Source organism: Coptis chinensis, chromosome 3, assembly GCF_015680905.1.
Source record: "Coptis chinensis isolate HL-2020 chromosome 3, ASM1568090v1, whole genome shotgun sequence".
Classification (NCBI taxonomy): Eukaryota; Viridiplantae; Streptophyta; class Magnoliopsida; order Ranunculales; family Ranunculaceae; genus Coptis; species Coptis chinensis.
The window spans coordinates 78,846,519-78,918,607 of record NC_141458.1 but is presented as its reverse complement, the minus strand read 5'-3'; the positions used below and the strand labels follow the sequence as shown (position 1 = coordinate 78,918,607).

Below are 72,089 nucleotides of genomic sequence, written 5' to 3'. Positions count from 1 at the left end.
TTTCTTACTACATGGAGGTTGGAAAGATTGACATCTAGTAGTTATCCATCTACAAAGAGGAATGATCTTGAGATATTATATTTTCATATGCATATGACACTATTCTTTGCAAGTGTTTTTTTGGAAAATGAAAAAGCTTTAAAACTTCTCTGTCTTTGGTTTGAGTTGGTATCTGGGCTCTGCTTCAACATTTCCAAATCTGGGATATATGCAGTTGTGGGTGCCAATGAGATTTGTAGTGTCAATAGATCAGGCTAGACCCAAAATCCAATCATCTCTGGTCCAAAACAGTGGGTCCAGATTTCTCAGATTTGATCTGGATCTTTGGTGATCGGTTCTTATGCTTACAGGGTCATTTGATGCATATACATGTATAGCCTATAACGCGTGAGACATTATGGTTTTGTTATGATTAGCATGTGCTTCTAATCTTTGATTGAATACTTATAGTACAAAACCCTATGCTTTCCTTTCTTCCTTGTTTTATACCTAGTACTTGTTGAGTTGTTGGTGTTGCTTTCTGACTTGGTCTAAAGCTATTTTCTGCCACCACTGACTACTCTCTTTCTTTTTCTTATTTTTTTCCCCTTACACCCTTTCCTTTTGATACGTAATTAGCTATGATTGACAATTAGTTCTTATCAATTGCATCAGTTGGCATAGTTTTATTATAGTGGTCATTTTGTGCCCATTCCAGACTTAGCCTGTTAAAACAATTTTTATTTCGTTGAGTTGATGATATTGAGTCTCATATAGTAAAAAAACTTTACCTACTTGACATGCATTCTGTGAATGAATGTAATCCCGACTAAACATATTTTGTATTTGTTGTTCGGCATTTGTTTTCATTTGGTGCAGCTTAGCTTCCTTTCACTGTTACAATCTTCAAAGTACTCTGTCTGTTTATGTTTTCTAGAATGTCTTTTGTTTTCTGACATGGACATCTTATGTCGTTTAATCAGGGCTGGCTGTATACTTTTTTTGATTGAGAGAGCGAAAAAGTGCTTAGACTTTTCGGCCACAATTTACATCATTCATCTCTTTATTTGCATTGTATATGGAGGGTGGCCATCCACAATCACTTGGTGGGTTGTAAATGGCACTTGTCTTGCAGTGATGGCTTTGCTGGGTGAATGGTTGTGCATAAGGCGTGAGCTAAGAGAGATTCCAATAACACGATACCGTTCAAGTAAGTAGAGCTTATCTTATTTTCTGTTCATGGATAATGAACTGAATATGTGGAAGAATCTCCATTACGATTATGGTTAGTGTTACTAACATTATATTATTATTATTACTTTCATTATTGTTGGTATGATTACTATTGTTATTCTTGGTGTTTGTTGTTATTACTAGGACATGTGCACATGCATTACTTAGTTTGTTGGGGATAATGGTTGGTACTTGATACTCCACCCTTCTTTCTGGAACACTAAAATCACTACTGAAAGAAGGACCAGTGACGATCCTACCCAGAGTGACTGTTAGATATCTTTGGTCAGGTCTATACTGATAGTTACAGATTTCTTTGCTCAATTGTTTAAATTGTCAGAGCTTGGTTTACTTGATAACTCAACCCTTTTCTGGAACACCATACAACTATTGAAAAAGCTCCAGTGTCAATCCTATCGAGAGTGACGATTGAGATATCTATTGTTCAGTAGATACTCATAGTTACGGATACAGTTATTCGATTGAGATTGTCAAAGTTTGGTGGCCAGATAGTTTGCAAATATTGTTAACTTTTTGTTATGTTTGTACTTTTTTACTTTTTTTATGTTGGAGAACCGGGTATCGAGGCCAATTTTGGTTATATTCTTTAATTGAATACAATTGCCTGATCCCAAAGTCCAGGAGGTACCCTCTATTAAGTCCCTGTGGATTTATAATCCTTTTAGCTGCCAATTATGGAATAAGTAATTGATGACTGAAAGCAACTTAGCTATCTTTAGGAGTCTTGACTAGTAAGAATATTAAAGGGTCTAGCAGTAATGCGCATGCGTTGCATATGAGGGAAACTCCCAAGTGCGACTGACTTACCCCCCATCTCAAAAAATTTATGCCCAGTGTGTATTTTTTTCAACCTAAGTTACATTGATATGGATATGTGTGTCCATATCTGACACGGCTAAATATAAAAAAAATGAGGTATATCACACAGCATATCCGGGTGTGTCCGACATGGATGCGTATCTGACACATTATTTTTGAAATGTGGCTTGTCCATGTAAGTATGTAACATAGTTTTCAACAATGTTAATTGAAAAAAAAATAATCTCAGAATAACTTTTCTAGTAGTTGAAAAGAACCTAAAATATAATAGATACAAAATAAATTAGAACAGAGGATAAATAAACAGCCAAATAATAGAAAGCTTAAAGAATCATGGAGAAAGAGAAATATAGCGTTGAGATGAACCTCATCAGCATGTAGTATGCACAGTTCAAAGTTTTTAATTAAAAAGAATATAAACGCAAAATCCATTTGGATAGCAGTATGTCTAGAGAAGCAATTAAACAAGTGGAAAACTAAAGAAATATATATACAATGAGAGAATTTAGTCAACATTCAAATAAAAACTATTTCAATCAATATAAAAAAAATAAAAATGCTATTTTCCTCCCTCAATTTTCTTCTCCATGTATGGAGAGAATGAGAGACGGAATGACAGAAGGATTGTATATACAGGAGACCCAATTGGAACTAGTAATGGGGGGAATGTCTAACTTACCCAAAAAAAAAAAAGAAAGAAAGAAAGAAAAAAAGAAAAAAAATCATGCAAATCAAACTTAAAATGGCACCAATTAGGATTCTGTTTGTGTTGCATCTGATTGATTTGATAATATTGCTTTGAATAAACTGTTAAACTTTGAAGATGTTGAATAAATTTCTTAACTTGCGAGCTCTTATGTTCGTTTCACTCTTGCAGATGTTTGAATGATCACTTCATAAAGAGGATATAGAGGAGATTCAGATCTGTAGTTTATGAGCATGAGCTGAAGCTATATTTCCTTGAATGTAGTTTCCATTTATTTGTTAGTATTGTTGAAAGAATACAACCAGCAGAATGTCGGAGGAGCTCAACTGAAAGAACATTACAAGGTTGTTGACTTTTATCAACTGGACAGGAATCCAAGTGTAATGATGAGGTAGCTTCCTTGAGAAAATGGTGTGTAGACTTAATGGTTCAGTCTGAAAGGACTCGTTGCAATTATGATCAGTGGTTTGTGTGAAGTAATGTTTTGCAGAGATGCTTTGTTGAAAAGTTAGGCAGTAATCACCGATGGTTTCAATCAAAGTGAACCATTGAAGAATGAAACAGGTCTGCTATGGTGGGGCGGAGACTAACACCATATAGGGGTTTACTTGGCATATTTGTTTATGTGCACAATTTATTAGCATCTGTTGGAATTTAACACCATTCTGGACTGGCTTTCTCTTTTGTGCCCATGAAATCTTCGTTGGTTTTTCTTTCATTTCCTGCCCTTTTGATGTTCATTTCTTCAAAGATGTTCCTCTGTAGTCATTTTCTCATTGAAATGGTATAAGAGGATCATGTGCAGGCTGTGGTCAATTTGTAAAGTTCCTTTATAGTTACTACATTGGTCTGATTAATTGATGGAAAGCTACTTTTTGTTGAAATATATGGTTTGTTGAAGGTAGTTGGATTTTACCGCTTTAGGTTCGAAATGTCTCCGACCAAAACTCCTCTACCGTGGGAAAATGTCAAAATGCACTGTAAGTAAAGACATGCTTGAATCAAACTCGAAATTTGTAGGATAATGTTGCGTCTAGGATTTATATTGCCAAGCAGTGTCAGTTTTTTTCTTATGTTCTTTTTGTTGGGTGTTTTTTTATGGTCACCACGACTTGATCCCATGACCAACTAGTCAATAGTAAACCGCACTATCAACAGATCACTGGGGTCGTGGTAAAGCAGTGTCAGTTGGATGCATGGATGCATAATAATGCATAATCAGATGATGTCTTCATTCATGTTGTGTTAATTCGGCAACATCATTTGTGTTTACGTGAAAACTGTAAAAGTGTAGTCTTCTTTGCTAATGTTAGTTTTGGAAATGCATTTTCGGAGTGAAAATTTTGACTTTTATCTGTATTTGATGTGACGGTGAAAATTCACATTTCCCCATCCAAACAACCAAACCTTTAAGATGTGAAAGACTGATTCCATGATTTGACTCATTTCGTTGCCTACATGGAAGCAGTGACCAGAAATTGAATCAGCCCGCACGCAAGCCCTTTGCAAGGAACCGAAGCTAAAGACGAATGCGCCCATTTCACATTGTTTTTAAATGAGCAGTTCAAGATATCGCTTGCACTACTAGCTCGACTGCAATTTTTAGATTAATTCTAATGGAAAAGTGGAAGTTTGGATCATTCATGAAGGGCATCCTTTGTCAATTTTTTGAAAAGGTCTGGAGGGTATTGTGATTTCAAAATGGCCACTTGAGGACTACCATTTGAATAATACCTAAGCATTCTCTCCTTGTTTATTGTTGTTTGTTATTATTCCTATCGAAACGTTTGATATTACCCTTAACAATGCCAACTAGGCAACTAGTATATAAAAATGGTATGACACAGTGCCTGATATTTGGAATAGCTGAGCTGATGCTGATCTCTTTGATATTAATATGTAACCTTATATACATTTCAAGACAAGAATCGATCAATTAGACACCCGACCAGCCACTGTTTAAGTAGTCTATAATGTGTATGATTGCCTATGATCGATATAAACAAAGCGGCCTGCAACAGCGACATCATTCGATTCATTTTCTGATTGTCTTCTTCTGCCGTCAAAAGATTCCTAGTCTATAAGAGTTCAAGCGTTGATATACTTTCAGAAGGTTGGATTAATATACATTAGCTTAGACAAATATATGCATTTTATGATATAGCAGTAGCTGTATTATGGTGGGTGCTCCAAATCCAACTGAACAAGGTGTACAACAACAGCAACAGACCAAAAAGAAGGTTGGGTCATCGAGACGGGGCCACAAGAGATTTGTTGGAGTTCGACAGAGGCCTTCAGGTAGATGGGTGGCGGAGATAAAGGACTCCTTACAGAAAGTTAGGCTATGGCTTGGCACGTTTGACACTGCTGAAGATGCTGCAAGGGCCTACGATGATGCGGCTCGAGCCCTTAGAGGTGCCAATGCTAGGACCAACTTCGATGACCATTTACAAGGAACAACAACAACCATATCTGGATTCGTCTAATGTCAATCGGCTTGGTGGTGGCAATGGCAATATTATACCTGAGAATCTGACTCCTTTCTCATTTGAGGATGGGTGTGGAGCTGAGGGGCTACTTGGAGCACTCAAGGCAAAGCTTCTAGATAGTCATGGACAGGCCAAATTACCCGTTCGGGTATTTGGGATGAATATTAGTGATAGTATTACTAGTGTGATCGCCAAGCCTACTAATCGTACTGTTATGACGAACCCATCAGAGTTAGATATGCACCCACTTGAACAAGGTCGAGGTGCAACTGCAATGGCACCCAGGGCGAATCAGCAGTCAAGCAATCATTCTAGTACTTGTTCAACAACAACAAAAACAGTGGGATCGCTAAATAAGCCTGAGGTGATCAAGAGTCGCATTAGGATGATAGCACCAACGTCTGCAGCAGACTATAATTACCAAATTTACCACGGTGATGGTGGCCATGAAGGCGGTTACACCATGGGTGAGTTTCACCTAGAACCACAGCAGCAGCATCCACCTTCCACCCAAGAGATACTAAACGATGTAGTATGCAAGCCCATTTCCAACAACGGAATACAAGCTCAACCAGCACCCTCCATACAATTCTGTATGGATATCGACCAGCTTCATAATCAAAGTGCATTGTATTCGTTGCCAAATCACCTTTCACGACTAAATCCAAATCAAATCGAATCCCTTGAAAGTCAGCAGTACTCGTCAAACGCCCATCAGTATAATAGCCAATGCTATTCCACAGGAAGAGTACCTGGGATAGGAAATGACGGAACCGGAACTATGCAAAATGAGTCGATGCCACATCCTTCATACGATGTTAATAATAACAGTTATAACACTAGTGATAACAACAATGGTAGCAGTATGAACAGAGGAGGCGGAGGAGGAGGAGGAGGTCCCTGGTCCTGTCAGGATCGCTACAACTCAGTGCAGGTTGAGAACAATGTCCGTGAGACTATTCCAAATAGCACTTTAAGCTGGGAACGAAGCTTGCTTTACGCGTCTAGTTTGCTAGGGTAACTAAAGTGCGGGATCTTTAAAAATCAAATTTTGATATGCAAAATGATCCTTGAGTTCCCAATCATGTTTCCTATATGAGAGCCATCGTGCAAATTAGTATATACTCTTTTTATGATTATGCCCTCTTCTTTCTTTCTTTTCATAATTCTTGTTTGTATAAGAGTTAACAATATATATAGATAACATAAACTCTTTTATTCTTTATACCTTTTTTCTACCCCTTGAAATTTCTTCATGTTTTTAGTGTTTGGGTGATGACTCACACAAACACACCAATGATCTTGTTGGAGAGGTTGATAGAGAGTGAAAGAGACTGTACCACCAAGGGCTACCTACGTATCCAAATTGTTCTTTGGAATCAAGTCTCAAAAAATGCACGTAGTTCTTTGTTTGAAATGATTGTTAGGTATTTATAGGAATCTTATTGCTAAAAATACCCTTTCCTTATTTGACGAGATATTTCCCTTTTTGTATGAAATATTTCCAAAAGCTTCATATGGAAAAAATCCCTTGACATATCTCTGGACCTGCTATATATAACTTGGGTGTCATATTAGTGGGCAGTGTCATTGCTCCAATGGAGGGCATGCTCGAATGCCACATTAGTAGACAAACGGGACTGCCACAGTAGCGGGTAAGCAAGCCCGCCTCATTAGTGGGCGGCTCTTATAGTGGTACCCAATGATGGTCGTTCGTAGGGGTACCAGTACAGTGGTACATACACCGCCCCCTTAGAATAATAGACATCATATTACTATAAAAGAATGAAACAGTGTGATCGAAATTTCTGCGATGCCATGCAAATAACTTAGTTAAGGTTAACTTAACTTAGAATGCTTTGTAATCGTGAGATCGACTGACCTAGCGGGTAACTCGGATCCAGTAAACTCAGTGACTTTGACAATGTACAATTAATTACATTAGTAAGGGTAATTTAGTAAATGATGGCATATGATTGCTAATTGGACCCATGGAAATAAAGATGACGGCAAATCAAATTAGGGAACATGCGCCTCACACTAATAAGTTTGATAAGTGTTTGTTTAACTAAGAAGGAATGAATCTAAAACAATTGTGACCGGAAAAAGAAGGTGTGACAAGGATCGGTTGGGGTTTGCAAACATAGAGTTGAGATGTGGGTACTTACAAGCTTTGGCCTTTTGATACAGAAAGAGATATTCATGAAAATAGAAAAAAGAATCTACCGACCTTTGAATTGGGAAATCGAATCGTGGTTACCTGCCTATAAGAAGGTAATGTTATTTTGTACTCTCTGAATATTAAGTGCTACCCGTTCCAAGTATTTAAGGTTTCATATATCTCAGGGCGATATGGTGAATGGGAAAGAAAACGGTGGTGAGATGAAGGCTAAAGTTGGTGGCAATACGCGGTGGACAATGACGAGTTTCGCTGGCGAGACGTTGCAACGCAGATGGATAGAGCGTACCGCCTTGCCAACTAACAAAATTGCTCGTAGTACAACCTCTGATGAACTCACAAGCATGTTCCGCTTGAAGAACTTCGGCATTGAGTAGCTTTCGGAATATGACAAAGGACACCCGGTGAAGGAGGGGGAATTAGTGGTGACTTTTGCACAGCTGGAGTATGGGTTGATAATACCTCTTGACAAGGAGGTGTCTCGAGTTCTATCTGTGGTGGCGATTCCACCCGATTCAAGTGTCTATGTCGTTATGGTTGGTCTTCGCGAGGGCACGACTTTGGCCGGTAGCATGGTGTCCGCCGAGGCGGATGAATTACTGCTCTTGGTACGGCCTCAACGCTATACAGAAGAAGATGGGTCCTTGATGTTTCATGTGGAATGGGCGTATCCAAAGATGAAGTTTAAAGGATTACCGAAGGGGTACCGAAACTGGGATAAGTACTATTTCTTAGTACGTGGAAATTGGAACCCTTATGCAACCCGTGTCCCGAATAGGATTATAGGTATGGAGCACGAAGGGTGCGCCTGCATAATCACTATCTTGTGAATTATCTATATATTCAGTTCTTGACGTTTTGTTTTAGGTGATCGGCCAAGTACCACGGACTTTGACGTGAGCAGCCAAGCTTTGGAGCATCTCAGATTTTACTTTAGCATGGACAGGGACGAGAACATCTGGGACTTGTCATGGCCTAATGAAGTGGTTCGTAGCTGCCATTACAGTGAAGAAAAACGCTGTGGACATGCCCTTGATGTTCTCAAGTGTCCATATGGGTCGCGACGACAGGCTCCCCGACAACAAGTAACCATGTTAGAAGCTCGACAAGCTGGTGATGAGCAGCGTGACAATGAGCAGAGGTCCCTTGTAACTGCGTCTCCCATTTTAGAAGCTCGCTTGAAAACGCAGAAGAGAAAAATACTAGATAAAGCGAAGGATTGAAAGCTCTTGAAATATTCCCCAAATCTACCACTTCAATGGAGAGGCGGAGTAAGCGCAAAGCGGACAAAGACTTTAACGGGACTCGCCGACCAGAAACTGTAGTTGCTAATGAGAGTGTGGAGGTTGGTGTGAAGGAAATTACCTGGGCTGAAGGTACTCCAGATGATGGGCGTTGGCTGCCTCTTGTTCCTTTGAATAATGAAGGTACAGGGAGTAATATGCTTGTAATTGAAAAAGACTCTGAAATTATCCGGGGACAACCTCAGTCTATGGAGATAGAGCAAAAGGCAGCTGCCCCCAATGGTGCTATGGACGAAAGAATTTTTCGTTAAACGACGAGTGTGTCCATACCTGTTGGAGATATTACCTCAGTTGAACCATCAGCACTTGTCTCGGCAGTTTTTCTTGATGACGAGGTGATAGAGGCGTTAAGGCCTCATGCCGACATTGATTTTTCTGCTGAAATGGTCGAGGAGTATATGCATGACCAACTTTTATTACCAGAATTAGGATCCAGTAACACGAAAGAGGTAGAGGAAACTTCAGAATTGTGTATCCTTGGGATGCAGACGTTGCAAAAGGTAATCCCATTATACCTGTTGCCTCTCTATATTACTTAGCATGGCCTTTTGAAATCGTATTCAACTTGTATATATATGTATATATCTCTGCTTTTGTAGGCCATGGAAAATTTCGCTAAGCTGATGGCGGTGTTAGAGAAAGAAAAACATGCAATGCCAGGACCCCTGACGGCGGATTTAGTACAGAAAGAGCAAGAGGAAGCGAAGGCTGAGAGTGCTAGAGCCCAGATGGAAATGATGCTTTTGCGAGAGAAGGTGGCAGCCTTGTCGTGTGAAAAGGAGGAGATGGTGCAGGCGATAAAAGGGAAAGATAAGGAATGTAAGAAGGCTATGAGAGAGCTGCGTGAGGAGAAGAAGACACTATCTGAACTGACTCTTAAACTCTCATTGGCGCTGCTTGAGAAAGCTCAGCTTGAGGCTGTGTCAAAGAAGTACGTTGACGTGATAAGTCGAGTGTGAGATGTTATGAATGGCGCCTTGTAGCATTATACTTCGTTGTACGAGACCTGCCCGAGGAAAGAGGTTTGCGGGATATTGCTTCCAAGTGCCTTTGAGGATGCCATAGAAGACCTTAGGCTTGAAGATGGAGTAGGCAAGGGTGCTATGGAATTGGGGGATGGTTATGATTCTTCGCCTTAAAAAATGGCAATTTGGCGTAACATACGTAGTTCTTGCGATCGTCTACTAGATAGTGGTTAGATAGGTTGGAAATTTTTGCACTTCGTTTTTCTTTATCTTTTTTGGTTGGATGTAAAGTGGAATGTTAGATGAATAAAATACTTATGTTGCGCCATAAACTTTGTATTCTTGTTGCAAATGACTGTGCATTTCTTGTGAACGAATACAAGTCTCACTGTATAATTTAGGAATGACCGATGGCCATATGCCCAACCATGCACTCTCTCGAGTATCAAAAGTTAGTACTGGGTGTGAAAAGATTTGGTAGGAAGCTCCTCCATCTGCGAAGATTTGTTAGGGAGAGGACGAAATAACACTTCTCAGAGTGCAAATGATCATTACTTCACCCCAATTTTAAAGCTAATTGCAGCTACTTTGTTTCTGCTAGAATACTTTGTTATGGAGACGGTTAAAAAACTCCAAAAGTTTCAGTAGCTGGAAACAAGTATACCATAATAGGATGCCCGTTTTTTTTTTTTTTTTTTTAATCCTGTTTGTAGTAGAAGATTGGTTTTCTAACATGTACGTTTACCCTTCAGTTACGGTTGCAAAGGAATGAAGTGATTGCACTAGTCAACCTTCTCAACCGACTCTCAGAGTCTATGACATTTGTACATGAAATGGAGCACGCAATTGAAAAAACCATGAAGGATAGAGTGTCGCGCACACAATGGAGAGACCGGCACATGGAAACGCTTTGTTGAAGTCCGTCATTGGGCCATAGTAAGTTCTCTATAATGCAAAATGAATTGTTGTCATGAATCAACTCATTGTCCCTTTTGGCCTTTGGTAGTATTGGATGAAACTGACTTCTATTTATTTGTGCTCTGTTCTAGATAATTGCAACTTGGTATTGGCAAGGGGATTTTGGAAAGTAGAGCGGGGGACAATTTTCTTTGATCATTTGAATTTCAATTTTAGAGAGTAGAGTAGGGAATACACCCATGGTAAGGGAGAGTCGGTAGGAAACTGAAACTTGTAATTTAGAGAAAAAACAAAGCGGAAGAAATTGTACTTTGTAAGTTTGGAAAACCCACATATACACATTCAGAATCTCACAAGATACTAGTAAGAAAGTTCTGTTTAACGTGATTTGGGTAATTATCAAATCATCTTTTTTGATAACTAGTAAGAAAGTAGCTTGAATCAAATCATCTTTTTTGAAAAGACAATAGGAAAAAGGAAATTTAGGCCACTCCTGGTGTTTGACTACCTAAGGCTGCTCAGATGAATGCGATTTGAGGTTGCAGCATGTAGCTTCTTTAATTTGCTAGCCAGTATGGCTTGTTTGTTTATTGGATTTGGAATGCTTTGAATTAAGTGTCAATGCGTGCACAACCTCTTTTATAATGAAGAACACCTAGGTGATAATGTAAAATTTGGGAAACAGAAATTTCATTTTGTTGATAGACACGATAAACCAGTTTGCATTTATATAGTCATTCCCGCTTGATTGCTATGTGATTTGTGATGAGTGGGGTAAGGTATTGTAAATGCTAACCCCACGATTTTCTGGTGCGTGGGTGAAGATATTGCATATGCAAGCCCCGTGACTTCTTGATGCGTGGAGTAAGGTGTTGCAGACGCAAACTCCACGACTTTGTGATGCGTGGAGTGGTTTTGCAAACACAAACTCCACGACTTTTTGATGCGTGGAGTAAGGTTTTGCAAACGCAAACTCCACGACTTTTTGATGCGTGGAGTAAGATTTTGCAAACGCAAACTCCACGACTTTTTGATGCGTGGAGTAAGGTTTCGCAAACACAAACTCCACGACTTTTTGATGCGTGGAGTAAGGTTTTGCAAATGCAAACTCCACGACTTTGAATTTGTGTAGGTTAAATACCAACCTCACCTAAACTAAGGTGGTGGTGACTGAACTAGAGTGCTTTGCTGTACATTGCTTTTGAGGAATTTATATACACTATGCGTGCCTTGCTGAATGGAAGTAAAGAAGTCAACTATGGAATAATGGAATTTTATTGATGATTTGAAATTTGAAACAACATAGCTAGTTTGTCTCATTGACATGCATTAAGGAGCTGTCACTCAAGCTACCCATTTGTACTAATGGGAAACCAATTTAACGATAAAAACGCCTAAGAAGGAGCGCATTCCATGGTTTCGGGAGAGGGGTTCCCGAAATTGTGCGAAGGAAATATGCGCCCTTAGAGGCAGTACGGTCAATGATAAGAGGTTCTTCCCAGTTTTCGCCTAGCTTCCCTGCATCGATGATCTTTGGTTGTCTACACAAGACCAGTCACCTGGATGAAAAACTTTCAAGCGAAGCTTCTTGTCATATTGCTTCTTCATTGCGGCTTGGTAATGGAGGAGACGAGCAATACTTTCCTCGCGCACTTCATCTAAATTGTCCTTTGAATGAGCTACTAATTCGTCATTATGGCCATCATTTAAAGGCGCGGTGGTCGCCCCGTCGATAAAATTTCCATAGGTAATACCGCTTCTGCTCCATACGCCAGGTTAAATGGTGACATTCCTATTGAGCGCTTTGGAGTTGTTTTATACGCCCATAGAACGGCTGGTAACTCCCTTGTCCACTTGCCTTTAGCCTGTTCGAGTCGACGTTTGAGGATTGCTAAGATGGATTTATTTGTCGCTTCGGCCTGCCCATTTCCTTGGGGGTGATAGGGTGCAGAAAAATTGTGCTGAATATGGAGACTAACACAAAGCCTGTGTATTTCTTCTGCATCAAATTGCTTTCCATTGTCTGATATTAACTTAGCGGGGATACCAAATCGGCAAATTATATCCTTCCATAGGAACCGTTTGACGTCCGAAGCTTGTATGTGCACCAAAGGTTGTACTTCTGCCCACTTGGTAAAGTAATATGTAGCTATGAGGAGAAAGCGAACATTCCCTGGAGCTCTAGGTAGGGGCCCAATGATGTCTAAACCCCATTTTGCAAATGGCCATGGTGAGAAAATCGGGTGTAGCTCAGTGGCTGGAAGAGTACCCAAATGATAGTGTTTCTGACAAGGAATACATGTCTGGGAAATGTTTTTCGCATCCAATTGCATATGAGGCCACCAATATCCTTGCGTCATTGCCTTATGAGCCAAATTTCGACCATTCAAGAATGATTTCCGATATCGCATGGATTTCTTGTAGCATGGCTGCTCCTTCTGTGTTGTGAGACACCAAAGATAGGAGACAATGAATTACCTTTCCGCACAATTGCAGAGTTCCTGTGGATGAAGATACGAGTATAAACTTTCATGCATCTCTTTTGACGTTATCTGCGATCTTGGGTTCTGAAGGGACTATGCCATTGTGTAGAAATGCAATGACCGGTGTGCGCCAATCGTCGATGTCTGCCACGACATTTGGGTAAATGAAGTTGTCGGGCTCTTTACGCAATTTAAATGCGTCACCTTGATCGTTACTTTCAGGTATAGGGCAGGAGTCTGCATCATTTTCTTGAAGAGTCCTGTTTCTATCTTTCTGGGAAACGTCTTCACTGGGCTTGTCTTGTAAGGGAATACCATACTTCCTTTTCCTCGTATTGACAACATTAATGTCCGATGGTAGATGTTCCCTATCCATATAGAAAAAGCAACATGCGTTGATGTAGATGTCTGCGAGTTGTTCTAAAGACAAGTCAATGCTCGGGTCTTCTTTGGAAATCAACGTTAACTTGTCTTGGTCCATCAATGTCTACTGCTGCGGATAGATATGCTAAAATGCGCATGTCGAACATCATTCCTAGGCCTTTGTATAACTGGATGGTTTCAAACTGGTGAGCAAGTCGTAAATTAAGTCTAGGTATCTTTGCCATTTTATCGTCTCGGGCTTCAAAAGTGCTGGAGAATTGCCCTGCCACCAACCGTGAGTCAGTGAAAATTTGTAATTTTCAAACTCCTAAGTCCAAAGCTGTGCGCATTGCATACATGACAGCTTCATATTCTGCTACATTATTGGAGGCCTTGAACCCAAAACGAACTGAGCGCTCAATGGTTGATTTATTTGGCTTGATAAAAACACATCCTAATCCAGAGCCGGATTTGTTGTGTGAGCCATCTGTGTAAACAATCCATAAATCGGATGAAGGGTCCGTATGCTTTGGTAGGGCTTCCTCGCCCCCAACTATAGCCGTTTTGCTATAGATACTGCTGTCTTGGTTGACTTCGGGGACAAAATCGTCGATAGAGAAATCTGCCATTAGGGATGCAAGTGCATGACCCTTTTCTGAAATGCGAGGTTCAAAATGGATGCTATAAGCACTTAAGTAGATGTCCCATTCCGCGAGTCTACTTGATTCCTGGGCACTTCGGAAAACTTTGCGTAGAGGATATTCCGTGTATACTTTGATCAGTTTTCCTTGGAAATATGGTTTGAGGCGTCTGGCAGCATGAACCAAGGCTATAGCAATTTTTTCAATTCTTGAATATCTGCTTTCCACCCCCGTTAGTGTTTTACTAATGAAGAAGATTGGACGACCGTCTTCTCCATCGATGAACAGGACTGCACTTACTGCAGTATCTGTAGCGGCCAAGTAAGCTCCAACAGGTTGCCCTGTAGCTGGGCTGGCCAAGATTGGTGGTGCGACAAGGTAGTTCTTAATTGATTGAAAGGCATTTTCACAATCATCATTCCACTTTGCTGAGTCTTTTAACGTCTGAAAGAAAAGGATGACACCGGTCCGAAAGTATTTAGAGATGAAACGATTTAGTCTTTGCTAAATACGTGAGTTTGTTGAATCTCCTTTTTTGGTTTTGGAGAGGGCATGGATTGAATGGATCGGATCTGTTCTGGGTTAGCTTCAATGCCTCGACGAGTCATCAAATACCCTAGAAATTTTCCTGATATCAGTCCGAAAGCACATTTCAAAGGATTTAGCCGCATGTTGAATTCGTCAATTCTGTCAAAAACTGATTGTAAGTCAGAGATGTGATCGCCACTGTGCTTGGATTTTACAACCATGTCATCAATGTAAGTCTCCATTGTCTTGCCCAACATATCTCCGAATATGGTGTTGATCATCCTTTGGTACGTAGCCCCTGCATTTTTTAAACCGAAAGGCATAACTTGGTAACAAAAAATCCCTTGGTCAGTGATGAATGCAATTGCTTCTTGGTCTTTAACAGCTAGTGGGATCTGGTGGTATCCCGAATACGCATCCATAAATGATAAGCGTGGGTAGCCAGACGTGGCATCTACCAATTCTGATATTCGTGGAAGAGGGTAGGGATGAATCGGGCAAGCTTTGTTAAGGTTCGTGAAATCAATGCACACTCTCATTTTACCATCTTTCTTGGGCACTGCAACCACGTTAGACAACCATTGCAGATATGAAACTGGTCGTATGAACTGAGTTGAGAGTAACCGATCAATTTCCTCTCTGACTTTGAGTTTTCTATCCGGGGCCATGCGCCTAGGCTTCTGCCGAACTGGCTTGATGGTAGGATCCATGTCAAGTGTGTGGCATGCAACTTCTGGGCAAATCCCTAGCATCTGCTCGACTGACCAAGCAAAGATCTTTTTGTTTTTTCTGAGGAGTGCTACCATTTCTTTTTGTTCATTTTCCATCAGTTTTGCCGATATGAAAGTTGTTTGTCCGCCTAAATTCCCAATTTGAACTTCTAAGAGGCGGTCGATAGTCGGCGGTCCTTCATTTTGTGAACTAGCAGTATAAATACTGTGCGTGGCTGACTCTGATTTAGACACTGCTAGCGAATTACTGAGAATTGTATTTCCCCGCATATCCGACTGACGATATTCATCCAAGACTTTTTCATGACGATTTGGGAAGCCATCCGTCACCAAGACCTTACAAATTTTGTCGGAGAGATGGGAATTTGATTGCCCGGGTGAAAGGTAGAGACTATCGCGCCCATCTTTGTGGAGCCAGTCTCTTCCTAGGATTGCATTGTAAGGGGACTTGCAATTCATCAGGAGGAATTCAATGTCAATAGACTTGTCCATGAGCATGACTGGTAGAGAGACTCTTCCTACTGGAGTTGTTGCGGTTCCGTCAAACCCAATGATTGGAGTACTTTCTGTAGTGATTAAATTTTCTGACAGCTGCATGTTCTTGTAGCAATCTGCAAAAATGACGCCGATGAGCTTCCAAAGATCTATCATGATGCAATCAACTTCGCCATAATCCAACGAAAGCTGAGATGACGACAGCATCATAATGAAGATGATGGACGCCAATTAGATCTCTATCAATAAAACATAGGGGACCAGGCTCTGTGGTTTCTGAACGAATTCCTTCAACAAAATCAATGTTATTGACGTGATAAAATTCCCGTAAGAAACCAAACTTTGCTCATTGTTCACACTTTTGCCTTGTTCGTGAAACATCATTGATTTTGGCATGACCAGCTAGTATGACATTGTGGCTAGTCATTGCTACATTTTGCTTCACCGTTTTTGAAAGCACAAACTCGTCTAATTGTCCCTTGTCGACTAGCCTCTGTATTTTTCCCTTGAGGGATCTGCACTCTCTTGTTTCATGGCCGAAATCATTGTGAAAGTGACACCAAAGATTTTTGTCATGTGTAGACTTAGTGTTTTCAGGCAAGGGTAGTGGTGGAAAAAGTAAGTTGCGTCCCTTGATCTTTTCATATATCACATTGTACTTGGCATTTAATGGAGTGAGCTTCATTTCCTCACGAGCTGTGTTAACCTTGTTGTATTCTGACTTGTGTTGTGGTCCTTCCGATATGTTTTGCTTTTGTTTGCCTTTACCTTTGTTTGAGTCTTTACTCCGAAAGTCTTTGTCTCTTGAGGCTTTTGATCTAACATCTTCCTCCACGTTAATGAACTGCTGCGTTCATGCAAACAAATCGGATTTTGATTGTGGGGGGTCCCGTACAAGGGAGTTGTAAATTCCATTTTTATCGAAATGGACTTCTTCCTTGAATGCATGAATGATCATTACGTCAGGGACATCGGTGACCTTTGCTTGCACTTGGCGAAAACGAATTACGAACTTTGCCAATGCTTCATTCTTTTGCTGCTTGGTGTTGAGCAAGATGTTGACATCCTTAGGACGTGTCCAATTATGCTTAAACCGATCTGTGAACTGGTTTGCTAATTCCTGAAATGACGAGATAGATTGAGCTTGCAAGCTGGAAAGCCAATGTAGAGCTTCTCCTTTTAACGTAGACGGAAAAAGTTTGCACAGGAAGGGGTCATCTTTGTGCCATAGAATTAGCCTGCTTTTAAACTCCATAACATGATCGTTCAGGTCTCCTCTTGCTTCGTTGAACGTAGGAAGGTCTGGTTGTTTGAATCATTTCTGATGCTCTGCATTTTGTATCTTTAGGGAAAATCTCCCGACAACATCGTCATTCACTGCAAGGTCTTTCCATCGTGCTTCAGTGACACCCACATTGATCATTGTTTTCTTGATGATATCTTTGATTTGTTGTTCCGTGAATGGTGCACCTGTGGCTTCTAGATTTACGACTTGAGGAGTAACTTTACTACATTGCATCTCACGGTGTTGTCGCCCCCAGTTGTTGCTTGCTTCTATATTTGGCTGGTTCCTTGGGCTGCGAGACCTGTGCCGATAAAACGGGCTAGGCATGTTTAACCGGGACCCATTTCTTTGGTGTGGCCATATTCTGGGCTGACCGTCGTTAACCTGTCTGTATCGGTTTGCTGTATTCAAGCCATGTCTAAGGTCATGTTGCAATTCGTCTCTGAGGTCCTGATCTTGGCGTCCAACATTTTGTCTTATGGTGGATGTTGTCCACCTTTCTGATACGCTATGATCAACATTCAATGATCTTGTCATGTTATGACCACTTATACGCCTAGTGTTGTTGGTATTTCGAGATCTGGATCGTCTTCTTGAATGGGATGAATGTCTGCTTGACCTTGGGTGACGATGCTCAGGGACAGTTTCCAATGGACGGGATGTACCGTAATTAAATTGTAGTCAGTTGGATACACTCCGATTTTCACCGGATCTGGGAGCTCTTGCCGGTGTGGAAGATGCAGCATCAGCGTCATCCCTTTGTACTTGCTTCCCTTTGTCCAGTTGCTTCTGCAAGTAGTTGTTATGCTCCTTCTCTCTTCTGAACCTCTGACGCAGTACTTCTAACGGCATGTCTTCATCTCCTATCTCCATGTTTTCCGGATCTACTTCGTTTGCATTTGTAACGTCTAGATCTTGAAGGTGAGTTATTGGAGCCTGAGATGTCGGACGTCTAGATCTGGGTTGTCGTGGCACTTGGAGTTGAAAAGGCTGATCTTGCAGATCTATTGCAGCCGGTTGTTCTATCACCTCCTGATTGATTAGTATTTCCGGATTTTTGTCTTGTTGTTGTTGTTGTGTTCTTGCATTCTTGTTCGCCTGAGACCTTGTAGTTTTTGCCATTAATGGTGCTTGGAAGAAGGAACGTGGAAGAGGGCCCATCAATAAGGACCACGGACGGCGCCAATTATGTTTGGGTGATGACTCACACAAACACACCAATGATCTTGTTGGAGAGGTTGATAGAGAGTGAAAGAGACTGTACCACCAATGGCTGCCTACGTATCCAAATTGTTCTCTGGAATCAAGTCTCAAAAAATGCACGTAGTTCTTTGTTTGAAATGATTGTTGGGTATTTATAGGAATCTTATTGCTAAAAATACCCTTTCCTTATTTGACGAGATATTTCCCTCTTTGTATGAAATCTTTCCAAAAGCTTCATATGGAAAAAATCCCTTGACATATCTCCAGACCTGCTATATATAACTTGGGTGTCATATTAGTGGGCAGTGTCATTGCTCCAATGGAGGGCATGCCCAAATGCCACATTAGTAGACAAGCGGGACTGCCACAGTAGCGGGCAAGCAAGCCTGCCTCATTAGTGGGCGGCTCTTATAGTGGTACCCAATAATGGTCGTTCGTAGGGGTACCAGTACAGTGGTACATACATTTAGGAAGGCTAATAGGTAGGTATATATATATAGCCCGACTCCTGAAAGGACCTTAAAATAGGTATCAAACTAAACTAAATACCAAATCTAAAATAACCCACAACTTCACTTACAAAATGAATTAAAACCTAATTTTTTGTGCATATGATCTACTGACCATTAAGATCATCGTATCAAACTAAACTAAATACCAACGAATGGAAGGATGGGTACCACGAGCCAGGCACTTGTACCATAACGTTATTTTCATTGATGTTCTATGAAAAGAGGCACTTTTACCATAATGTGATTTTTATTGATGTTCTATGAATCCTAATGTGATATCATATGGTCTGGACCAAACGAGACTTGATTTCTGAAATAGGTTTTTGCTGGATTTTTGTGTGTAAACTACTAAATTGTGGTGATGTCAAACAGTGTATTTTCTTTATTCTTGGATTTTTATTATCATTATTATCATTATTATTATTATTATTTATTTATTTATTTATTTTTATTTTTATTTTTATTTTTATTTTTCTGAGTGGGTAGAATGATACTTGTTCAGGAGCTTTAATTTATTTCACGGGTAATGCTGGATTGAGTTAGATCTTAGACACTAGGATTGTGATATGCCTGACTTATGGGAGTTATGGCCTATAACTCGGATATGGCGATATGATTATATGACACAGTTCTGGAGAAATTTGGCAATTTCAGGGTATACTTACTACAGAGCACAAACTGTGATCACTAAATAGGGATAACTTTTACAGACTCTGTTGCGGGGAAAGAGGGCTTTATTGTTTCAAGAAGCCTGTTGTTGCTGTTGATTGCACAAACAAAAAAATCACTAACTTTCACTAGATCACACAAAAAACAATAATAAAACTTTTAATAGATTAACTTCACCCGTATCAGTTGTTGGTGTGTGTGTGTGTGTCTGTTTGAAGTATGTTCAAATTTACCAAGGCTTTAAAGGAGTTGGGGCAATAGACCAAGTAGCTAAGTGGTCTCATCAGAGTGCATAAACTTGTTAAAGGTCTTGTGTTTTTCCCAGGTCGTCCTTGGTACCTAGCGTCCAGGTTAAGCATAGCCCCAACAAAAATATCTCGGCTATTATGGGTGTGGTTATCTCGCACGAAGCCAAATGAGATAAGATGCTTGGAGTTTGGTATTGGCTATCGTTTCACATATTAGTATGGTACTTGATTCCCTTTGAGTGAGACGCGTCCAATATGTCCTTATGTCAGAAACAGTGGAACAAACTTATGTCAGAAGAGTGGAACAAGAAATTAAGAGATAGAGAGGAGGGAGGCATGAGAGAAAAAATTGTTTGATAAAGTGGAGAGAGAAAGATAGTGTGTGGGGTCAAAAAAAATTAATAAAGTGGAGAGAGGAGAGAGAGAAAGGGTGGGGTTGGAGAAAAAAGTGGAGAGAAAGGAGAGAGAAAAAAAGTCACGTGAATTTGTTTGGTCCGAAAGTTTTTTTATCCGGAAAGTCCTGACTAGAGCAAAACTATATATATATAGTCTTTCTCTAAAAAGTAGTTATTTAAGTTAACTTTAAAATAAATACGTAAGTAAAACTTCGCCTACAAAATGAATTCAAATCTATTTTTTTTATGGATATGATATACTCAATATTAAAATCATCTCTACAAAATTTCAGCTCATTTAGAAACCTCTAATGTTGGCAAAAAACGATTACAAAAACTTAACATTTCTAGACTGTTAGATTTCTTTTTAAAAATGTTAACAATTTTTATATATGTTAGAGGTTTCCAAATGAGTTGAAATTTTGTGGGGATGATCTTTATGGTGAGTGTTTCACAACCACAAAAAATTAGTTTTGAATTCATTTTATAGGTGAAGTGTTACTTACGTACTTATTTTACGTTAACTTAAGTAGCTATTTTTTTAGAGAATTACTATATATATATAGGGGAGGGATACGTCCACTCCCAATCTCACCCACTCCATCTCGAGATCTAAGGGCCTAAATTAAAACAAAATTAAATAATAAAATAAAAGAAAACTTAACAAAAAAACCCAAACCCTTCAATTTGTCTTTAGCAACCCCAGCAAAAACCAGATGAGTATAAAGTATATGATTGGTTGCCAATCAGTATGACTGTATCTAGGTTATGCCAATCTGTATCAAAGTTCAAACCCTTTCTTCATCCTCTCTGTTTCCATTTTCCACAAAGGTCTTCTTTTTGCCCCTGAAGAAAAATGCACATACCTGAATGCTTAGTATAGTAGAATAGAACCATGCACAGAGGTTAGTTTTTTGTTTAGTTTGTATTTGCTTGATTCCATTTTGTTCATTAGTTATTGTTCTAGAGTTTGATCTAGTTCTTTATAATAATATCAGCACTGTCATTCCTAATTTGTTATGATATTAAAGATAAATGATAAACAAGTCAACAACTCTTTGGTTGTGCTTGTATATTGCATATATTTATGTAGCAACTATTAAGTAGATATGTGATAAATCCTACTAAACAATGAGTATATATGGCTCATGACTTAGTAATGATATCTGACATTGGATTACTAAGATGTCACTTCTTGTTGATTTTCACTTGGGTATTCTTAGGGTGCACCTAGTGTTATATATGTGTGAAATCAAGTTGAAGTCGTCTGGACATGGTGAATGCAAATTGTTTGTGTTGTATATGGTGCGGATGATAAATCTTCTCTTCAGATGGAAAAAGACATAATTCAAAATACGAGTGATAAGTTCTCAAGTCTATTAGAAGGGTTGGATGGTCATCGTGCACCAAATATCAGTCAGGAGAAAATGGGAACTGTTTTGGACTCTGACTCATCTAATACTTAAGTCCAGTGCTCGCAAACAACTTTGGTAGTATATTCCCCACCATATAGCATTGAAACTTTCATCCAAAACAGTGTGCTTTTCATCCAAACTTTCTCTGTTTGTTTAGAAGCAAATGATCTAATGTTTGACAAGTTATTTATAGCATTGTTTCCTTCTTATGACTCAAATCTTGAATTTTGCAAGTCAGCCGCTGGAGCGGGACTTACTGGTAGTAAAATGGCTCGAAGAACTGGAGGCGTTGATGAATTTGAATTCAAACCTGTTGGAGAAAATCACAATCAAGGTGTAAGTTTTCTTTGATTCCCTATTATAAGGTAGAAAAATACTTGTATAACATGGGTGAACAATATTAGTTTAAAGTAAGAGTTAAGACATTTGTTTGTTTAATTATTTACTCTCAATAAATCTTCCTTTCAGTGGTTGGTAGTTGGTGTCTTGGTTTTTGGACTGGCTTTTGAAGAACAAGATTTCATAAGACCTTCGGAAGGACAAAAGGATAACTTGTATAACTTAATTTGAAGTCGGTTGGTGTCAGGGGTTCACCGCTAACAACTCTATTTAAAGGTTTCACGATATAGCCCTAAACTAGTTAAGTTAGAAAACACATCATGGCCTGGATCTTTAACTCAAATGGGAGAGCCCTTGGGAGTTGGAGTGCACCTTCACATATCCCAGGTGATGGTATTTCAAATTCACCAGGATCCTTAATTTTTTTTATGGGTGTGATGGTTTCATGGTTTTCAGTCTTTGCATTTCATCCAACTTCATATATGCTTTTTGCTGGTAGCCTTTGGGAGTTACTTTGTTACGATCCGAGCACGAAGAGAATGGAGAGAATTTGTAGACTAAGGGGAGTCATTGTCATATGCAGTGGCCAGTCTCTTATTTTTCCTTTCTCAGTCAACCTGACTCCTCTATGTGCACCCCTGAAAGAAATAGTTCGTGAGCGTTATTGGTGGGCGTTACCATCGTGATCGTGTCTAAAGTTGGAGCTTTGAAGTTGGATTAGGGTTTTGTACATAGATTAGAGTTTGGTTGTTACGGATTAGGATTTGGTTATGGATTAGGGTTTGAACTTGGAATTTGAAGTTTGAAGTTGAAATTTATATGTTTGAAGTTATTTTGTATGAATTTTGAATTTGAAGTTATGTATATGAATTTGAATATGAATTTGAACGTGAGTTTGAGTTTGAATTTGAATATGGATTGATGTATATGAATATGAATTTGAATATGGTTTGATGTATATGAACATGAATTTGAAGTTATGTATATGAAGTAAGTTATGTGAATTTGATCCGGTGTTTGGATATGAAATGAAGAAGAAAAAAAAAATTGCAAGTTTTTGGTCCAAACGACCCAGTCAGGTCGCATAGAAGTGCTCAAAACGGTCTGAAGAAATCGTTTCCATAGATATTTGCCCTTGACGACCCACATAGACTGCTTGGCTTTAGACCTAAACGACCCTATCAGATCGTTTAGGTATCAGCCAAGCGACCCTGCCATGCCGTAGACATTTGCCTTAGACGACCTCATCACCTCGTGAGATTATCTTAAGATCTAAGGGTATGTAATAAAACAAAACAAAAAATACTACAAAACAAAATTAAAACAAAAAGAACACCCCACCAACCCCTATTGTATTAATCAAACCCTTAACTAAAAACTAAGAATTAACTCTCTCCACTAAACCAGCACACCAATTCTTACTAATTCTCTTTTCCAGCAAACCTTTAAACTCTGTCCAGTTTCCCGCCAACCAGAAAGAGATCTAGAGATGGAATCGACGATAACATTGAATGATTAAGGTGAGCAAACATTGATTTTTGCATACTTATATTGAACAGACAGAGTTGTTTGCATCCTACTTATATTGCCAAGTTATATTTATAAATTATTTGATGTTGATTTCAAACTAGATTAAAATCCTCAAAGATGATTTTTTTTTTTTGTTTTTTACTTTTGTAGCTTTTAACTGATTATCTATTGTGTTTTATAATTGACGACATCTTTTTTCATACTGGAGTATCTGAGGAAAATGAAAATGAGGCCGCTTCGTCTTCTCGTCTAACTCGAGACAACATAGACATAGTTGATAGCGACAAGTTTCCGTATTTTGGGATGAATTTTACAAGTCTAGAAAATGCGAAACCGTTTTATATAGACTACAAAAAAGCATTGGGATTTAGTGCCATTACTCGAAGTACCCAAAAAAGAATTCCACATTCAGACGAAGTAAGTACTTGTCAAATGACTTGCGAGCGTTTTGGGACTTATATAGAATGAGTGAAAAAAAGAACAGATGAGGGGTCCGAGAAAGAAGTAGGGTCCAAGAAAGAAGTAATAAACAAGAGGAGAAACACGAACACGGTGAAATGCGGGCGTTTGAATTCAAATTTGACATTTGAATTTCACTTTGAATATGAATATGAATTTGACATTTGAATTTGAATTTGACGTTGAATTCGAATTTGACATATGAGTATGAATTTGACGTTGAATTTGAATTTGAATTTGACATTGAATTTGAATTTCACTCTAAACGATCTTGTCAGACCGCTTAGAATCACTCTAAATGATTTTGGCAGATCGCTTGGAGTCACTCTAAACGACCTCTTCAGACCGCTTCAAGTATGACCTAAACGACCCCATCAGATCGTTTGCCTCTATAGACTAGCGATCTGAGGAGGTCATTAAGGCCAGTTTTGTTAGTGAATGATATGTGAGGATCATTTTCTATGGTTATGTACGACCTGGGTGGGTCGTTTGGACCAAAATCAAAGAAAATTTACTATTTGATTTAGTTCATTTTATATCCAAACCAAATTCATATACGCATATAACTTCAACTTCAACTTCAACTTCAACTTTCAACTTCAACTTCATATACATACAATCATATTCAAATTTAAGCTCAAATTCACGTTCAAAAATCAAATCATATTCATATACATCAAACCATATTCCAACTCAAACTCAAACTCAAATTCAAGTTCAAATTCATATTCAAATTCAACTTCAAATTCAAACGCACATTTTCATATTCAAATTCATATACATCACTTCAAATTCGAAATTCATATAAAATAACTTCAAACATATAAATTAAAACTTCAAATTCCAACCAAACCCTAATCCAACCAAACCCTAATCCAACTTCAAACCCTAATCCCTAACCAAACCCTAATCTATATACAAAACCCTAATCCAACTTCAAAGCTCCAACTTTAGACACGATCATGATGGTAACGCCCACCAATAAACTTGCACCGGGTCAAGTTTTTCGCTTCGTGGAACGATCTCTTTGCTTCATCGGGAATCTCAGGCCTACCCAATTGCAGACCTTTCTCAAGCATGAGAGTAGTTTCGTCGAGAACGTTGCTCTGTAAAAAGAAATACAAATCTAATTTAGCATTTACAGTTTTAAAAGAGCGGAACTACAATTCTAAAAGCACAAAACTCACCAGTCGAGTTTCAAGGGAACTGGGAAATGTCTGCAAGGAGAAATGAATAAGAAGCTGAGGATTTATCATTCAAATGTGAGTATTCATTTCATACCATTCCATGTAGCCAAACTCACACTCCTATAGATAACTTGCCGGGGGTCCTCGATTTTGGGGTTGGATCACGTGATTCTCCCATGTGGTCCAATATCCCGAAGCAAGATTCCATTTGACCTCGTACCTGCGTCCGTTGGTAGTTCTCGTCATGACATTTGGCTGTGGAGAATTGGCGGGTATAAGCTGTAGGTGACCCAACTGACGGACCGCCCTACAAACAACATAAAGCTCCACGACACCAAAAAAGCATATAAAACCCTCAAAATAAACAATATCATCCACCGGGCGTAAAGCTCTAACATTGTTGTAGGGCCACCATTCAACCTGTCATATGAGAAGTTGAATAAATCAATAATCACATAATCCAACCATCAATTAATCAATAAAATATTAAACAAACCCATATACTTACCATCAAACAAGTTGTCTCATCAAGAAATTTTTGAAAACACTGCAATGCATGTTTTGTGTTAACATAGTGCAGAGCGGCAATTAAGTGCCTACGACATCGAGGCTGGGCCAACTCATACTCCAGGTTTGGGATTGGCCTGAAGCACTGGAAGTACTCATAGATCCATGCCTAGATGAGAAAATACACACACAATTAAAATACTAATAAGATAAAGGGTTAACATGTAAACGAAAAAACTAAATATTTACCTGTAGGAGAGTGAAATAGCCTGAAATGCCTTTGACTTTGCCACCTGTGGTAGCCCCAAGACCACAGTACAAGTATGCAAGTATTGCTGCACCCCACGCATAGTCTTTGATTTCGATAAACTTCAGCAACAACCTCAAGTAACAAACATGCACTGCAGTCCCAGACTTGTCGAGGATGAGAGTACATCTAAAAAAGAATAACAAATAACCTCTGACAGCATGCTGTACCTCAACCAAAGTCGACGGCTGCTTCACACTCCCTTTTACTTTAATCGAACTATCATGCACCTTCCCAGCCATGTGATGCTTCAGGAATTGTAACCTTACTTTTGATATGAAGTGGCTGGCTTCCAACGATATATTAAGAGCGTGGTTAAGAATATTCTGAGTCTGTTCTAACTTCATATCAATGTTCCCTTGCACGGCCCTTCCTTTTATCGAGACTCTTAGGAGTTAAGAGACATCATCCAAAGTGATAGTTATCTCCCCAAACGGCATATGAAATGTGTTGGTCTCCGGATGCCACCTCTCCACAAACGCAGAGACCAACACTAAATCCTGATACTCGTATACTCCCATCACGAGATCATACAAACCCGTTCTTCTGAGCTCGTTTTCAAATCTAGGAGAGTTTTTAAATTTTGACTCCAGATTCCATTGATTTAACTTGGTTAGGTGTTGACCACACTTTAAAACTCCGCGCTCCTAAAACAATAAAGATAACAAATAGTCAACGAGGAGAATATTTAATTTTGTAAAAAAAATAAAATTAAAGTACTAATTAATATTAATTTTACCTGCCCTTCTCAAACATCGCGAGCAACGTGCACAACATAGTCATATAACAGCTGGTCCTTGACATGTCCTAGCACTCTAGTCGGGCCACCACCATATGTGCCTAGTTAGTACTCCTTGTCTTTCTTCAATTCTCTCACAAAAGTTTGAACAGGACGTATCACCGATGCCTCCATTGTTTTCTCCACCGCTTCCTCCTCCTCCTCATCATCATCATCTTCCTCATTGTCATCCTCCTCCAAATCATCATCAACCTCTTCCAGATCGTCATCCTTTTCGTCCCCCTCCTCATCGTCATCACCAGACTCTTCACTATCCTCCTCTTCCCTTTCCCCTTCCTTTTCCTCATCACCATCAGCATCCTCCTCCTCTTCCCCTTCCCCTTCATCTTCCCCTTACTCATTACCATCAACATCCTCCTCTTCACTATCACCACCATCTAAATTCTCAAGAAAAACTACATTGGCATCCTCATCCTCACCTATATCCTCATCTAAATCTAAATCTACGTCCTCATCTACAATAGGAGCCCTTATTTCTTTATTCTTTTATTTTTTTCTACTACCTTTAAATCACCTACACCTACTACATTACTCGGATCAGTGGCTTCTCGATCCCCTCTATGGGCGGATGCCGATGTGGCCCTTCCTTTTTTTTTCTCAAGCGGGTCAACATGACCCGAACTACTACTGCCGCCACTAAGCAATTTCTTAGCACCTGTGTAGATGGTTTTCGCTATATTCTTCACATTCTTTGATCGAGGAGCCATTATTACTACAAAAAATAGTAATAAACAAGTATTAGTAACAAGGAAATTTAAAATAGTTGTCGTCTTTGGAAAATTACAACAATTCTTTCTTTGTATGAATTCAATAGTTCTTTTCTGAGTTTCTCCATGATATGCATATTTTACTACTAATTCAATTAATAAACAACTCAAAACCAAAAATAGGATTAATCGTCTTTGGCAAAGGGAACTGACTATATAACACAAGGAAACCTCATTTTTCATTCGCAAACTTAGTCATGACAATGCAATACAACCACCAACGAAAATCAGGTCATGACAATACACACACTCAACCAAATTCACAATAGATAGTGTAATCATAACAATTTTCAAGGGCCCCCATTTTAATATAGATAACATGCATGATATCAAGTATCTTAGTGTAACTTTATAATTGTTTTCAATACCTTAATACTAAATCAAAACAAAAAATTAGACAAAAAATACATAACAAACAAATTTCACACCTAATACTTAGACAGACTTCAAAATTTATAGACAACATTGACAGTAAATAACCCATATACAATTGACAGTAAATAATTTATGAACATTAACAGTAAATAACCCATATACAATTAGTTTTCAGTTAAACTAGCAATGTCACACACCTACTTCCTAAAACCAAATTTGCATCACCAAAATAACTAAACTAGCAATACCATACACCCACTTCCTAAAACAAAATTTGCATCACCAAAATAACAATTAAAGATGGGGTAAAGATTAAAGAAAAAAGCATAAGACAAAATTACCTGATAAATGGATGAGCACGAAACAAATCAATCAGAGCCCGAATCAAACAGAAGAACTGCTAGCAAAAAAATATCCAAATTTCAAAAGACTGAACCCAAAACTAATAGCAATAACTATTAAAACCCTAATGAATTGAACTGAAATGAAAATGGCATGCAGTGGCTTATCAGTGTACTGGGAGTTCATTCAAGTACTTTCGGTGGCCATTTTCAAGATAATCGATAGGGCCATGCGCAGCCATTCTCGTTTCGACATATTTTTCAATAGCTTAAACGGAACGGAACTTGTTTTCGTTTTTGCTGGGGAGTGGGCTAGAGACGAAGGGTTTGGGTTTTTTTGCTCTGTTTTTGTTATTTCGTTATTTAGTTTTGTTTTAATTTGGGTCCTTAGATCTCGAGACGGAGTGGGCGAGATGAGTAGGCGAGATTGGGAGTGGGTGTATCCCTCCCCATATATATATATATATAGCTTGGTTTTTAAGTGGTTTGTGTGAAGCCTACATCGGATGGCTAATAGTTAATAAAATCAGTATATCTGACGGTAGACCGGAACAAATTAAAGAGTAAGTTGATTCCAATTAGGAAATAATCTTTATGAAATCGTACTCAAAGAAATTACTACTAACTTATCTAGAATTTATGAAACTTATCTAAATAACTTATCTAACTTATTTAAATTCTAACTTATCTAAATTTATCTAAATTTTTCAAAATTCTAACGGTAATTATAACACTTACTAATACCCACAAAATTAGGAAATAAGAATAAGAATCTTTCATCGGGCCAATCTCTCTTTTTCATTCAAATCAGTTTTGGTTACCAATAAACAAATCATTTTTACCAATAAACAAATCACTTTTAGTTACCAATAAGAATTATTAACATGATTTATCTTTGAGTGGCAGATCGAACTATTCCCAGTACAGTAGTATCTTTGAGTAGCAGACTTATAAATCTGTTTACAATAGCCATGTTTTAATTGGGCCTATTTGAAGCTCCATGGGCTCTATATTGGTCATTTGAAATATCTTTGTTTGTTCAATGTTAATACAATCAGTACATCTGATGGTAGACTGACACAAATTAAAGAGTAAGTTGATTCCAATTAGAAAACAATCTTTATGAAATCGTACTCAAAGAAATCAAGGAGTGACTCTCAAGGACAAAACTACCAAAAAAGTAACTCTCAAGGACACCTTTTTTTTTCGTAACTCACAAGGACCGGGTAGATGAAAGGTCAAGTATACCCTTGACGCAAAATAAAAAACGGATCGGGTAGATGAAATGTCAAGTATACCCCTAACGCGAAATAATTAACCGACCCAGACGAAACGACCCGATGTATTTAGTATGAACATTGAATGTTCATAGTCCTTGGGTATGAACATTGATTGGGTATGAACATTCAATGTTCATAGTCCTTTGGGTATGAACATTGGTTGGGTATGAACATTCAAATGTCCTTTTTCATTCGATGTTCATAGTTTGGGTATGAACATTGATTGGGTATGAACACAATGTTCATATTGAACATAGTCGATATTCATAGTCCTTTAGGTCAGAACATTCAATGTTCATAGTCCTTTGGTATGAACATTGATTGGGTATGAACATTGAATGTTCATAGTCCTTTTGGTATGAACATTCAATGTTCATACATCAATATATTGTATAAGGTACATTCACCTATTTGGATATGAACAATCATTGTTCATACACCAGTAGAAGGTATGAACACTCATTGTTCATAGTAAAATAACAGAAAGGGTAAAATTGGAAAATATTTATTTTAAATCCGGGCTATTTGTCCTTGAGGGTGATGGCATTTAAAAAAAGTAAAAGGGCCGGGCCAACTTATTTTGTCCTTGAGGGTTCCTAATTTTGAAATAGTGGGTTCGTGAGTTACTTTTGCCCAAAATTTGTCCTTGTGAGTTACTCACAAAAAACAGTGTCCTCTAGAGTTACTTTTTCCCCAAATTGGTCCTCTGGACTATTTTCTTGCAAAGAAATTACTACTAACTTATCTAGAATTTATGAAACTTATCTAAATAACTTATCTAACTTATTTAAATTCTAACTTATCTAAATTAATCTAAAGTTATCTAAATTCTAACGGTAATTATAACACTTACTAATACCCACAAAATTAGGAAATAAGAATAAGACCTTTCATCGGGTCAATTTGTCTTTTTCATTCAAATCACTTTTAATTACCAATAAACAAATCACTTTTACCAATAAAGAAATCACTTTTACCAATAAACAAATCACTTTTAGTTACCAATAAGAATTCTTAACATGATTTATCTTTGAGTGGCAGATCGAACTATTCCCAGTACAGTAGTATCTTTGAATAACAGACTTATAAATGAGTTTACAATAGCCATGTTTTAATTGGGCCTATTTGAAGCTCCATGGGCTATATATTGGTCATTTGAAATATCTTTGTTTGTTCAATGTAATGGCATAATTTGTAGTGCATCTTATATATGATCTCTTATGCATTTTTGTAGTAATTGTGTAATGGATGTGATTAATTAGATGCATTGAATTCATTTAGCTACTGTCTTCGAACTTTTGATGTTGACAAAATCAAGAAAACTTGAGAACTTTTTGTTACTTCAGCATTTCATATTAGTTATTACTTTTGTTGTTGGTTGTTGACACTTCGTTTGGCAGTCCATTGGATTGCAGACTTGCAGACATGTCCTTTAATAGGAAATATTTGATATCAATTTGGGATCTTAGTTGTTTGATCTAAGTATGTTCTACCGCCGAACTATCTGCAGAACTATTGATGATAATAATTATGTGCTTATGAATAAGCTAATCTCGCTATGTATTTAGCAAGATTAAAACAAGTAAGCCAAAATACCCACAAAATTTCTCTCAAGAAGATTGTCATTGGCGAAAATTGCATTTGCTTGCTCAACGACGCGGATAGGGTGTGCTTCAATGTTCACTCTAAGTATACACATATGCGACAAGTTCTCACTAAGAGCCTAATATTGCTTCAACAGTGTTTGTATAACCCTTAAGCTTTAGTTTCTTATTGATAGCAATATATATATACCTTGGATTATAGGAGTTTGCTATTGACTTTTTATTTATTTTTCTAATTCTTATAAAGGGACTTAACAACTATTCAGGTTTTGTTGGCATAAAAGATATTTACTCATGGGATTTGAAGCACTTGTGGGTGCATTACTTTTATGGGCATATTGCTGTGTGAAATTGAGTATGTATGATGCACAAAAGTTTAATTTAAATGTAAAATAATAGTGGAAACACTCTTGATTTTTTCCCAATAAAATTGGGGCTAAAATAATAAATTGACACGATTTTATTTTGCTAAATTCACCCATAATGACTCGAATGGCATAACCACGGGTTAAATTCTAGTATAATACAAAACAACTTAGTTTTTAAGTAAAATTATAAGGGCTTAAGTGGTGATCCTGATTTTCTCGGGATTTGTACTTAAGAGTCCTATTTAGTATATACTACTAAAAACAGGTTAAACCAAAAAAGTGAAAACAAGGGAAACCTTAACTGTTACTAAAAATATGAGAGTCTAAAATAATATTCAAAAGCTCACCACATATTTAGAGTTCACATATGATGGTCTCATTTTAACTATGAAGAAATGATGTTTCGACATAAAAGATCGGGATGCCTGAAGCTTTAATTGAGCGAGTATGAATTTCCTTATCTTCATATTTCTCATTGAATGACCTCCACCTCCACCTGCATTTAACAAATACAGTATTGGTAATTATTGGATATCCATAGCATTATGTGAAAACAACAACAAAGGATCAGAGTTTGATATATATGCTTACGAGAAGGAATGTCAACAATTTCCTTGCGCTTTGTAGATTCTTTTCTTGGAACTTGACCAGATTCTCCAGCACAGTTCGAGTCATTATAGTAGGGAATGAATCTCATTACCACTCATCAAATATAAGAACATGAAACTGATATTTTCCCTCATACTTGAAAACTAAAAAATGCCCTACGTCAATGGAATATTGCTCCATAAATTCCTGCAAACCTTTTTGAAACAAAAGAATGCCATCCACTTTTTTCAATTCGACCCACGAAAGTGAACCAGTAGGAACTTTTAAGTTTACAACATATGGTAGACTCTTACCCTGTTTTTGAATGAACCTGTTCGGGATCCCCTGCATGCGCACACATGAAGAGCTTTATTTTTAAGACTATATAGTAGACATTATAGCAAGAACTTACAACTTAGAATTTTCATGAAATCATGAGTTCACTTCTATAGTTATATAGTATTAGCCTATTAGAGCATCTCCAATGGGGGGTGTAAACCATATATAGTGGAAAATTTACACTCGAAGTGTCAAAAAACTCTATCCAATGGGGGTGCTAAACCGTAGGTAATAGACCATGGAATTCTCCATCTCGCTATCAGTTGATAAATAGCCCGGGCGACACTTGAACACGTCTAAACACAAGAAACGTTCGGACATCACTTGGAGTGTCGTCCCTATCTATTTCTAAAGTCATAATTTGAAAATTTTAAACTCATATGACACTTGAAGTGACATCCCTCTTTAATTTGAGGGGCGAGATCCGTTGAGTTCTTACTTTTTAATGTCTACAACAAAGTCCATACAATTACTACAGGGATGAACCCAATCCAGAATATGAACCATAAAAGAAAACACCTATTAAACCGATCACAAGAGTACCAGCTACAATATATGGATATTTATGGGCTATACAATAATTTGCAATTGGAGTTGTAAAATCCTAATGGCACCTAAGTGGAAATATGTGGAGGTGTAATTATACACCCCCCATTGGAGATGCCCATAGGTAAACTTTCATACCAACTCGATCAATTGTTATTATATAAACCTAGCTTGCTCCCAGTACGGTATACATCCACAATCAACCATATACATCCACAATCGACCATATGGAAGTAAGGCATTTATATAATTGGGAAGCCAGGAGCTAAGTTAGCATTTGTGAGAGTGCAAGTTAAGTCTATGCTTTGGTCATTTAAATAAGTCAAAATCGAGTTTAGTTAGAAAACATATCCCACAAATGTTTCTAAGGAATTTGTGGATGTTTAAAGGTGTCTTTGACGCAAGAGTGGTGTAGCCACGTGTTATAACTAGTATATATATAATACAAAACAACTCAATTTTTAAGCAAAATTATAAGGGCTTAAGTGGTGGTCCTGATTTCCTTGGGATTTGTGCTAAAAATAATTTAAGAGTCCTATTTAATATTACTAAAAACAACAAAAGTAGTCCTTCCGGATTGAAACTCTTCCTACCCAAAAAGGAAAGCTAAATTAAACCCGGCCAAACCATTGATTCGATCGGTTTCTTATGAAAAGAAAAAACCTTCTCGATCTTCAGGTGTTTCAGAACCTTAAGTGGAAATTGTTCAAGGCTTTATTTCCGAAAACAGCAGGTTTCACTGGAGATATCCTTCGGACCTTGGCTTCTGCAAACACATGTAATTTGATCTATTAGCAAAAATGTTTGAGCTTGACCTGAGCCCATGGTAGCTTTTTACTAAACATGTCTTCCCATCAATTCAAATACCACGATAGCTCCCAATATTAAGGAGACTATTCCAATGATTTCTAATAGGGTAAGAATTGTTTCGCTGATTTGTTCAAGGCTCTATTGCCGCAAACAACATGTTTCATTGGAGATACCCTTCCAACTAATTGACTGATTTAAGTATCGTGGCATGTTTGTGACTGATTTTTAATTATCAATGTTAGATCATTATTTGGTTTTTATATTTTTTAGGTACCAATTCGATCAGACTATAGATGTGTGTGATCAATAGCTACCTAAGCTATCTTAGCTTAAGTTATGCTCTGGTTGAAAGGTTTTAACTATAAAAATTTGGGATTGTTCAAGCTGAATAATCCAACACACAGACACTTAGGCCATTGCCTATAACTTGATACAATAGTCCAGCACTGTACTTTATATCATTATATGGATGGATTCCATAGCTATAAGGTGAAACTGCCACTTCCATGACAACTTCCTCTCCCCCTTTAATTTGCAATTTTTATTCACACATTCTAAACTCTTCCTCTTTCCCCCCTTAATTTTCGCCATATCTTAAGAGAAATTGGGTGCTTCAAAAAATACACTTGGTGAATTCAGTCAGCTCATTGTGACATGCGGCACTTGGTCAGCTTAATGTTGGGTGTTTTAGTACTAGATTATTGAATATATAATGAGCGATATATAGTGGCATTGGTCCTTTATACCATTTGTGCATCATACTAGACCACCCTTTAACCGTTATCATCTGCTATACTCCAAGGAATCTTTGCATGCATATATGTTTGTTCATTTCCTTTTCAACCGTACGTAGAAGCAACTACTAAAACCATTCTATTACTAAAACCATTATATTAGATGGTCTGTACCTCATAATTAAGATTAATATACTTTATTGTACTTTAAACAATTTACTTATCTTTTTAAGTAAAGTAGGAATGCAATAATATGTTTTTTGCTATTTTAATTCAAAAAATTTGGTAGGATTGATAGACACTTAGAAAATTTCTATGATACATTGCACATGTACATCTATCAGAATTGTGGGACAAAATTTTTAAAAGTAAAGATTTGGCTTTAGTTACTAGAAGCATTTGTACCGGATTGCTTTACCATATGGCTAGAGTGGCATAGCCACAGATTAAATTCTAGTATAATACAAAACAGCTCAATTTTTAAGCAAAGTTATAAGGGCTTAAGTGGCGGTCATGATTTCCTCAAGATTTGTGCTAAAAATATTTTAAGAGTCCTATTTAGTACTACTAAAAGCAGGTTAAACCAAAACAGTCCTTCCGGAAACTCTTCCTACCCGAAAAGGAAAGCTAAATTAAACCCAACCAAAAAGGTTTTCTCTAAATATTCGACTACTTACAAAGAAATTTGATTCGATCGGTTTCTTACGAAAAGAAAAAACCTTCTCGATCTTCAGGTGCGCTCTTTAGTTTGTTTGGATTTCTTTTATCTTTTTTGATAGGCTATAGTTTTCTCATTCAAGAACCTGTTTCTTATGAAAAGAAAAAACATTCTCGATCTTCAAGTGCGATGTTTAGTTTGTTTGGATTTCTTTTATCTTTTTTGATAGGCTATAGTTTCCTCATTCAAGAACCTCAAGTTTGATGTCTAAAAATTATCATCCGGGTTTAACTTTAAAACTTTGTTCTATGTTTCGTTTTCAATCCTTCTTTGTGTCCCTGGATGGAGGGTTCTTGCTTGCAAAGAGTACTCATTGATGGAGTAAGAATGGCCACTAACTCTGAAGCGTAAGAATTTCTTTTTTTATATTTTTTATATGCCAAAAAGTTGGAGAGAAGCTATTTTTGTGGTCGGATTTGAGAGTGTACGGGGGATATATGCCATGGGTGGTATAGTAAGCATAGGTAGGGCGCAAAGACGAGCCACCATAGGCCCCTAGAGTGTAATGTGTAGCATTGCAATGCCTCAAAATAACTTGGTTTTTTTAAGCTGTTATATTAGATTGCCAAGGAGAAAACAGTTTTGGCATAATCTAACAGTGAAGTATGTAAGATTAACAATTGCCTCTAGCGAATTCTTCAATCTTCATTCATCAAAGGTAGTCAATATTTTTTTCTAAAATCACCACATTCAATGAAGTGGGTCTTGAGTTCTATATATTCATCCATTTTTCTTCAATAGTCATGTCCCATCTCCCACTCAAAAGCTAAGAACCTTATTAAGAACATACACACTATTAAAAATAATGGTGTGGTCTCAAAACTCAACGAAAGCCAAAAGTATTTGGTCGCCCTCAAAACTTGGGGATAGTATAATGACTTAGGTAATAGAGTTACGAGAGTATGTTACTTCTCCTACAAAGTTCAACCAGTAAAGTAATCAACCAATGGCATATAGATAGACCCCCTCTCCCTCAAAACAGGAGCTTTTTTATTTCATTGTTAAATATGTCAAATTATTTGTATTCTCTTTTCGATAATCAAATTATTTGTATTCTCTAATCTCTACTTTTTCCTTTATGTTATAATTTAATTTAATTTAAGTTTCTCTTTTAAATCATGGAAATACATGATGGATAATGGAGTAATTGCTTCATATATTTAGGAAGCCATTAGCTATGAAGTTGGGATTTGTGAGCCCATGTTAAGTCAGCCTACCAGGTACCAAAACAATCAAACAAGACTAAAATCAATAACTAAAAAACCAAAATATTACATGCATAGTACCACCTTCCCAGTCACACACTCACACTACACCCACCACAGTAGTACCTTGCCAACAAGTCATCAAGATCTACTAGATTCTAAGACAATTAAACTAACCACAATTACCAAGTCCACTAATGCCATCCATAATTTTCCTCAAACCCAGATAACACGCACACCCAACTAAGCTCCAAGACAATTAAACTACAAACAAAACCATACCTTAAATATCAAATAAATACAGGTGTCTTTGAGGCAAGAGTGGTGTAAGACCCCAATTATTTTTCCATTATTACGTAACAATATTTAATATTTTGGAATTTGATATTTATTTCCTGGTCAACGTGCTAGTAAATTAAATGTGGGTTTGACTTTTTGATAGAAAAAGAAAAGAGGGAAAACAAGTATTTTGAATTTTGAATGTTGTGTAAAGATTTTTTTAATATTCGGAAAGTTTCGAAGTAAAGATGAAACAAGATATTAATATAAGGTATATAATAGATATACTACTTTTAATAGAGAATAATATTCCATAATTATGAATAGGGATATTTAGTAAAATGAAAGTTTCTAAAAAAAGTTAAGCCAAATATATGGTAGGTAAATTCTTTAGAATGGTCTCCGGAAAAATTAGGTCTTTCTCAAAACAAAAAAACTACACACACGAGCTAAAACAAAGAAGAACTGAGTGAGATAGGGCGGATTATGCAAGCTAGCTGGGTATTTGGTTTTCTCGCGTAATTATTCTATATTCTCTTTTTCCCGATACGAGAGAGGTGAGTAGGTTAGTTTTCTATTTCACGTCTATACAGAGATAATTTTACTGTAGTACAATGTTTTCGCTCATTCTCTTTTGTTATTATTCTTCACATTATTGTTAAAACTGGTTAAATTTTAGGACTGTTGAAACTCTTAAGTGATTGTTAATGGAGGCGCGAGCCCCAAACATCATCCTGTCCTGTATACTATTTTAAATTGTGATACTGTTGTTGTGTTGGTATATTATTTTGAACTGTTATATTGTGTTATGTGTTGGTCGGCTTATGATTGGTGGTAGTGGGGGTGTGTGAGGGCTGTCGAATGGGGGTTGTTGAAGCTTGAAGGAGCGTTAATGGCGGCGCAAGCCCAAAGAAAATCTTCTTGTATATTATTTAAATTTGAACCTTTGAAATGTTGTTGTTTAGGTTGGCTTAGGATTGGTGGTAGTGGGGGTGTGTGAGGGCTATTGAATAGGGGCTATTGAAGCTTGAAGGAGCGTTAATGGCGGCACGATCCAGTTGGGGAAAGAGTGAGTGATGTGAGGAAATCAATTTTTGTGTTAATTAAAATATTAGAGGTTTTCATCAGGAGTAAAATCGGTGGGATGAGAGTGAGGGAGGAGAAGAGTTGATGGTGGCTGATCGGTGGAGGTGGTGAGGAAGAAGAAGGAGGTGGTGGCGATGATGTTCCTGTTAGTTGGGCCTTGGGCCGAAATTTTTGTTTGTTTCTTTGGGCCAGGTCTATATGACTTGAATTGGGTCAGGTTGAATAAATAGTTTGGTTTTAAACTTTTGGTTTTGGGCTTTTTTTGGGCTTTTCCCTTGGTTTTGTTTTGGTTAATTGGGTTAGGACTATGGGTGGAAGTGTTTAAACATGGGTTTGGGTTAGGACTTGTTTGGATGACCACCGCTGTAGGACTGGTGACTGTTGGGTATGACCTGTTAACCAGTCAACCTTTTGACTGTTGATCGTTGACTGTTGATTGTTTATTGTGTTACTTTTTTTATATTAAATTTTATGGACTAATCAAATGGTAGAATGTTGTGAAAGCTTGTATAAATTTGGTTGTCATTATCTAAAAAAGATTTGACGTTGATATTGTGTAATTTTTTATATGTAACGAGATTGAAATTTTAAGAGACGTGATATTCCTAAAACGCTATAAAAATGTTATGCGGTACGTTTGGAGAAACTGTGACATTATGTGGTATGTTGAAATTGTTGTTCTGTTAAATGATATGATATGTTAAGATATATTAAATGCAATATTTTTAAGAAATAAATGTAAACGCCCCATCCTTATATCTATGAGATGCTACTATGAGGTAGTATGATATTTGTGGATATTTCCAAAGGGATTGTGGCTTAGTGCAATAATTTATTTGGCACGTGAAAGAATAAAAGTTGTTATGAGATGTATTGAGATATTTCTAAATATGGTGGTTTAGTACAATAATTTATTTGGCACTTGATAGAGTGAAATGGTTATGAGATATAGATGTATGATACCTGAATAAATTACGTAACGACAATCCTAGAACCTAGCTACCACAATTCATGTGATTTGGCCCATGCGTTGGGCGTATGTGATATGATTGACCCTTATATAGGGTGTATGAGATGTTGATTGACCCATGTGTAAGGCAATCGTAGCCGAATAGTGGCTTGATTATTTCGTTCTCAAAATTAGAACGAGACGCGCGATATTTTATGCCGAATAGTGGCAGTACCCACCTAATAGTGTTCGTGTGGGGGTTACCTGGTATGTGATATCCCGCTTAGGGTAACTACGCACGGAGTGGTTCATTACGTGAGGGGAGGCATTTGGATGTACATGTTCGGCGTAGAGAAGTAATTGTGGTAGCCAGGGAAACTAGGTAAGACATAGAGACGACGTGATTCTAGAAACACTTGAAGAAACTCTAAACAATAATTGTGATGATATATCAAAGTGCACGTTAAATCTATAATAAATGATTTATTGTAATTTATGTTGCATTCACAATGGTTTTGCAGAAGGGTGAGTTGAATTGATTATTTATGCAGGTGTGACCCACTTTGTGATTAGACCTACACCAGTGTAAGTAAAGAGTAAGTTTTAGTTTTGTTATTTTATTATTAGATGCAGTTGATCTAGTACGTTTGAAGCTAAGGCGTCTCAGTAGAGGAACTAAATGCCTTATTATTATTGAATTGGAAGCGAAGGCGCCTCAGTAGAGGAATACTTGCCTTAATTATTGTATTTAAGAATGTTGTATTAGTCGTTGGAAGTTAAGTTAAGGAACTAAGCGCCTTTTGATTGTGATATATATATATATATATATATATATATATATATATATATATATATATATATATAAGTATGTTTTGTATTTTAGGGCTACTCATACCAGCATTGTTTATAATGCTGACCTGATTTGCATGTTTGCTTATCGGGTGTGTTCATAAAATGAACACAGTTGATAAGTCTTGACAGGATTAGTGTTGAAGAAGGTTGAATACTGCTTGTAGTTTGCGTTAGCGTCTCATTACAGGATATGTTTTGTTTTTCCTTGAGGTGCAATATATTTTAATTGAGACAATGTTTTTTTTGTATTTTCAGTTGTAAATATAATTAATGAGTTGTTGAAAGGAAATTTGTAACTTAATCATATTTGTGAATTTTTGTAATGAAGAGAACTTTTTTTATTTGAAATTTTTATTGGTTTTTAATTATCGGCATAATTAAACTGATTATGGGTTTTTGGAAGTTGAGAATGCATCACACCTCGAAAATCGAAGAGTCGGAAACAAATATTGTTTTTCCGATTTTGTCAAAATTCGAGGTGTGACAAGTGGCGTAGCCACGGGTTATAACTAGTGTAATAACATAGTTGATGGAGGGGTAAAACCGTCCATTTGTATAGTGAAATTTAGACGTTGTTCTCCTAATTTATCGCAATGCCCTCTATTTTACAAACAATTGCGAGATTGGCACTGACCGAAAGTTGGATATTTGTGCTGCCCGGCCCAAACCAACTGACCGCACACTTGGCGTAGACACATGCCAGTTAACTATATATATCTGGGTGTCCAGGCTAGTGCGCACCTCAACTAATTCTAGGCCGGAAATTCGACTCGCTAGTTACCTGAGGGTAATCAAACTAGTGACCAATGGGGAGCAAAGTTAGGAAACCCAAGGCCATACCAATTGTGCTACCCATAAGGTTAGAATCACTCTTATTAAAAATAGACTATCTGATCTCCTAGAAGAGCCAATATACTGTTGCTACTTCATTGATGAGCAGCACAGAAATAAGGATACATGTTATTGTCTTATTAATCGCTAGTGAATAGGGAAGTGAACTGTCAATGGCAGTCCCCTGTATGTAGATGGTAGGTAATATATGCTTACTAGGGGTTGCTCGTGCCTACGACCTGGCGATGCCTCGACGGGCCTACGGCGCTACCCCTTGTCGCTTGGCGCGCCACCCCCTACCCGCGATGCCTACCCCCTGACGCTCGGTGCACCCACCCCCATCCCGCGATGCCTTAATGCGCCCCTTGACGCTCAGTGTGCCCACACTCCTCATGTTTCCAGGCCATAAAGGTTCACCCATAGTGAAGGCCCAAACCCAGCAATGCTTGTTGATCAAACCCACAAACCCGTAGAGCCTTGTTAGCAATTCGGAATACGGTAAAAATTTGGTACGGGAATAATTCGAGAATTATTCGGTGATTCAAAAAAACAGTACGGTCAAAAATTCATAATACGACAATTATGCGGTGTTTAATTAATACACGTTTTAAACGCTTGGTTGCAAAAATTCGGAAGTCAAAAATTCGTGATATTATGTTAGTAAATATTAATAATAGTTGTCATTCTTTACAACATAACAAACATATCAATTTAGCTACAAAAACATTGAAACCAATTGAATGGTCCACATAGGTACTTTCATTTATTTGTTTTTGGATTGAAATTAACGTTCAATTTTCAAAATACACACACACCATGACATGACAATTTAAATATTACCCAAAAAGTATAAAATCAAAACTTTTGGATTAATCTATCACTAAAAATGTAAGAGTGAGGGACTTAAAGTAAGAGTGAAGATATAAAGTACATAAAAAATAAAAAAAACGGAATAGAATTTTCATTCATTTTTTTTTTTTTTTTTTAGCCAAATTTTTAAAATTTTGGCAAAGTCCGTATTATTTGTTTCAAGACAAAAAATCGCGAATTATTGCGAATCTTTCAAACATTCTGAAATATTATACGTTTTCCCCTTCAAAAATTCGATTCGCAAATTATTTGCGAATAATTCGGCGAATTGCTAACAAGGCCGTAGAGAATGTTGCTTTGTTGGCCCATAAGCCCATAGAGAAATAGGCCCATAAACAGACCCAACAGCTAATGTTGACTTTGTTGGGAAGAGGAGTTTTGGATGTTGATTGTTTCATCAAGTTCGATGAACTAGTTGAAAGAAGGTTGGATCCGCCACGTCATAAAATAGGAGGAAGAGTTGTAGCCACCAAATGGGAAGACTTGTGGGCCCCACATTGCTCTTCCTTATAGAATAGACTAAGGTATGCCCGTGCCTACGGCCTACGAGACCTCGACGCGCCTACGGCGCTACCCTGACACTCGACTTGCGCCTTTGGCGCAAGGCATATGCACACCTTCGGCGCGAAAACAACTCGTCACGCCTTCAAGGCATTGCTGCATACGCTACGCTTCCGGTAGCAAACAAATAAGAAAGGTCCAAAACCCAACCAAGGCTAACCAATAGCATCAATTGGGCTAACACCATGTAAAATTTGGAGGCCGAACAGTTTATAAGCCCAGACGTAATTGTTGACTTTTGGCTGATTTTTGGATAGATTCTATGGTATTGTACAAACTCTTAAAACACTTTAATCTGCCAAGTCACAACTTGTGAGGATGAATTGTAGCCGCCAGATGGGCCCGTGCCTACGGCCCTTTTAAGCCCAGACGCAATTGTTGACTTTTGGCTGATTTTTGGATAGATTCTATGGTACTGATTTAGTTTAACAAAATTGTACAAACTCTTAAAACACTTTAATCTGCCAAGTCACAACTTGTGAGGATGAATTGTAGCCGCCAGATGGGCCTGTGCCTACGGCCCTTAAGGACCCCCTACCTACCCACATTATTACCATATTTTTTTAATTGAGCCCATGCTCATGTTTTCAAGCCCATAAAAGATTCAACCCATAAAAATTTTGTCCAATGTTGACTTTTTTGTGTGGGGTGGGTGAGGTGAGAAAAACTGTTTAACTCACCCCATAAAAGTTTTTTAATTCACCCTCCATGAGTTTTGAGTGGCTATGGTTAGGGGGTGTGTCGACCATGTCTCACCTTATGACGTGGAATCTGTCCTCCCACTCTTTTCTGTTTAGTTAGATACTAGGGTTTGCGCATGCGGTACGGCACTGAACAACTCATCGTGCCGAAAACCCAATCAAGGCCAACCCAATTTCCCATTATCCATAAGCTCACCATGCCAAATTTAGAGGCCCAACGGTATATGGGCTACCCCAATGTTTAAGCCCAACTGTAATTGTTGATTTTCTGGATAGATCCGATGGATAATGAGTATTTTAACAAAATTGCACAAACCCCTAAATCACTTGGAGGATTCGCCATGTTATATTTGGTTGAAAAAGATTTTGAGCCGTGGGATAAGGCCATTCGGACCCCACACCGTTCTGGTTTGTTAGATAGAAAGAAGAAGATAATAGATGAGGTTTCTATGCTTATGCTGTAATTTGTACTACTTCTATTTTGTTAATGCATTTTTGTGGTCGAAACGTTTTCCATCAATTGATACTAAATTATGACTTAACGGGGAAAATATTCTCTTTGCAAATTGCAATCAATCATACCTTAAACCCCAGAGTCCATAAAGATTGTGTATTGTTTATTGCATTTGAAATATACACCATAATTCTGCTCTTTGGCCTTTGCTGATATCTATCAAAATAAAAACAAAAAGCGAAAATAAAAATGCCTTATAGCCTTTCCTTATTAGTGGACATTATTGTAGTAGATTAATTTGATGGCCTCACCTAATATTGCGTAATAATGACCAGCTTAGTACATAATACATCTCAAAATCCACTAAGGCAATCGTAATCGTAATACAACTCTCCAAAGTCTACCTATTCAAACTGTCCGGAACCTAAATCGATCACTTTACGCTATGAAAATCCTCAAGGGATCTACAGATTTACCCTTAAACGTCACTGACAAATCAGCAATGCCTTCTCCGACTGTTAAATATATACCATTTGAGCCGAATGACTCCAACACATTTGAACGATGGAGCTTCTTCATTACGTCTCCAACAGGATTCACCAGCACAAGCTGCATTTCGAATATTAATCAAACCATCAGAGTTTAAGAATTAGTCATTCACTATTTCATGATACTTTTTCTATTATTTAATGTGTGAAAAATTCCGTCTAAATTACCTGAAGTGAACATTTTTCGAGTGCTTTTCTGAGTTCAACTATTAATTCAAGGCCACTGGTATCTATGGCTGGTACAGCTGAAAATTTTAAAATGGTTAAAGTTAGCTCGAAAATGACCAATATACAAACTGAGCATGATTATAGTTGCTGCTGGTACATAGATCACAGTTATGTAGAACATGCCTGGCTGGCACAATTGGGCATGCATATAATTTGCCCCTACCAAATTAGCTGAAGCACTACAACATTGAAGGTGAATACATATCTGGGCGCTACGGCCTGCATGAGCTGCAAACAGCTCCAGTAAACTACATGCTTCGCCACAAGTAGTCCCAATTAGTTCGAAACCAGTTTGAAGTATTGGAACGGCATGTGCCTATCCTAGATTTTATGGGACAAGGCAGGCCCAACCACAATATACGTCTGTGCAGTTGAGGTTGAGTTTGAGAGTGTAACTATGATCCACCACATCTCCAATGAATAACATGAATGTAGTAATTATGTTTCCTAAATTTTGGGTAATTGACTTACCAGTCAAATCCAAAATTACGCATTTCAAAGGATTTCCTTTGTTTGTGTGGATCCATTCTTCCTCTTCTCTCACCCATCTTAATATCCTGTAACATCACCAAATAAAATTCAACATGATGAATATATCTGAAGATGACTTCCATTCTTTTGACCGATAATAATTTTTTCCCCTGATAAAATCGATTATCTTGGTTGCATAAAGGAATTGCTAAAACTTGCCTTTCTTGGAGATAGGTAGAGTTTGCAAAATAGATGGGAGACTCAATGCCAAGAACAAGGAAGAACGGAACCCTTGAAGCTTGTCCATAACGAGCAATATTTTGATAGATTTGTGTTCCCGGAATATTCCCTAATATCATTGTATTTGGCCTTGTCACATTCATCAGAATCTTGAAGACCGAAACTCCAACCTGACATTAGGATAGTAACATCAGGACTCCAAAGAATTGCAGCTCTTTTGCATTTCTATACATGGATCTGTAGTTTTGCCTTCAAGAAAGCACGGCAATTGTCTGCACCTTTACTTCCAATAGTACTTATATTGCATAAATAATAAAGATAAATCTTTTTAAGTTTTGTTTATGAGCATTTTCTCCAACATTAGTTTCCCATCATATGGCTCGATGACAACTTATCTTCCCAGCCTCATGAGGCTTTGAGATATAACTGACCAAGCCTTTCACATATCTAACGATACACAATCCTGTTTAATAAAATTTATCAAAGGTATCGCCCGTATTGGCATAAGCTCATCCCTTGAAAATTTAAAAACCTTCTTTTTTGGATAGTTAGAACTTTATTATCTAATCCCTTTCATTCCGTTTTTCTTCAGTGAAGGTAGGAATAGAACCCAAGACCTTGGGCCTAAACTCCCAAGTCTTGACAAGTAGGGGACTGGACAACTTCAAAAGTTTTAGAGTGCAAGGAAGAAAAAATTAACAATACTTGATAAATGCCGACAAATGATTAATAATGGTGACATCAAGCTTATAATGTTTGAAACTTATAAACAAGAAAGGAAGAGAATGCTTACTGCGATGGTTAGGCCCATCGGTACAGAGAGGAAGAGAACACCAAAGAAGGCACATAAACAAGAAACGAAATCAAGCTTATCAACTCTCCACAGCTTGAGTGCAGCCTGATAATCAATCAGCCCAATCACTGCTGTTATGATAATCGCACCTAGGATGACATTTGGAGTGTAGGTAAACAGTGGCATTAGAAACAGAAGCGTCACAAGCACGGTTGCTGCCATAACTACGTTTGATACGGCTGTCTGTGCTCCGGCATTGTAGTTTACAGCAGATCGAGAAAATGAGCCTAGAAGAGTATTTTCATGATTGTCAGCGTATCAGTCTAATAAATTAAACGGAATTTGTTTAAGTCAGAAATTCGGATTACAATACTGACAAAATTTTGGAGAATATCACCTGTGGTGACAAAGCATGAACTGCTGCAACCAACAATATTCATTACACCAATTGCTACCATTTCTTTGTTTCCATCAACTTGATAATTTTTCAAGGAAGCAAACGTTCTTCCAACTGCAATTCCTTCCTGTACTTGCCCAGAGCATGAATAGTATTAGATATTTAGATGTAATCAAGTTATTGTGCAGTACTCACATGGTTTCAACTCTGAAAATCTCATAAAAGTGTAAAATGACTGATGGTAGTGAAAGTGCTTGTAAATTAACAATAAGATAGAGAAAGCAAACTAAAGGATAATTTTTGATGACTTACAGTGAGTGATAAAATCCCAGTTATAAGGCCTGTTTTGAGTGCAATCCCCAAGAAAGGTCCGCGGAAATAGAGCATATTTGCTGATGGTGGATTTACGCCTCTTTGTAAGTGTCCAATCTGGTTAAACAAGAGTCACTCTCATATTCACTTTTCCTCAAAAAGAAAATGCTGTTTTAATTATTGGTTTTGGTTCTTACTGTGGAGATGCCGCTTATATGCGTTTTAAAGATGAACATTACAAAGGTTGATAATACGACAGATGTTAATGGAGCTGCTGCTGACACCCAAAAGAGCTTTGGTCTCTTCATGCTCTATTCAAATGACAGAAGGAGTTGTGTAAAAACAGAGGAAACAGAACTCAGTAAGAATCATTTAAGAAGTCCGTAAAAACTCACAATTTTCCTTGTTGTCAATAGAAAGATTAAGAAGACCAACCCCATTACAATTGTATGCCAGGACCACTGTACAAAAATATTATCAGTGTGCAATTATTTTAAAAGTTTTAAATATATATGATGGTGATATGTGTTTCTTTAGTTATGTCATACCTCTTTTAGTTCATCAAAAACAGAGGACATAACAGAAACAAATTGCATCTTGTTTGTGAAGTGAACAATTCCTAGTAATCCCTTCAATTGTTGAAGAGAAACTATGATTGCAGCCCCCGCCATGAACCCTATTAAGGTTGCCTTCGAAAGAAAATCGATAATGAAGCCTAATCTGTTAATAACACAAATCAGTATGTTATCATGTTTATTTTGTCTTTATCACAGACGACATAATACAATACCAATTGGATAAAGTTAGATAGTGATGTGAAACCACCTACAAAAAGTGATTAGCCTAACAGATTTTAAGCAAGAAGATATGAAACAATGACAAGAATGTTTTTTAGGTTCGCCGAATTCAAATCATTGTTTAGGTACTTGTTGGATTCAGACCATGTCACAGAACTTGCAAAATCGATAATGCTGATCAAGTAGAATACTGTTATGATACAAAGATTGCGATTTATTACCTAAGCAATCCCATGGAGGCTTGAAATAAACCAGCAAAGAAGGTAGCAGTGAAAGCTAAAGCAAGATAAAGCTCTGGTTCTGAAGTATGAGAAACATACTCTTCAAGCATTGCACCCATAACTAGTGACGCAATTGAAACAGGGCCGACGGCAAGATGTCTAGAACTCCCAAGAATGGCATATAACAATGGAGGCACAAAGCTTGAATCTGTAACAAAACTGAACTTAGAAATGTCTCCAGGTTGATAAAAATATAAAAATTTGCATTGACATGAAAAAATGCAAGTGTTAATCAATACTCACATAGTCCAATAATAGGAGGCAAATTTGCTAGCTTCGCATAGCTGATTCCCTGAAAGTTAACAAAATGAAACTGATTTACTACACCAAAAGAAAAGCTTTGCAGACAACCTTTTTATATTTGGTTTTTAGTTCAAGACATGAAGCTGGATTCTTGGCCATTTCCCCTGCATGTGCAGTTCTTAATTTGAAGAAGAAATTGTGTTCAACGAACTTCAATCAGTGAATTAATGTCTTCTTTACTCTTATTATTTTGGTGATCGTGAATTAATGTTTTCATCGAAGTACTTTTTTACTTCAATAAAATAAACATTTATGACACTTTCTCTCTGGAAATATCTTTTTGGTAGGAAGGGTCGGCAGGCAGCTTTCTGAAAACCATGCAACACCACAGCATTCTGCAGAATCCATTTCTGGAAGCAACTCATCAAGTAGAAGTAGAGTACAGAGTAGTCCTTCAAGTACTCCAAATTCCAAAATGCATAAAGTTCATCCAGAAAAATAAAACATAAAAATACAGGATCAGATGCCTGTTTGGACTAGCTTTTTGCTCTATAATGAAAAACTTTGAAGCATGCCAAAGACCTTCAGGAAATACAACTTTTATTTACAATATTCACTTGAGAAATCCCAGTAAAATCTGGGGAGGACTCATTTTGGAGAAATTATTCATTACATAAAAAAAAAATAGTATTTACATTCAAATAAGACAAAGAAAATTCAAAGTACAAACTGAAGCCAGCCAAAACAAACTGAAATATTTACGTATTTAAGATAACTCTGTCTAACACGCACATAGTACGACTGTCAAAAACTAACTGCCAACACTAACCAAAGAATCCAAATAAATCATTAAACAAAGAGAAGTGAAACTGCAGAATAGAGGGTATTGTTACAACTAATCTAACCTGAGGAATGGCCAAGCTAGCAATGGTGAGACCAGAAATAACATCAGACCTGAAAAGCTTCAAATTATAACTAGAAGCCCATTGAACTATAGGAAAGAAATATTGAATGCTCAAGAACAGTTTCTTAGCAAATGTTTGGTTTCTGAATCTATGAAGTGGATCATCAGGGAAAAAAATCTCAGAAAGTCTATGCTTAAGTGATTGGAATATGGTTTTGTTCGGTGGTAAACAAACTTTATGTATCTCTAAAGGTGGTTGTGTTGTTGAAATCTGGATTACACTTTCGTCATCACTGTTTGTTGCATTATCAACTTTGTTACTAGTGTTAGAAGCGAACATGTTTACAAAAAATAAAATGATGTAGAAATGTTGTACATATGAACTTGTGAAATGTGATCAAATTTATAGACAAGTTATAGGGAGTGAAGAAAGAGACAGTAGTTTGTACTTGTGGCAGTTGGTGATAATATGGTGAGTTTCTCGGGATTTTTTGTTAGTTTAGGAGAAACTTAAAAACCTGTGTGAGACAAGAGTGTGATAGGGAATATTGGCGTAATATGACAGCACCACAGGCCCACAGCACATATACTTTGGTAGGACCAATTAAACACTTTCTAGATTCTATTTATCTAGTAGTACATCTGTCTATTAATGTTATCTGGGCTCATCTATAGTTTCCAGCCACGTGCTATCACTTCTTTTGAGTCTCAAACCGACTAATCTTTCTGCCTTTTCTTTTCGCTAATAGCCGACTAATTTTTCTGTGGGAAATACAGCAGCTCATGTCAGATATGGACATATATAGTTGTTTATTGATATGGGCTCCTCAATTGGATCGGGTAAACTCAATAGTCAATAGTCAATACCCCTTTTTCTTCAATGGAAAAACTGAATCTGTAGGCATCCAATTTTAAGACACTTCACAAAAAAGGCATATCCACATATGTACAACCTTTTTTTTTTTTTTGGTAACAAAATGGGCATCGTCGATTTCGAGTGTAACAATGTAGGCACTCTATCTGTCTGCCATCCAAATTGACTAACATAACCATTTTTTTAAGGAAAAAACTAATTAAACAATTTTTTTTATGAATTGGTCTAAAATTGAATGCCTATAAATTCATTTTTTTCATTCAGTTTTAGTTTTTCGTTTATTTTATTTTTTATGCTAAAAAACTCTTGTCTACATAGGTAATTAGTGTCCACGTAAACTTATGTTAGTTAATTTGGATGGCAAATAAATGGAGTGCCTACATTATTATAATTGAAATCCACGATGCCTATTTTATTACAAAAAATAGGTGCACGACCTTTTTGTGAATTGACCTAAAGTTGGATGCGCCTAGCAATTTATTTTTTTTCCTTTCTTCAAACTGAGGAAGTAATGTAATTATATGAGTCATAAAATGTGAATTTTGAAGGTGTTCTCACTTCTCATAATGGAACACACTTTACATAATATTTTGGATAAAATGTTGTTAAAAATGGAACATAAACTTTACATAATAATTTGGATCAAATGTTATTAAAATAAAAAAGAACTTTAATTATCTAAACATGGTGAAAGATAGAGGTAATCCAGTTAAAGTTGTTTGACTACTGCGATCATTTACATTGAAATGGGAACCAATTCTTCAAAGTTTTTAGAGTTATTTAGCTCGAAGTCCTCCCAATAATAGAATAATAGGAGTATTTGTGTTGGGTCCAGACATTTTTGTTTATTAGTTTTAGGTCTCTTCTACTGTCATTGACAACATGTTGTGGTCTGTTTAGTGTCCTCAACTTATGGATTGTCCTAAGTACTCCTCACACCCTTTGCACGTGACCACATACAATTATTTACAAACATAAAAAATTGAATTTAAAATGGAATAAGGGCAAAACCAAAATAGAATGGTGTTAAATGGGCTGGCTCGGCCCTCAAACAATGAAGTCCTCACGCTTTGACCTACTCTCATTTACCTCAAGGTCTGGGTTGGGTCGGACCAATGCTTAAATCTCGAAGCTTTTACCCACCCCTCAACCCTCTCGAGAGGGCTTGAAGGCCAAACGTGAGGGCCGGATACTATGTTATACATTTGATTTACAAAATAAATTTAGAAACATTAGTTTAAAATGATAAAATCGAATGCACTTCACAATTAAACCTTCAAACTACTAAAAAAAACTTGTTAAAGTTGTATTAGTCAATTAAAATCAGTTAAATTAATTTCATAAAATATTATAATGAAATTATAAGGTTGGCAAACTTAATAGATAAACGTTCTTTTAAGTGATTTTTAACATATTAATACTAAAATAAAATATATTATAAAAAAATTTATTAAAATATATGTAATAAATGTTGAGGGCCTAATGAGGGTCGGGCTTAAGTTTCAAAGTCTAGGCCTTTACCTTCCCTTCAAAGGCTTGATGATTGAGTAGGCCCAGCCCATGAATGTGTGAGGGCCTTATTTTGAGGGGTTTTTTTTTCTGCCAATGGGCCAGGTCGGGGCAGCGGGCTGAGGGTTTGAGGGCCATTTTGACACCCCTAGAACAGATGTATTACTGTATTAGATCCCAAAAAACAAAAAAACATAAAATTAGAACTTCATAATTGAGTTGATTCACCATCTTCTCCAATTGAAAAAATTCAAGAACCGATAACACAACACCATTAGTGGGGTGATCTAAACACCCATAATTGGTGATTCAAACTCCGAAATCACCTTTATATCTAAACCCACAACTCTAATTAATCACATCTCGACACCAAATCAATATAATCCGATAGAAAGAAAATGGTCGTTTTGATAAATTTGATCTGTAGCAGTTGTTGTTGTTAGGGTTTATGAAGGTTTTGTGTAATGTTGTTATGAGGTTTAATTTATTCTTGTAAGGCACTTTAAGCCATGCAGTTTCTTTTGTTGTTGGTATTCTTCGTCTCTCTGACGTAAAGCACACTTGTTCAAATTTGAACTATGGAGACCTTTTGTTAATGCAGTGTAGCAACGAAGATTGTACTAGTATACCTGAAATCATATTCAAACAATCTTAAAGTCAATCCAAAAACACACACATTTATATATCAATACAATCAATGAAAGCCGGCCAGTCTAGACCAATTTCATTAATAGAAAAGATGTTGGAATCTCTATGAGTATTTCGAAATATTAGTGTGTGTGTGCAAAGTGGAGGAGATGAACTAAGTGTGTTATATCCACTTTAGTGCATTGTGGATAGTCACTTTGGATATACCTCACCACTAGCAAGTGAGGTATATGAGGAATTCCTCTACCATAAGGGCGTGCCTTTAAGGTACAAATGTTTTTGTGTTAGGAGGGAGGACTCACCTAAAGCCACACATGCGCGCGCTCGCCCGCACCGCATCGAGACGAGTCGGGTTCAAGCTTGGGCTTACTGTCTAGTGGGTAGTAGCTTACCAATTGCCCAAACTTGTTTTGCTTCAGCAGCAAGTTTCGGTGGGTGTCCTATTACGAGTTGGTTTCTGCTTCCTTATCTGTTTGTGAAACTGACTATGAGCAGTCCTTCTCATATCTGGAAACCGACTGACCTAACCTCTATATAAACATTGATGTGCGTCCATAGAGAGGTATCCCAGAGACAGAAACAAACACACTACACTAGAACTCGTTCCAGAGAAAGAGAAAGCTCGCAACCTACCTTTTATTCTTCTCTTCTTTCTGTCAGCCGCCAGAGAGAGTTATATTGTTATTCTAGAGGGTAGTCTATTTTAGTGCAAAGTCAGACTGCTATTAACTATTGAATCCTGTAAGAAAGACGCCACTGCTGCCTTTCTACACCATTGGAAGGGGAGAAATCTTTCCTTAAAGACAGCCTAATCCGTGCCTTGGTTATTACCTATTAATTCTGTCCTTGTCTCTTTATTGTTTTCTTTATTTGCAACCAATAATCTTAAGGAAGGAACAAGATGTCTACACCAGCAGACACCACGCCGATCAAAGAAACCAATTCTGGAGTCATGGAAGTTACTTCGACTATAAGAGATGCTGCACCTCTATTGAATGCTCGCAACTTACCCAATATGTCAAAGATTGAATCTTTCAACGGTTCACACTTCAAGCGATGGAGAGAAAGGGTGTTCACAGCCCTAGATGTACTCAACTATGCAAAGTATCTCACTGATACAACACCCATGGAGGGTTCTAATGATTTCGAAAGAAATCAAGATGCTTGGCTCAATGGGAATAAGGTATGTCGTCATGCTATCTTGAGTACCTTGTCTAATGAATTTTTTGATATTTATTGTTCAAATAAGAATGCACATGATATATGGGAGAGTTTGAACAAAAAATACATAACAGAGCTATTGGGACTTTTCTAAAGTTCCAGATGAGAGAGGATAGAGATGTAACGTCTCAAATCTATGATTATCATGTGCTGATTAATGATTTCAAACTGAGGGTATTGATTTACTCGAAACCTTTGTTGCTGGATGTTTGATTAAGAAACTCCCCGAGTCTTGGAAACACTATAAAAATAGTATGAAACATAAGCGCAAGCAGATGACTCTTGAGGATGTGATCATTCACATTCACATAGAGGAAAAGAACAAGACTCGGGATGATGTGTTGTCTAAGGAATTCCATTCTAAAGCCAATATCATTGAAGGTAATTCCAACAAATCTAACAAAACCTCTAAAAAGTAGAAGTACAACAAAAATAAGAATTTCAAGGACAAATGCACTTCTTTTAAAAGGAGTGGTACTGGCAATGGAAATTGTTATGTTTGTGGAAACCTGGACATAGGGCTTTTCAGTGCAGGCACAAGAAAGACACTGATGATCCTCCCAATGCTAATATAGTTGAGGGAGATGATATTATTGTTGTTGTGGTGTCACAAGTGTTCATGGCCACTGGGAAGAAAAAGTGAGTACTAGATTCTAGTGCCACCTGCCACGTCTGTGGTGATGTTGAAGCCTTCTCAGACTAGATACTAGTGAAAGATGAAAAGGTCTATATGGGTGACTCAAGGTCTGTTCCTGTTGAGGGAATAGACAAGATTCTTCTGAAGTTAACTTCAGGGAAAACCCTTTCACTTAGTAATGTTCTTCATGTTCCTGAGATTCGTCAGAATCTGATTTCTGTGTCTTTACTGGAAAAAGCTGGCGTCAAGGTGACTTTTGAGAGTGACAAGTTCGTTCTGACCAAGAATGAAGGTTTTGTTGGGAAAGGTTATTGTAATAACAGTGATCTTTTCATGTTGAATGTACTTGACAACATTATTATTAATAAGAATGAATCTGCTTCTGCTTACTTGCTTGACTCTTTTAATATATGGCATGGTAGACTAGGACATGTGAATGTTCAGTATATGAAAAGAATGAAAGCATGTAGTTTATTGTCTGATATTTCTGATTTTTCTAATGATAAATATGAGATATGTGCTGAGACTAAAACTGGATTGCTAACTCTTATTCATACGGATTTGGGTGAATTCAGAAGTACCATGTCTAGAGGGGGGAAGTTTTATTATATTACATTCATAGATGACTTATCTAGGTACACCATGGTATATTTACTTAAAAACAAACATGAGGCAGGTGAGATGTTTCTCAAGTACAAAGCTGAAGTTGAAAACCAGCTTAACTGTAAGATTAAAAGACTTCGGTCTGATAGGGGTGGAGAATATGAGTCTAACTCCTTCTAAGACTTTTGTGACAAGAATGACATTATTCATGAGACTACTCCACCATACTCTCCTGAGTCAAATGGAGTAGCCGAACGAAAAAACATAACACTAAAAGAGATGATGAATGTTATGCTTGTAAGTTCTGGAGATTCTCTGAACTTGTGGGGGAAAGCAATCCTATCTGCTTGCCATATACAGAATATGATACCCAACAAGAAAACAGGGAATAAGACACCATATGAATTATGGAAAGGTCATGTACCTAACCTGAAATACTTCAAAATATGGGGGTGTCTTGCAAAGGTTCTTGTGAATGAACCTAAAAAGAGAAAATTGGGACCTAGAACTGTTGATTGTATGTTCATTGGTTATGCTCATACTAGTGCTGCATATAGATTTTTAGTAGTAAAATCTGATAATAACATTGTCAATGCTAACACTATTATAGAGAGTAAAAATGCTGATTTCTTTGAGAATTTGTTTCCTTTGAAAATTGGCATTGAGAGGTTGGTTGCTCCTAGTGAACAACAATCAACATATCTTAAAATTTCTGAACAAGTAATTCGGAAGAGTAAAAGAGACAGAAAATCCACCAATTTTGGTGATGACTTTTACACGTTTCTTCTTGATGATGATCCTGTGACGTATAATGAGGCAATCAGTTCTCGAGATGCACCTTTCTGGAAGGATGCTATAAACTCAGAACTAGATTCGATTATAACTAATCACACATGGGAGATAGTTGATCTCCCTCCTGAGGCGAAACCTATACGTTACAAGTGGATCTTCAAAAAGAAACTGAAGCTAGATGGTTCCATTGAGAAATACAAGGCTAGACTAGTAGTCAAGGGATTCTCCCAGAAAAAAGGCATTGACTATTTTGATACTTATGCTCCTGTAACTAGGATTTCTTCTATAAGAGTTATAATGGCTTTCGCTGCTATTCATAATTTATTTATTCATCAAATGAATGTAAAAACTGCATTTTTGAATGGTGATCTTGATGAAGAAATATATATGATGCAGTCTGAGGGTACTATAGTACTAGGGAATAAGCAAAAAGTATGCAAATTGGTTAAGTCTTTATATGGGTTGAAACAAGCGCCAAAACAATGGCATGAAAAGTTTGACAGTGTCATGATATCTAATGGATATCAAATAAATGATGCTAATTAATAAATGTATTTATTTTAAATCTTTTGATGTGAATACATATGTGATTATTTGTCTATATGTGGATGACATGTTAATCATGAGTCCTAGCCTTGATGCTGTGAGAAACACCAAGATGTTCTTATCCTCCCAATTTGAAATGAAGGATTTGGGAGAAGCTGATGTGATTCTTGGAATCAAAATTATCAGAAATAGTGATGGCTATACACTTTCACAAGAGCATTATGTTGAGAAGTTTTTGAAGAAGTTTAACTTTTATGATAGTAAGCCTGTGTCGACACCTTATGAGGCAACTAGTGAACTTCAGAAAAATGATCAACACAGTGTCCTTCAGTCTAGATATGCCCAAATTATTGGTAGTGTCATGTACTTGATGAATTGTACTAGACCTGACATTGCTTATGCAGTTAGCAGGTTGAGCATATACACTCATTGTCCTAGCAATGAACATTGGAGTGCGTTAGAGAGACTAGCCAAGTACTTGAGAGGAACAATAAATTACGACATACGTTTTAGACAAACTCCACCTATGATAGAGGGTTATTGTGATGCAAACTGGATATATGATTCTCATGATATCAAGTCCACTAGTGGTTATATTTTCACCCTTGGTGGAGGTGCAGTCGCTTGGAAATCTTCTAAGCAGACCTTGATAGCTCGTTCAGCCATGGAGTCCGAGCTTATTGCTTTAGATAAAGCAAGTGCTGAGGCTGAGTGGCTTAGAAACCTCTTGGCAGATCTTCCTATTGGTACAAAACCGCCTCCAGCTATACCTATGCATTGTGACTGTCAGGCTGCAATAACAAAGGCAAAGAGCAAATTGTATAATGGGAAAAGCAGGTATATCCGTCTGAGACTACAGTCTATAAAGCAGCTGCTGGAATCTGGAGTTGTGGCTCTAGATTATGTGAGGTCAGAGTTAAATTTGGCCGATCCTCTGACAAAACTGCTTAACAGGAGACAAGTGGTTGAAATGTCGAGGGGGATGAGACTTTTGCCTTAGATAGAAGGCGACACTGACGGCAACCCCACCTATGTGATTGGAGATCCCATGAAGTAGGTTCAAAGGGAAAAACAAGTCACCTCGTCGCTTTGGTATGCTATTGTCTTTCTTTGAGACATTCCACCCTATGACTAGATAGCATTTTTTTGTATATATACTTTGTATAACTTGAATTGCAATGAGAAAGGATGAGTTATTTTACTCTTATTGGAATCCATAGTCCATTATTTTTTATGAGATAATGTATTTTAACTGCAATGTACACTTGATGGATATCCACCTATGTGAATGTAGAACTGGGTCGGTTCTTATGAGTATTCAGGCAAGTACTCTAGAGCATTCATGGAACACAGGCAGCGCAGGGGCCAAAAAGCGTAACACCGCAGAACAGACATATAATGAAAGAGCAATGTGGGTGCATGTGATCTATTTTACTATAAGGGAATGTTGGTTCAAAGATTTTTTAATCCACCACTTTCACGTATTATAAGACATGTTACCCTATGACTGGTTCAAGCCCGTAAAACACCAGTATCTTATGCATTGTTTTTTCGATTCTCTCTGGCATTTTGTTAACCCATTTCTTTTGTAATATCCGAGGCCTATTCCAAAATAGTGGAGGACTATTAGTATTTTGAAATAGTGGGGGATTGTTGGAATCTCTATGAGTATTTCGAAATACTAGTGTGTGTGTGCAAAGTGGAGGAGATGAACTAAATGTGTTCTCTCCACTTTAGTGCATTGTGGATAGTCACTTTGGATATACCTCACCACTAGCAAGTGAGGTATATGAGGAATTCCTCTACCATAAGAGTGTGTCCTTAGGGTACAAATGTTTTTGTGTTAGGAGGAAGGACTCACCCAAAGCCACACATGCGCGCGCCCGCCCGCACCGCATCGAGCCGAGTCGGGTTTGGGCTTGGGCTTACTGTCTAGTGGGTAGTGGCTTACCAATTGCCTAAACTTTTTTGCTTCAACAACAAGTTTCGGTGGGTGTCCTATTACGAGTTGGTTTCTGCTTCCTTATCTGTTTGTGAAACCGACTGTGAGCAGTCCTTCTCATATCTGGAAACCGACCGACCTAACCTCTATATAAACACTGCTGTGCGTCCATAGAGAGGTATGCCAGAGACAGAAACAAACACACTAAACCAGAACTCGTTCCAGAGAAAGAGAGAGCTCGCAACCTACCTTTTATTCTTCTCTTCTTCCTGTTAGCCGCCAGAGAGAATTATATTGCTATTCTAGAGGGTAGTCTGTTCTAGTGCAAAATCAGACTGCTGTTAACCATTGAATCCTGTGAGAAAGACGCCATTGCTGCCTTTCTGTACTATTGGATGGGGCGAAATCTTTCCTTAAGGACAACCTAATCCGCGCCTTGGTTATTACCTATTAATTCTGTCCTTGTCTCTTTATTGTTTTCTTTATTTGCAACCAACAAAAGAGAAATATTTAAACAGTTTTAACTTGTGTACTGTATAGTGTACCCAAGTTGTGTACTGTACAAGTGTATACCACAACAAGGTTATGAACAAGTTAAGGTTCAGATCACTTTATTTCTTAAAGCAACATGATGTAATTAATACCCAATTGATCATATTGAACAACTCATTCTTAGTTTTTTACTAGAAAATTACCAACCAAAATTTCAACAACCCTTAACACGATCTGATGACAAAATTAAACTCCAAAACCAACCAGAACTTAAAGACACCCCACTTCAAACAATCCCAACCACAATCAAGGCTACTACGACTCAGCTAGCAGACTAACTAATAACTAGAGTCTAGTGTATATAGTTCAGTAGTGAGTGGTAAATATTTATGGTCATTTTGCCCATAAATATTACAGGATCGATCTCAATCGCGTATAACTTCTATTGCTAGTGTTGCCTCAACGTCTACCTCACTTATTGATAGGTGCTGGCTCTCCCCACCTCTTGATGATTGCCACAATTTTATATTCATAGTGCCTTGCGTGGAAATCCAAGCCCCTCAGGCCGTAAGGACTCAGATGCTGGAAGCCGGAATACTATTTCTTTATACCCATCGAAGCTTCGCACTAGCTGGGCTTTGGTTCACCAAACTGAAGAGGTTCAATTCTTAAACCAAAACTTTTAGCTAGCTTTATATAATAGTCTACGTTTTATCTGGAGATCTAGAACTGATTCAACTCTTCTAACTAAAACTTTCCCGCTTTTTTCATTCTTTACAGCAGCCCTTGGATTAGAGAGCTACGATTGCAACATGTGTCAAGTAGAGTGAATTTAAGATTTTTCGTTTTTCAATTTGTCACGTGCAATAGGCGTGAGGGGTATTTAGAACATTTTGAAAATACACAATATAAGACACACCACAACAAACGGTCAAATTTAATCAATAACAGTCAACACAGTCAACTAACGATAGAGGATCTACAACTAATAAATGAAAATTTTTAGATCCAACACAAATATCTTTTTTATTAAGAGGACTAAAGCTAAATAACCCAAGTCTTTACATGGTTCCTTTTTCTTCAAAAAGTTCAACAATTTCTCTAAGTTTAACGACCTTAAAATATAGTACCTAACCTATCTGCATAATTGAGACCTTAAAGGTTTTCACCGATTCAACATTTACAGGAAACTAAACAATTAACAAAATAAATGAACTCGCGATTTTGGACATGAATTCAGAACTAAAGCTCATTGGATGTGACCTTCATAAGCTCACTAGATGTGACCATCAAGTATCACTATCCGAGGATATTCCTCATCCTCAAGCTACCACAGTAAAACGACCCAAATCCAAATCAGGCAGTAGATGAACGGTGAAGAATTATTAGGGCGAAACTCATATTCTCATGAGATGATTCTAGATTTCTAGGGTGATTTTATTGACCTTTGTAACAGCAGTCTACAGAGAATAAATTCTATGAAATCTTCTCTTTCTGTGCATGCGGCGAGTGGGTAACGCTTTTCAGTTTCTGATTAATTAATGTGACACGTAGTAGCAGGCTGTTTTATCCCAGTACTTGTGCTTTTCTGCACCAACAATTAGTGGACATGATTCAATCAACGCAAGAGTTTGACTTTGACATCTATTGACTCAAAAATTGGATACAGTACGTAATGTGGCCCTCTAGATTGGTAAATTAGAAGTTCTGCGAAAAAAAGAAGCACGATTTTCGTATATATATTCGTGAAAATGGTGTACTAAATCAACAAAGATTTTAGCCTAATCTAGAATTTTTAACTGCATTAACGATCACGACTTTGTTTGGGCAACCCTTCCCTTTTATGTTATAGGTTGTGATCGAATGACTTTGTCATAGTTTCTGTTCATAGTTTTTTAAAGAAGAAACTTACGAACCAGTTTGGCTCTGACTCCTCTGAGGCTCTGAGCTGAGAAGTTCTAGTAATAGGGTACATGTGAATTACAAAGTACAAACGCCAGTTGACTCTATTGTGAATTGCGAGAGGGGCGGTGGGGGGCAGCATATGATGGCTACAGTAATTAAACTTAGCACTCACTAAATAGACACAGTTTGTTGAAGGAATTCAAGAAGACCTCGCCTAACTTTGTTCAGCAATCGAGCCTACAGCTAGGCTAGCTAACCAAAAGCTTTATGCGAGTCTGGAGTTGCCCAGGAAAAATTAGGTTGAGTGCAACCTATTCGACCAATTGCAATAGACCCAAAATAACAACTGCATGCATATGGACGCCTATTGAGCGCCACCACACATAGTTGTAACATCAAAATATATTTTTATTTATATTCTTTCTTCTGGATCACACAAATAAAATCCATTTCTGTGTGTGCACCTAATTCCACTTAGCAGATCAAGTAACTGTAGGACTATGAAAAAAGACCGTTCAAGTACACAAAAAAGTCCAATGGGTCCTCTTAAATTGATTACTAATTTGGCCACATGGTGACATTTACGGCGAAATAGAGGTCTAATCCTAGTTTTCATAGTGTTCTTAGAGATTAATTTGACGGTGAGTAGTAATGATAGTAGTGAGTGCATGAGTTTATTCTTGGGATATTCTCATCTCTTTCTTTCAGAACATGGTGCACTTTGAGTTTGTTCTAGGGTTGAAATCATACTTTAATTGACTCACTTTCTTCAAGTCATATTGAGTAGTCATATAGAGTCAACTTAGGGGAGCTTGAGATTTGAGGAATGGGGATGGTAGTAACTGGTAATTGTGCGCACGTTTGATATTGATATTCAGGATGAATAGTAGTTTTGCCGTCTCCTTGCTCAAGTAGTCTTCAACCGGCCATGGTCAACAACATTCTATATCTATGCTATTTGAATTGACTACACATGAACACGAGAATATCAAGAATCCACCTCATTTACACTAATGGTTGCCACGCGATTTGTGGACGGTGAATTGCCAAGGTGGACAATATTTTTTTGTTTCCAATTATAAGTTTGTTCGATGGAGTTGGTTTCATTAGTTTATGTCAAGTGGTGAAGGCACTAAGCCCATAAAATTGAAAATACTGTGAAAGTGTGAGAACCTTCCTCGACATCTAATGCTATATACATAAAGTGTTGGAATTCTATTTGTGCATTTCAAATTATTTGTGTGTGTGTGCAAAATGGAGAAGAAGAACAATGAGTGTTCCTTCTCACTTTGTGTTTGTGTAACAATCCCACATTAGGACATTTCCAATGGAGAGTGTATATATACACCTCCACACAAGTGCTACATAGGTGCCATTAGGATTTTATGGCCCCTCTTAACATATTAATAGTTTTCACATCCAAAATGGTATCCAATGCAACAAAATTTAAGAGTTTGTAAAATAAAAAAACTAAAAAAAACCGACGGTCAAAGTCCATCGCAAGGGGTTTATCCAAAAAATAAAATAAAACGCATGTCACTTTGAGTAACGTTCGTAGTTTATTAAAACTGGGCCAACCAATAAATGACTGTCTTTACCCGTCGCAAACGTTACAATTCTAAAAAAAATAAATCAGACGTGAGTTTAAGTGACGTCCGAATTTCTTTTTAATTGGGACGTTACTTCAAGTGACGCCCGAGATATTTATTAACTAATAACCGGATGGAGAATTCCCCACCCCCTCTATTAGCTATTAGCTTATCCAGGGCCGGCTCTGGGGAAAGGCTAACTAGGCGACCGCCTAGGGCCCCCACTTGTCCACAAAAAAAAGGGCCCCCAATTCTCCACCCACTATCTAATAAAGCCCATATCCAAACATTAGATTGACCCAACTGATTTAAAGAAATAAAAGCCCAAACATTAGATTGACCCAACTGATTTAAGCCCAGCCAACAAAAAACAAAACCAATTGACCCAACTGATTTAAGCCTAGCCAACAAAAAAACAAAACCAATTCAAACAGTATGGTTCTATTCGGTCTCCTGGAGGTTTTCTATTTCCGTATTTTCTATTTCTAAAAAAAACAAAGGGTTTAAGGTTAGTTTAAAATAAACAGAGAAACTAAAAAAAAAATAGAAGAGAGAACCTAGTCTTTGAGGAGTTGCAAACAAGACTGCTACGCTACCAGAGGTGCTCCCAATATACATGCTTTGTATGTTCCCTTAACCCTTCTCAATTCTCAATTTATTTTTTTTTTCTTTTTAAATTGGATGAATTTGGTTGAATTTTTTGTAGCAATAATCTTATATGAATTTGATTGAATTTTTCGTTTTATGTATGCTATATTTTGAATGACTCAAAAGTTTGAAAAGTGTTCTAAGCTAGTTGTCTGACTTGCTAGTCTTTGTTGTTCATAAATTCTGTTGAGTGGTTAGTATCATGAGTAGCGCTAGAAAATATCCATCGGGTAGTGCTAAGAGAAAAAAGAAGCAAAAACAAGAAGAACTCTCAATCAATCTCAAAGGGAAGTATTCTTAAATTTCTTTCTACTGGTGGACAAATATAGACTTCTAATGAAGATGTTGCGCATGAGGAGCTTGAAAATATAGTGAATATGGAACATGACGAGAGGGGGAATGATGAATTTGAAGAGAGATCAAATGTTGAAGTTGAAGAGGAGATGAATAATGTTGAATTAGAAGAGAGAGTAAATGCTGAAGATGAAGAGAGAATGAATATTGAAAGTCAAGAAGAACTTAATGAAGCTATGAATGAGAATGGAGAATATGGACCGACAAACTATTTTGATCCAGCAAATTGGGATAAGATTGATCATAAATATAGGGATTTCTTGGTCGAAAAAGGTCCAATAAGAGACAATGTTACTGATTTTCCTAGAGATGATGAAGGTAGACATTTTTCAACCTTCCACTACGTGCGACGTATGGATAATGGTTTGAAGCAGGATCGAAAGTGGCTTGTTTATTCTCATTCGATGGACAGGGGTATTTTGTTTTTGTTGTAAGTTGTTCAAGCAATGAGGAAGGCTTTCTCAATTGGATAGTGAAAGATGTTTAAATTAGAAAAATCTTGGTGAAAAGCTTCAAAAACATGAACAAAGTGCTGAGCACAAAAGACACTTGAATAGTTGGTGTGAGTTAGAAAATAGGTTAGGAAAGAATGAAACAATCGATAAGAGTGTGCAACAACAAATCAATCGAGAAAAAGAACATTAGAGACAACTATTATTGAGGATACTTGCTCTTGTGAAAGTTCTTGCTAAAAATACTTTGGCATTTCGCGGGGACAATGAGAAGATTAAGGAAGAAAACAACAGTATTTTTTTGAGCATGATTGAAATGATTGCAGAATTTGATCCAATATTGCAAGAGCACATCCGACGTATTGAAAGTCATGAAATTCACTATCATTATCTTGGCCACAACATTCAAAATGAACTAATTCAAATGTTAGCAGGTGACGTTATTAATGCATTTTCTTTTGGGGTAGATAATCCGTGACATTTTATTACTATAAGAGTTATCATAATTTTTTTTGCAGGTGAGGTGGAAAATGCAATTCTTAAGAAAATTCAAGCGGCTAAGTATTTTTCAATTATTCTTGATTGCACTCCAAATGTAAGCCATGAAGAGCAAATGTTGCTGGTGATACGATGTGTGGACGTCTCAACAAATCCAGTGAAGATTGAAGAGTTCTTTTTAGAATTTATGAAGGTGGGCGATACATCGGGTTTGGGACTCTTTAATGAGCTGAAAGCTGTATTGAGGACTCTTCAACTTGATATTAATGATGTAAGGGGACAAGGCTATGGCAATGGATCTAATATGAAAGGCAAACACAAAGGCGTACAAAAAAAATTGCTCGAAATAAATCCTAGAGCTTTTTATACGCCATGTGGTTGCTATAGTCTAAATCTTGCATTGTGTGATACGGCTACCTCTTGCTCTAAAGCTGTGTCCTTTTTCAGAGTGGTGCAACATGTATATACATTGTTTTCTTCTTCTACAAAACGGTGGGAAGTTTTCAAAGAATATGTGAAAAGAGGTCCCAATCTTACTTTGAAGGCATTGTCACAAACACGTTGGGAAAGTCATGTGGAAAGTGTTAAAGCGATTAGAAGTCAAGCTCCACAAATAAGAGATGCTTTAGTTGAATTAATGGATATTAGTGATGATCCGAAGACTAAGAGTGAAGTTGAGTCCCTAGCCACACATGATATTGAGAATTTTGAGTTATTGATTGGTATGATTGTTTGGCACACGATATTGAATGGTGTTAATGTTGTTAGCAAACTCTTACAAACTGAAGATATGCAGATTGATGTCGCTATTAGTGAACTGCAAAGGTTGATTTCCTTTTTTTTAAAAGTATAGAGAAACCGGATTTGAAGAAACAATGATAGAAGCTAAAGAAGTTGCAAGTGCTATGCAAATTGAGCCTATTTTTCGTGAAAAATGTATCATTCGTAGAAAGAGACAATTTGATGAAAACGCGGATAAAGAGGTGCCACAGTCAGCTGAAGAATCATTTAGAGTCAACTACTTCATTTTTATTGTTAACCAAACTATTTCTTCTCTTAAGAGTAGGTTTGAACAGTTTCAAGTATATGAGAAACATTTTGGATTCTTGTTTAATTTGGAGAAGTTGAAGTCTATAGACAGAGATAGTTTAAAGGCTTCTTTTGGCAACTTAGCAGAGTTTCTGAAACATGATAACATTTATGATATTGACGGGACAGAGTTATTTTTGGAATTGCAACTTTTGAAAGAAGTTTTACCAGATGACGCAAAGAAGGCAATTGAAGTGCTAAACCATTTGAACTTAAGGGCTAGTTGCTTTCCAAATGCGTGGATTGCTTATAGAATATTATTAACTATACTCGTTACAGTTGCTTCTGCGGAGAGGAGCTTTTTAAAGTTGAAGATGATTAAGTCTTACCTTCGATCGACCATGTTACAAGATAGATAAAATAGATTAGCTATGCTATCTATTGAAAAAGCTTTGGCATAGGAGCTTGACTATGCAAATGTAATAACTGATTTTGCAGCTAAAACTGTGAGACGAGGAAATTTTCGATGATATTTGTAACGCCCCAAAATCTTAAATAAATATTACGAGGCGTTAAAAGACCACATTCAATATACTAATTTAAAATCAACGATAAACCATCATATATTTTTTTCTACAAAAATCCGCAGAGGGATTTCCTCTCAGATTTTCAACATTTCATATACCTAAAACCTGTCATAACCTGAAAATCAAATAAAACACTTCCATATATCATATTAAAACCTCAACCGTAAACCCAACTACTAAAGATATTGATTCGTGGCACCGGCTACTTAACCATCTCGACAAATGCCAGTTAAATCAAGTAGCTGCAGCGCCCCAAAACCAATCTTATACCCCAGATCGGTCTTTCACATATATGCACAACTCTCCATGACATCATATATAAATTAAAGTCATGCAAAACAAGCTGCAATAATTTATGTACAACGAAAAGGAATCAATATAATATACAGAAATAGGAAGCCACTACTTGTAACAAATATTAAGGTCACTTAACAACCCATATGATTCCAAGACGCTCCTTTTAAGGTTTCGCCTTGATTCTTTAGTATGTATTCAGCTTATAGATCTATGGAATATGGAGGGACTGTTAGGTCCCTCGTCCGTTTTACACTCCGACGATCAACATTAGATACGAAGTCAATATATAATAATCAACTTGAAATGAAATTGAATACAAAAGACAAGGTTGACACGTACCTTTAGTTGCTTACTAAAACTTACCGTTTGCTTATAAAATCATCGTAAGTGCCTCGATTAACATAAACTCAAGAAAAGCATTAGCCTTCAAGATAAATCAATCTTTCGATGCATAACACGCACACTTATATATTTTTCATGCCCAAACTAAACAACGGTAAAAGAATATAAAAACATCCGGTTCTTCAAAGGGGTAGGGGTTTTCCTATGAAAGCGGCTGAGCTGGGTGGCTGCCTACGTACCCGTTTAGGGATCAAGCCAATCGTAGTTCTCCTCTATATAGAGATGTAAAGATCTATAGGAATGGATTAAGTCAATCCGATAAAGAAAGCGACATGGGTTCTCTACCCTTTGTTCTATTCATGCTTCTCTGCTGACAACCATCCACAGTTCTATCGTAACCAAATCACAAATAGAAACCGCTATAACTATCTACAGTTTATTTATTTTTTTTGCGTCATAAAATAAAACGAACATGCCAAAACGTTTTCTTATAAAAATGTTACAATAGTACCAATAAGCCGGGTTTAATGCTAACTCATAAACAACCCAGCACGTTATACGTTATTAATATAAAATTAATTAACACTATCATAACAACCCACTGTACAGAATGAAAACATTTAATCAATTTAATTGTACATAACTAATTAATTGTATATAAATAAATCGCATTAAATCAAGGATAAAAACTATAATTAAAGGTATACATGCAATTTAATGTATACAATATACAATATTAAAGTTTACTTACCTGACGCCTTTTAAACCACCAAAGCTTCCATCTGAGTTGAGCCTCGAAAACTGTCGCGTGTTCGCATCAAGACCAAAGCCTCCAGATCGGAAGTCACAAACCAAGTCCCGCGTTCACAAACACCACGCGCCACCATCCCTACTCAAAATCCGAAACCGAAACCCCGCGACGCGTCTGTAAATCCTTGGCCTCCATCTCTTTCTTCTCCCTTTCTTATTCTTTTCTCTTCTCTCTCTCTCTTTCTTTTTCTCTCCTGGACGTCTCCTTCTCTCCCCCCCTCTTTTTCCTGCCGACCTCTCCAACTCTCTTCTCTGCCGACCTCCTTTTTCTTTTCTATATCAAAGATTGTAAGATCAGCCCACGAAAATAATGGAGGGATCACCCAAAGACTTCGGCTAGGAGAGCAAAGAAGAAGACAAAGTGCAGGGCAACCCTCAAGAAACCCGGTTGTCTTCTTGGTGGTGGAGCTGCATATTGAGGAGGTGCCATCACAGGAGGTCCTTGATAATAACCTTGAGCAGGGTAAGGGTAAGCATACTTGGGGTCGTTCATCTTGGAAGAGAAAACAAGATGAAAGCTCAACAACCAAATTAAACTTTGGAGAAACAGCCACCTGGTGTTGATGGTTCCGGGCTTTATATAATGGACCACAAGGTGTTTTAAGGTATGGAGTGAATAATGTAAAGAAGAAGGTTCAGAAACCGACTACAGCATACATCCGAAGGGATCTCCCTCCATGTGATTCCCCTCCCTCTTTTTTTTTAAGAAGGTTAAACCCCTTTTTCTTTCTCTTTTCCCGACCTCCTCTTCCTGGACTTCCCCCTCTTTTCTTGTGGCCAAGCCCATATACATCAAGCCCAAAAAACACAATACAATAAAAATGGCCCAGAAGACAAAAGCAAGCCCAATAACATAATTTCATAAAGGGCCCAATATAAATAACAGGCCCAAAAGACCAAAACAATAGAAAAGGCCCAATACAGTTGAATAGGCCCACTAACGTAACAGGTGGTACATAAAACGAACAGTAATACAGCCTAAAATATTTGTGTAACTAACCAAATAAATTAAACAAGTAAATACTAATAATTACACCATATAAATTACCTGCCATGGCGATATTACCGAAATGTCCTTGAGAAAGTTCCATATTATTACAATATTTTACTTGATGTAATTAGTTTGTGACTCAGTGGGATTAGATTTCATTTCCCCTAATTTCAAAATAAATAACAATGTTTTTTTGCCTATATAATTTTCTTCTTTCTTTCTTTTGTTAAAGCTTAAGGCCCCGCTTTGAGAGCTCGCCTAGGGCCTCTCAAATCTCAGGGCCGGCCCTGAGCTTATCACCTGGGATTTACACCCACCCCCTATTGGAAACATGTTTTTGACATTTAGAGTGTAAATTTTACACTTTAAACAATTTACACCCTCCATTGGAGATGCCCTTAGTAAGCTACCACTAACTTTTTATGAGTATATCTAGACTATCCTTAGTCTACTGGTATACCGTAAGGGTATTAAAGTTTTTGTGCTTGGGAATGAGACCACTCAAAGGCTACATGCGCGTGCCCCGCGCCGAGCCGAGTTGGGTTTGGGCTTGGCCAATTCCCTATAATATGTTTTTTTGGTTTTCTATTTGCAGTGGGTTTCTAATATTGTTTTGAAAACAAAAACCGATTTTCATCTCTATATAAATAGGATTCATGTCCAGATCTATTTACTCCATTACAGAGACCTAAAACCCTTTCTTTCCATGCATCTCTTTTTTTTTTAAGCCGGCAAAAAGAGTTATGTTGTTGTTCTTGAAGAGTTAAAGTGTATCTTAGTCTACTTTAGTCATTAAATCATGTGAGTAGAGACGTCTGTGAAGCCTTTTACACCATCTTTCTTTAAAATTTTCCTTCTAATTTTCTTCAAGAGATAAATTATGTATGTGCTTGTTACCTGGTTTTGAACTATATTTTTGTAACAAACTATATATTTTATATTTTATGTAGTAGGTAGGGGCTTCGAGCATGGACTGTTCATTTTCTTTGGAAGTATGGACAATCCTAGTACACCCTATGCTTATGGTTCTCCCTCAGCTCTCCTAGCTCAAGCAGAGACAATTGAGGAATTTCTTTCTCATTGGCCAAGACGGAGAGACAAATCGTTTAGTGCAACCCTATGGAGCATTCTACCGTATGCAGGAATATGGACAATATGAAAGCCTAGGAACCATCCTATCTTTTAGAGCACGCACGAAATTTTGTGGAGATGATCTTAATGTTAACTATATCATATGAGATACTTAACATTAAGATCATTAGAAATGGTACTGTAATGGACATGTGGAGAGATGCTTGGGCTAGGCCTAGTTCGGTGGCGGACTTGCTCCTACACATCGACTGGAGAAACCCCAAAACCAGAGTTAGCGACTTGATAAGGAACAATCAGTGGAACTTCCCTACCGAAACTCTGCAGCTCTTTGAGTTGTTGGGCATGTCTTTTCTCTCTCTACCTCCACCTTGCAAGGAGCTAGAAGATTGCCGAATCTGGAAGCCCGACAAGGAAGGCAAGTTCACAGTCCTCTTGGCTTATGACACTATAAGGGACAAGGGACATATTGTCTGGTGATAATGTGATATCACTTAATCTGGAACAACTACATTCACCCCAAAACTGCTGGAATGGCTTGGAAGATTATTCATCATATCATACCAACAGATGACACAGTTACAAGTAAAGGTATCCAATTGGCTTCTCGCTGTAACGGATGCAAGGAAGACAAAGAAAGCTTTGCTCATCTTTTTTGGTACTTGCCCTAAACTCTCAGGCTCTCTGGGATTGGATTAAAGCATTATTTCAGTTGAAAGCACTATCAGTTAACGGAAACAGAGATATGAAGGAAATTCTGAAAGCGGCAAATCATGCAAGTCCACTGATCAAGGAATTGTGGACAACAGCAATTTTGAGCTTGTTGGTAGCCATATGGAGGATGAGAAATGTGCAGAGGTACAACGACTCAAACTTCAACCATCGTTTCATAAGAAAGCTGGTCTGGCAAGGAATTCATACGACTGGTAGACTATCCAAGAGCTACATGTTCAATTCTGCCAAGGAGTTGGAAATTATGCACCCTCTGGAGATTGTTTGCAAGCCCAAACCGAGAAAAGTCATTCAACAAGTCAAATGGTACCCACTAGAGGTAGGAGTTGTTAAGATCAATTGTGATGGTAGCTCTCTCGGGAATCCTAGTCGAGGGGGGGGTGTGGGACTAATCTTCAGAAACCATTAGTGCCACCTGCTCGGAGTTCTCGCAAAAGGACTGGGGATAGTTACTAACTATGAAGCGGAGTGTCAAGCACTAACTTTGGCAGTGGAGGGTGCGACAACAAGGAACTGGACAAGAGTTTGGCTAGAAACAGATTCACAGGGAGTTGCACTAGTCTTCTCTCATGGCCATATACCTTGGGTCCTGAAATCGAGGTGGGTGAGAGCTACCTCGGCGTTCTCTTCCTATAGGATATCGCACACATGGAGGGAAGCCAACTTCAGCGCAGATGCCGCGGCAAAGCATGGAGCCACTTTAGAAAATGATGAATTTGTATGGAACGTGGAAAGACCACCTTTTGTCACAAAATTGGAAAACCAGGACCAGTTATACTTTAGATTTCCCTAGAGTGTAGCAAGATGCCCTTTTGTTCCTTATGGTGGAAACTCTATAATGTAACTATGTTATTATAATAATATATTCACATTTGCTTGCAAAAAAAGTTAAGTATATCATATATACAAAAAATAAAATATAGTAATTCTCTAAAAAGTAGCTACTTAAGTTAACTTAAAATAAGTACGTAAGTAAAAACTTCGCCTAGAAAATGAATTCAATCCTAATTTTTTTGTGGATATGATATACTTAACATTAAGATCATCTCCACATAATTTCAGCTCATTTGGAAACCTCTAACATTGGCAAAAAATGATTGCAAAAACTCGATATTTCTGGACTATTAAATTTTTTTTAAAAAATAACAACAATTTTTATCTATGTTAGAGGTTTCCAAATGCGTTAAAATTTTGGGGAGATAATTTTTATGATGAGTATTTCATAACCACAAAATATTAGGGTTGAATTCACTTTCTAGGTGAAGTTTTACTTACGTACTTATTTTAAAGTTAACTTAAGTAGCTACTTTTTAGAGAAGGACTGTGTGTGTGTATATATATATATATATATATATATAGAGTCCCGATCTTAGAAGTACGTACTTAAGTTAGTAATTAACAGACTAAACCTTATAGTATATCCCACGAGATTTAGTAATCCTAAAACAGAAAAAAAAACCTCACCATAATCTCTCTCTTTTATTTCTCTCTCAAAAATTTCTCTCATGCTTTTCCCTCTCTAAAATTTCTCTTATGCTTCTCTCTCTCTCCCATAACTATTCTTCTCTTTCACCAAATTAAAGAAACAAAAAAAATGTCTCATTACCATCTCTCTCTCTCTCTCTCTCTCTCTCTCTCTCTCTTTTTACTAGTTTACATGGAAAGGTCAATCTGTTTTAATATGAGAACAATTTTCTTAGACTTTCATGTTTGAATTTAATTGAAGGCAGTGATGAAAATAGAGGTAAGGGTAAGGTTGACTTCGATTTCATGTTTCTGAAACTTTTTTCTTGTAGAATTTTTTTGTTGTTAGTAATTTTATTTGGAGTTAATATTTTTTGCGGCATACGGCGTCTGTGTCGAGATCACTTTCCAATCGCAATTCTATTGATATGAAACGAGAGAGCATCAAAATTTATTCAAGAAACACCCAGTTAGAGCCAAATGCATCATTGGATAAAAAACGCAGTAAACATTCCTCACCTGAAAGCAGCCTGGTTGGTGGTTCCACAAGCACTGAAGGCTATGGATGTCACAGCCCGAATTTCTAAATAATTACAAAGTGAATATTTGAAATATAAATATCTCAAACATCACTATGTTCAATTGTCTAAAAAGCCAGGCTATGACGGGGTGGATACAACTCATGCCAAAACCGAAAACCCACATCATAAAAGAATCAACTTAACAACAAAATTTCTCCAAAATTTCTCAACCATCACTTTATTAAAAGACTATCTTCTGTCCAAAAATCATCAATATAAAACTCTAAGAATAATAGGTATTCAATATCGTATTCTCATGTTATATGAATATGAAACTACGTTATTACCACTACAAAAGAAATGACTTTACCCGACTGACAATGACTGTCGCCAAAGGTATTACCCGACATACCAAAACTTCCACACGATCGTCGGAAAACGCTTGGTCGGCATAGGCTACCGACAGTTATTAACAGTCATAACAGGCCATCGGGTTTGATGGTCTTTGCCGACGGCTATGCCTACTGCTGTGGACCGTTGGATATACCTGCTGTCACTAGCCGTCGGATAGGACAAGTGTTATAGGCCGTCGGATAGGACAAGTGTTATAGACCGTCGGATAGGTCAGGTGCTAGTGACCGTTGGGTATTCCAATTGTTGGCGCCTGCTATTGTCCGTCGGGGTAGTTTACTACTAGACAGTTAGTATTCGTCAGGTATTAGTTTTTTGTTTTAAAAAAAAATGGTTATAATAATTATTTCATGTATCCCAACATTACATTTTTTCCCCTCCAATTACATTCTTGCATGTTCCCACTCAAATGCTACAAGCACCAATGTATTCATAAAGAAACAATAAGAACAACAAAATGCTAAAATTAAAGTACTTTGCTAAAATTTAAATTTAAAACCGAACAAGAAATGTAAGACTGAACAAACAACCCTTAATGTATTGCTAAAGCTATTCCCAATAACTTACAAGGAAATGGTTAAAACTAACATTTACAAAGAAAAAAGTAGAGGGGTCAAAACTTGTCATATCATAAAGGGATTTCCAAAGTGAAGGCTTTCCCTTTTAAGCAAAGCTTGCACGACTTCTTTTTGCATCTGTTCCTTCCCGCAGAAACTGGCAGAGAAAGCTTTTCTCTGCTTCTGATAGTTGTGTCTCCCAAACCTAAAAGAAGTTCCATGTAATCTAAACTTGTCATAGTTGAAAAAATAAAAGGGCGTAGAATTAGTTGTACTACATATGAATGTAAAAAAAAAAAAAAAAATATGATAAGCATTTTATTTTTTATTTTTTATAAAAGAAATAAGCATACATGCAAACATAGTTA

The 72,089-nt window shown here is 37.3% G+C and overlaps 3 protein-coding genes and 1 pseudogene across 5 annotated transcripts in view; 2 read left to right on the top strand and 2 right to left on the bottom strand.

The window, feature by feature from the left end:
- Positions 1 to 3,662, top strand: part of LOC147510986 (structural molecules protein) — a 6,595-nt gene extending 2,933 nt beyond the window's left edge. Inside the window, exons 2-3 of the mRNA XM_086602837.1 lie at positions 963 to 1,189; positions 2,930 to 3,662. Of these exons, the coding sequence (XP_086458963.1) occupies positions 963 to 1,189; positions 2,930 to 2,937 (235 nt within the window). The 3' untranslated portion in view covers positions 2,938 to 3,662. The remainder of the gene's footprint in view (positions 1 to 962; positions 1,190 to 2,929) is intronic.
- Positions 3,663 to 43,207: 39,545 nt separating this feature from the next.
- SULTR3;4 (sulfate transporter 3;4) lies at positions 43,208 to 48,573 on the bottom strand. Of its 2 annotated transcripts, none has more exons than XM_086602835.1 (13): positions 48,183 to 48,573; positions 47,278 to 47,326; positions 46,975 to 47,182; positions 46,505 to 46,676; positions 46,352 to 46,417; positions 46,154 to 46,267; positions 45,957 to 46,073; positions 45,645 to 45,771; positions 45,248 to 45,534; positions 44,434 to 44,624; positions 44,215 to 44,300; positions 43,684 to 43,760; positions 43,208 to 43,576 (listed from the first exon to the last, which is right to left on the bottom strand). In XM_086602835.1, the coding sequence occupies exons 1-13, from the start codon at positions 48,519 to 48,521 to the stop codon at positions 43,406 to 43,408; spliced, it is 2,004 nt and encodes a 667-aa protein (XP_086458961.1). In that variant the 5' UTR covers positions 48,522 to 48,573; the 3' UTR covers positions 43,208 to 43,405. The 2 variants fall into 2 exon arrangements, with proteins under 2 accessions (XP_086458961.1, XP_086458962.1); XM_086602836.1 differs by having other exon boundaries at positions 47,074 to 47,182.
- A 15,193-nt stretch (positions 48,574 to 63,766) lies between these two features.
- LOC147510984 (uncharacterized) lies at positions 63,767 to 64,339 on the top strand. The gene has a single exon (XM_086598317.1). The coding sequence runs from the start codon at positions 63,767 to 63,769 to the stop codon at positions 64,337 to 64,339; it is 573 nt and encodes a 190-aa protein (XP_086454443.1).
- A 7,440-nt stretch (positions 64,340 to 71,779) lies between these two features.
- The window catches only part of LOC147510983 (NADPH:adrenodoxin oxidoreductase, mitochondrial-like), a 1,820-nt pseudogene continuing 1,510 nt past the window's right edge, over positions 71,780 to 72,089 (bottom strand). The window contains exon 5 of the transcript XR_015216026.1: positions 71,780 to 71,926. The product of XR_015216026.1 is annotated as an NADPH:adrenodoxin oxidoreductase, mitochondrial-like (transcript). The remainder of the gene's footprint in view (positions 71,927 to 72,089) is intronic.

Excerpts from the sequence above, each read along its gene's own strand:
- LOC147510984 (XM_086598317.1), top strand. The coding sequence starts at position 63,767 with ATGATAGAAGCTAAAGAAGTTGCAAGTGCTATGCAAATTGAGCCTATT.